A 66,167-nucleotide genomic window follows, 5' to 3' on the forward strand; every position below is an offset into this window, starting at 1 on the left:
AGATCTAAATACAACATAATTTAGTACTGTCTTGTATACATTTTCCATTTTTTACATGTGCAGCATAAAGGGAAACATGGCATTTTTAATCACACCAAGAGCAGTCATAAACAGCACTGAGACAGAACTGAACAAAAACTAGCCATTTAAAGCACAGAGGCAGAACTGAACAAAGACCAGCCATTAAAAGGAAAGAGGCAGAATCAAAACTAAATGACAGACTTAGAGTTTCAAGTAAAATGTTTTCATGAAAATGACAAAACTAGCAGTAAATAATAAAAGAAATAAGGAATGGTGTCTCTCTCGCTCTCTCTCTCTATGGTCTATGTCCTATTTCTCTGTACTCTGTACTGAGTGTCTATCTCTCTCTGTACTATGAATGTACCATCTATTTCTCTGTACTCTATACTGAGTGTCTATCTCTCCCTGTACTGTGAATGTACCGTCTATTTCTCTGTACTCTGTACTGAGTGTCTATCTCTCTCTGTACAGTGAATGCACCGTCTATTTCTCTGTACTGAGTGTCTATCTCTCTCTGTACAGTGAATGCACCGTCTATTTCTCTGTACTGAGTGTCTATCTCTCTCTGTACTGTGAATGTACCGTCTATTTCTCTGTACTCTGTACTGACTGTATCTACTGTCACTGTCTGCACTGTCACTTCAGGTCAATTCAAATTCAGCTTTATTGGCACTACAATAACCAAACTGTATGTTGTATTTTACATGCATATTCACCCTCTATGTGACAATGTGTGTGTGTTTTTTCATTTTCATCAAAAACAGATATTTTGAATGTTAGACTGCTTTGAAATGTATGTAATATTTGTCATTACCTTTATTATTAAGTTCATCTGTGTGTCAATCTCTTCTCCTATAACTCACCATGCATGCACTAGGTCTTCTCTTTCCTTTTTCTCATTCTTTTTGTCATTCAATATTCTACACCTGTTCAGAGCCTGATAGTGTTGAATTTTGTTAAGTAACTTTAGTTTTGCTCTATTTTCAATGCATTCATTTTAATTCTGTACATTTTTGGCATGTCTAGTTGTTTTATGTTGTTGTTCTTGGATTTGTCAGAGGCTGAGTGATTTTAGTGGGGCTCACAGTCGGTTCAGGGAGAAGATCTGAGTTATGATTGGGTAGGGGAGTGGAGGTGCAGCCTGTAGAGGTGGGTCATCAGCCTTTTCACTCTTTTTGAATCTGAATACACAGGTGGGAATTACTTACTTCATGGTCTATTGCAGACAGGGTTTGCCTGGTTTTCTTGTAGTTTGTTTTATTTGTTCTTTTATTCTGTTTGTGATTGTGAGGCAGTCCTGTGAGGCAGTTCAGTCCTAAACATACTTATATTTTGCCAATAGTGTTTCAGCATTCGACCAATGATGACTTAATTATTGCCATTAATACTTAAAGCAGAATGCTTTAGAGAATATGACAAGCGACACAAGATAGCTTAATGTAATTTTTGATAATCCTAATGTCTGGGTTCAGTTTTTAACTGTGGAAGTGTTTCATCAAACCATGCTTTCACTAAAATAATGAAAACTGTTAAATTAAATGCTGATGTCTACCTAACAGATTCCCTTCCCTCATGCCTCATGTTTAATCTCACATCTGAAGACACTATGCTAGGCTTTGGGTGGCATAAATGCATGGGTACTATGTCCACTGTGTTGTACCCAAAATACCACAGCAACCTGAATATTGATATCCACATATTCACTAGTATGACTACTAGCCAGCACCCTCACCCCCAAGCTTAGTGCTGTTTTCATTTTTTCCTGTCTATGCTGGCAACAAGGTATCAAAAATACCTGCCTTGCCATGAAAGTGAGATTTTTGCATCATCCAAACCAGGCCCACAAATTCCTCTCTGGAAAAAAAATCTATAATTGTGACAAAACCAAACACACAATGAACACAAAATATTTGCACGTATAATACGCTACTGATGTCAGCATGCACCTGGCAGCATTTAAACCAGCTCTCATTTTGGATACCAGTGAATACAGAATCTATTAGTTGTTTATTCATTTTTTTCAAGCACATGCATGAACATGGCAAGCGAAAAATTGTTTGGAGAGAGGTAGAAAGTTTTCATGAATACTTTAGCGTTTCAGCACTGAGTGTTAGCATGACCTGTGCAGGGATTTACAATAATTATTAGACTGTCTAGGTGATGGGCATGATTACTGTGACAACATTTACACAATAAAAAGGGAAAAGACACTCACTAAGCAAATATTATGACAACGAGCAAATGCAACAATGATTTAATTGACAGCAGAGACATTTCCATGAGCCCAGCTGCAGGGGCAGCCAACAGCATAGCCATCCTAATAGTGTGTGTGTGTGTGTGTGTTCTTAACAATGTTCATTCATACCTAAAAAACACATTTGTCTCACATCAGTAAGTCCTCCTTGAAGGTAAGCAAACATATACCTCCTATGTTGTTCATCGCATTCAAAGTTTAAAAATCACACAAAGTAGGTGGACATATATCGAAGCAGAAAAGTTGAACTTTGTATTGTATTGTGTGAGGCTCCATTAAGATGAGAACTTTTTTTTTTACTTTTGTGTAAAAACATTTGTGTAACATTGTTCAATGTTATGTTGAATTTGAAAAATATTAGCTAAGGGAGGGAAATTAAACCTAAGAGTTGTGCCTTTAAGTGACAGATGTCTAAGGCACCCAAAGGACTTCATTTACAAAACGTGAATTAAATACATTAGGAAAAAATTAAAGTTAAATTCCCCAGCTGCAGAAAATTAAAGCAGGAGCAGTAATACTCAGTACTACAGCCTGTTTATATACGCGGCGGAGCCACACCCGGCGATCAGTTGGGTGTGAGAGAAGAGTGCTGGCGCGTGGACTTCTATAGACGTGTTTTTTTTTTTTTTCTTAACAGTTTCAATGTTAATTAAATGCGCACAAAAGGAATAAAAGTAAATGCACATACGATATAGAAAAACACGACTCGTTCATAGTCACCTTTAAAACAGCGTTTATGACACTTTAATGACACATGACATAATTTATGTCGGCTACCTATAATTTGCACTGTGTTGTCAATGCGAAATGGTATGACAAACCCAAAATACTCTAGCAAATATCTAGCTCGGGCGACAGACGATGCGAAAGAGAACCTGTCGAGTTTCAACTGTCTGAGAAAGCACTACCCTCTCTCTGCCGTTCATGCTCCGGAAGAGCCAGAGACAGGGTAACAAGAAAACGCCTCAAACACAGGCGCGCATGGTGTAGCCACGGAAATCTTGCCCGTCTGCGAGCGAATCGCACAGCTATCGACAGTAACAGAGAGGACAGACGGATATCCCCACTGAGGTCTGGAATCTGACGAAAACAGCCTGTTGTACGTGTGGGTTTAAATGCGCAGCGAATGGGAAAACTTCAATAAAGCTACAGTAACGGTAGAGCATATAGCGTCGTGCCAGTGTCGAATTATTCTTCGTGGGCAATAGACAAAGCGACGGAATGCTGTGACAACCGTTCGCATCTGCTGACCCTTCGAGTTCTCTGTTGTTTGCAAGAAACAATAGGGGCACGTTGTTTGTGTTGTTGGTGCAGCTCTGAGATTTAAACTGGAATGTTTTGGAATTTCGTGGACATTCACCAAGGTCCGGGCAACTGGGGGGCACAGTTCCTGTGGATTTTGTCACTGTGGGAATTGTGTTTTCCTGAATAGTGGACGCTGCATCGTGGGGGGTAGAAGGCTGAAGTGTTTGCGTCTGGGAGCCAAGAGGAACCGCGCCTCCTATTTCGGCAGAACCGTACAGAGAAGAAATTTCTACATCGGGAAGGTATCCACTGTATGGCTAAAGATATTAGGTATAATATGTGCATTAATACATTGAGATAAACATTTGGTGACGGAATTCAAAATGTTTCCAAAATGATGTAGTCGTGACAAGTTTAAATGTAATTTGAAGTGTTAATGTTATAACTAAAATGTAGCCTATATACAGTTGTGAGTTTGTTACCTGTATAGTTACTTAAATGACTAACCAACATTGTAGGAAAAGCATCCCGCTGACTAGTTATGTCCCTTGGCTGTGTATCATTTCCTCATTATTCGTCTTCGCCAGATGCACAGTCTACCACCAGTAACAATTAACCGACCAAATCCGTGAAAATGAGCGAAGTAAATTTTGATAAGGAGGCTTAAATACACCAGTATGCATTCAGTACTCCAACTCAAAAGCATCAGGTCGCGAGCGCAGAGACACGCCTGGGCCGTTTTTATCCGTGCCTGAAGGGAACACTTGTTTGCCACCACTGTAATGTCCATTGTATTTATCTCATTCATCTCCCATTAGCGACTGTATCCATGCTGCCTTTCTCTGATCTAGTGTTGGGGTATGCTCTGTACAGTCTGAACAAGCGTGTATTTGTTGGTCCTGGATTGCATTTATGTTTCGATGACATGAAATGGCATTTTCTCTGCGTCTATCGCAGAGCAATCCCCGGCGGGAGATCGTCTGGTTCAGAGGCTTGCATATGTATTGATTCTTCTCTCTGAGCGTTCACGAGTTCGCTTTGCAATCGCGTATAACCACTCCTCAACTGAAAATTCAATCTAATTCGTGAAGCATTATATGCTTTTTAAACCAGCCAAGTGCGTTGGTCCTAGTAGCACAGAGTGTAGCTTGAATCAGAATTAATTGAAGACGCAGGCATAATATGGAACAACTTGTCTTTTTCAATAAAACAACCTACACATATCGACGAAATGGAACAATCAAGCTGCAAGCATGGCAATAGAAGGTGGGTTTAGAATAGTTGTTAAGGGCAGAATTCCGGGCATTCTACAAGTTGCAGAGAGGACAGTAATGATGATAGAGTTGCTGAAAGCTGCAAGATGCATGTTGTAGAGGATGCAGACAGGTTACCGCACAATCATTTGCAGACTAGAGGATGCAGACAGGTTGTTGTGCAGTCAGCTGCAGACTAGAGGGTGCAGACAGGTTGCTGTGCAGTCAACTGCAGACTAGAGGATGCAGAGAGGTTGTTGTGCAGTCATTTGCAGACTGTAGATAATGCAGACAGGCTGATGTGAGATGTATTGGTAAGGGGCAGGACTTGTAACCCAAAGGTTACCACTTTGCAGCTGTACCTTTGGGCAAGGTACATAACCTAAATTTCCTCATCAAGGATCCAACTGCATAGAAACATGTGACATGTAAACTATGCCAGCTGCTCTGCATAATTGCACGTGCTTTGCAAACTGCAATGCTTTTTTGAGAGATGCAAGTCCTGTGGCATGTTCAACATCATCTTTCTCCTCTCCCTGCCATTTGGGGTTTTTACTGAGTTGAGAAAGGGTAAGAAACAAGTAGCATCTCTTATTGTTGATATTTGACCTCATGGTTTTCATGGTTTCCTGTGTTGTCAAGATCAGTTTTGGAAAGATGTGTTCCCTTTCCGCTCTGGTTAACTGCACTTTGTCATATTAAATTCTGTTGTACTGGAAATTCTATAGTTATTATACTGTATGTGTTTGTGTGTGTGTTTTATGTTACAGTCTGTCCTCATTTATTAGTTCAATGTTGTTCTGTGAATTTTCAACTGCCTTATTACTTGGAGAAATGGCGGCATCTACTGGCCAATTGAAATAATCACTTTTTCTTCCTCAGGGATTTCCAGGGTTGATTGAAATGCGGGATGAAAGCTGTATAAATACCATTAACTAAAGAAAATTTATGTTTCTAAGAACTAGCTAACAATTAATCATCCTTAGTTAGCCATTTAATTAATTTCCAAAAAACTGCATGAAGATTACAAAATCATCTTATTTCCAGTGTTCCAAAACATATGTGTTACAATGTGTGTCATTTATATAAATATAAGCTAGTACTGTTCCTAAGTTTTGGTGTTTATTCCATTGCTTATATCCAGTATTTCCACGCCTGATTTACCCAGACATAAGGGTGGAGCCCTCATGTCAAACCTTTCCTTCATTTGTCAGTCACAGAAGTACATTTACCTAAATTGATCTTTTAATTTTTTTTTTTACAATATTGACAACATTGAAGATGAATCCCTGATGAATCATAACTTTGCATAACTTTTCAGACTACGAAAGAGTGTGCTGAAATTACCATAAACCATCAGTCTTGTCTTGAATGGTTTCTTTGTGTTTCAGGAGGGATATGGAACATGTTTTACAGTTGAAACTGATAAAATTGTGTGTAGAATTAATGACTTAAATTAAAAAATGTATAATTTCTTTTAAAAGCTTCTCATGAGCACTCCAAGTTATTGAAACTTTGGTGTTGAAAATGACTGGTCTTGCCTAAATGAGACAGGACTGGTTGTTATGTACCAGCGTTGATGCTGTATGCTGGACAGAAAAGGAGATGTTGTGTGCCAGCAGGCATGATTATTCATCCTGACATGCAGATCAAATGGGTATCAGCCAAAGTGCATAGAATGGGTATCAACCAAATCAATTAACACCCTGGAATACTGATTAAGAGGTCATTGGAGCAAGATGGAAAAATGCCATGATCATCTAACTGCTCACCAAACAGTGGCATTTTTCCAGGTGTACAGTGACTTATTCAAAGACAGAGCTGTATAGACGCTATGGTGTTAAATACTGTAATTAACTTGCAAAAGGGAGCTGAGAAAAGGGTTACTGAGTTTCAGGCAGAAGTTGGTTTTAGGGGATTGGCTACTGAGATTCAGGGTGGAAGCAGGTGTTAGGGGAGGGGTTTACTGAGATTCAGGGGGGAAGAAGGTGTTAGGGAAGGGGCTACCTAGATTCAGGGGGGGAGCTGATGTTGGAAAAGGGGTTACTGAGGTTCAGTAAGGAGAAAGGGAAGCTGGTGTTAGAGGAGGGGTGACTGGTGTTCATTATAAAAAGCAAATCTTCTTTGATAATTTGTGTCAGCAAATCCTCAAAAGCGCTCCTTCTATAAGCTAAAACCACTGTGAGCTTGCATGCGCACAGTAAGAGTTGTGAGGCTGTTTCTGAGTGGAAGCAGTCAGATGAAATGTTTGAGTTTCACATACTCGTATATGGCTAGTGTGGGTACACATAATTGTTAACATACACCATCTGCCAGAGACAATGAATGAAGGGCTGATGCTGGAGGGGGGGGGTTAGTGGCCTAAGTGGGTGGAGCCAGTGTTATTGGAGTTACTTTGGGGGTCTTACTGGTCTAAGTGGATAGAACTGATGTTGGGGTGGGGTTTCTGTGTATTGAGTGGGTGAAGCTGTAGGAAGATTTACCGGAGTTCAGAAAGGGGAGTGTTAGCAGCAGTGTTACTTGGGAGGAGGATGCGTTGCTGGTTGGTAGTAAGTGGAAGGAGCCCATGCTGACCCCATTTCAGCCGAGGGTCTTACTGAAGTAGTGGCTCACATGAAATCATATACTGGTCAAATGGATATTGTTCCGTACAAGATTAATGAAGGAGGTTATGTACTGTCTGTTCAGGACATTATTAACAGCTCTCTGGCTACAGGTCCAGGCCCCACTTGTTTTAAATGGGCAATCTGTTCTGAAGAATCTGAATACTTCTCTTTTAACGAACTTTAGAACAATTTCCAAGTTGCCCTTTATCTCAAAGATTCTAGAAAAGGTGATCACCAAACAATTAGCTTTTTATGAGTACAAATAACCTTTCTCAAAAATTACTGGCTGTTATTCAATGGAAGCATTGAAACTGCCATACTTAAACTGACCGATGACCTTCTCAGAAATGCTGATGCTCATAATTCCTCTATTTCAGTTTTATTAGATATCATTGCTGCCTTCAGTACAGTTGATCATATCATTATATTGGATGGTATTAAAAAATGAGTTGATATCACAAGTTTTGCTCTGTTTTTCTTATCTCTAGTTTTGTGTCTGGATTGGTGCTCACATATACTTAGCTGCAATTACCTGTGGAGTGCCTCAAGGATTAATCATGGACACAATTTTATTTTCTATCTACATGCTTCCTCTTGGCCATATTTTATGCAAGCGCGATGTATCTTTTTATACTGATGTATGTTTGTTAATCCTAGTGATCTGAAGAAGTTGCAGGCTTGTCTGAGTTATATTAATTGCTGGATGGGGTTGTAATTTTTTACAGTAAAATAAGGATAAGACAGAAAATCTAAATTTAGATGCATCCACTTAAAGTCCCTCCTGCCCAGCTCCAGTGTGACAGCAGCCTCCAGGAACTTTGGGGTTATATTTGAGCCCTTCCTCAAGTTTTAGCTGTATACTAAAAGCTAATACAATCTCGTTATTACCAGCTGAGAAACATTGCCAAAACTAGGTCATATTTATTTCCTGCAGACACTGAGAAGATCGTTCATGCTTTCATTTCCTCTCAGCTGGACTACTGTAAATGTCACATAACATTTATCCTTGCCTCACTGTAATGGTTGCTAATGACTTATCGTATTGATTTTATGGTCTGATAATTACTTTTAAAGCGAGGCATTGGCTGGCCCGTGATTATAATGCAGAACTGTTAACCCCTTACTGCTGAGAGAGAACTTCAACGAGATGTATGATTGAACTATTCCAGAATCTAGACTTAGAACAGTCAAGACTCCTAGACTCTGGAACATGCTCCCTGACAAGATAAACGCTGCCAAGCTTGTGTCTTTTAAAACCTTTTTGAAAATGCATTTTTACAAAGTAGCTTTTAATGAAGTTTTACATTGTGTTGCAGTGACTGATTTTTATTGTGTCTTTTAATCTTGTTTATTTATTTTATTAATTCTGTTTTATTTTTGTCTGTCTTGTTCTTTTCTGGATTGTAAAATATTTAGCGCAGTTTGCATGAGAAGTGCATGCAAGTCAAGTTTACTAATATCATAATATGATTCATCATCAACAAAAATTTGAGAGGAAAGCAAATTGTTGTGTTGTGGACACTCATACTATCATTGGCTTGGTGTGTGGATTCATAAAACCATGTATCCTCCTCACACACATACACACACTGGTATACTTGCACCTGCATAAATAGCTCATTATGTACCTGGGAGTTTGTGTTGGTGCTGTTAACGTTGTCCCCATGTTGTTTGTTCTTCATAGGCTGAAGCGGTGCCCAGCAGCTGTGTGATGGAGCTGAGGCTGGGTACTGTGCTGGTGTGGGCTGCGCTGCTGGGCTCCTGCCGCTTGACTCTCGCTGGTGTTCTGTACAGAATGCAGGAGGAGCAGCCTCCCAGCACTTTGATCGGCAGCCTCGCTGCAGACCAGGGCCTCCCAGATTCTGGACACCTTTACAAACTGGAGGTGGGCACTCCCTACCTGCGTGTGGATGGAAAAACGGGAGACATCTTCACCACGGAGGTTCCCATCGACAGGGAGAACCTGAAGGACTGTCGGGCTGTGCTTAAGGCAGACCCCTGCTTCCTGGAGTTTGAGGTGTCGATTACTGACCTGAACCAGAACCAGAGCCCACGGCTTATTGAGGGACGGATCGAGGTTCTGGACGTGAATGACAACACGCCGCAGTTCCCGTCCCCCATCCTGACCATCTCTGTCCCGGAGAGCACTCACCCCGGGACCTTGTTTTCAGTTCCTGTGGCCACTGACCGAGACTCAGAGAGGAATGGCGTGGTGGACTATGCCCTCACCACGGGTCCAGATGCAGTGGCACTCTTTGGCCTGCAGGTGGCAGAGGACCGGGGTGAGAAGCTGCCTCAGCTTATCGTCATGGGCAACCTGGACCGTGAGCAGAAGGATTCGTACGACCTCAACATCAAAGTGGTGGATGGGGGGAGCCCCTCACGCTACAGCAGCGCCCTGCTGAGGGTCATCGTCACCGACGCTAACGACAATGCACCCAAATTCGAGAAGTCCATTTACGAGGCAGAGCTGTCTGAGAACAGCGCCGTGGGGCACTCCGTTCTGCAGGTAGAACATCTACAATGCTTGCATCATCTGTGGGACTGTCCAGCTGTGTTATTGGTCATCATATATGTGTTGTGTAGTGTACAATTGTTCAGCCGTACTAATGCCAATCAGTCACATAGGACATCATCAGTGTAGGACACTTTTCTTTGGTGCAGTTCTAAAATGTTAGTGGATTACTGGCAATTACTGCTATCCAGGCATGAAACTGTAGTGCAACCGGCTGAGTATTGCAAAAAGTTGTGATTTTAATGGGGTTCCAGCATTATCTAATAGTGCTGCCACATGGGAAACCGAAAAGTGGTATTTTAGCAGATGTTTGGCCTTTTAAAAAGGTGTTAATTGTTGACTGCTGAGTAGAGTGGAAGCTGTCTTCAAGAGACTTTCAACACTGAGACTAATGCTACGTTGTAAGAGTTTCATTTAGAGGGTTGTGATACTTAGCTTGTTGATGGGTTCATCTGTATTTCAGAGGTTGCTCATTTAGTCAACAATTATTTCCATGGAATAAATTGTTTTTTTAGCCATTACCCCACAAATGTTAGGTATTTAAACAAAATCATAACAAAATTATGCTATTTGGTATTCAGAATGATGTTGTAATGAATCATGCAACGCATTGATGTTTTCTGTAGAAGGTAGGGCCAAGAGGAAACAGTCAGTTCTTGGTGCACTGTTAGCTATCACTCTGTAATGTTGCTGTAAGCTCCCAATCAATAAAGCTATTTCAGTCTGTAATGTTACAGCTGGGCTGCTATATCAATAATGATATTGCAAGACTGCTACATTAGTTAGTAATGATACTGCTCAGCTGCTATTTTAGTGTATACTGTTACAATTCAGCAGCTATATCAGTCAGTGACAGTAAGGTGGCCATATCAGTGAGAAATGTGACAGTTAGGTGGCTGTAGTGTGACAGTGTGCCTGGAGCTTATCTCAGTACCATGTTATCTCACCTAATATCTCCATGCTCTCCATTCTGCAATTGCAGGTGAAAGCCAATGACTCTGACATGGGACCTAATGGGGAGATTGAGTACACCCTGCACCAAGCCTCAGAGGCCACTCAGAGGCTTCTGCGGATTGACCACTCTACAGGTATAATCTATGTGAAGGGGCATGTGGATCGTGAGGAGTTTACCTCCATGAAGTTCTATGTGGTTGCAAGGGATAAAGGGTCAATGCCAAAAAGTTCCAAGGTCTACGTATCCATCAACATAAAGGATCAGAATGACAATGCCCCCACCATTGAGATCCGTGGCATTGGGCTGGTAACCCACCAGGACGGCGTGGCCAACATCTCTGAGGACATGCCCACTGGCACTGCAGTTGCACTGGTGCAGGTGTCAGACCGGGATGAGGGGGAGAATGCCGTTGTCACATGTGTGGTTGCAGGGGATGTCCCTTTCCAGCTAAGGCCAGCTGGTGATACCCCTAATGACCACAAGAGGAAATACTTTCTGCAAACGACCACGCCCCTGGACTATGAGCATGTCAAGGATTACAGGGTTGAGATTGTAGCTGTGGACTCAGGCAACCCAGCGCTCTCCAGTACAAACTCTCTCAAAGTTCAAGTTATGGATGTGAATGACAACTCCCCTGTCTTTTCTCCAAGCCAATTTGAAGTGGATTTCACAGAGGAGAACGAGCCTGGGGATAAGGTCCTGGATGTCACGGCAACAGATGCTGACAGCGGCACCAATGCTGAGCTCACATACAGCATCATTGTGGTGGACTCCTCCACAAAGGGACTATTTGAAATCAATGCCGACACAGGGGAGGTCCAAGTGAGGAATCGCCTGGACCGAGAGCACAGAGAGCGCTACCAGTTCCACGTAGCAGCAACTGACAAGGGTGTCCCCAGCCACCGCGGGATGGCCTCAGTCCTGGTCAGAGTGCTTGACCGCAATGACAATGATCCCAAGTTCATGCTGAGCAGCTACAGCTTCTCCGTCCTGGAGAACATGCCTCCCCTTAGTCCTGTCGGCATGGTGACAGTCACGGATGCAGACAAAGGTGAGAATGCACAGGTTCAACTTTCTGCAGAGTCGGATGATGGAAACTTTGTCATCCAAAATGGCACTGGCACCATCCTTTCCAGCATCTCATTTGACCGGGAGAAGGAGAGCACCTACACATTTCGCTTGAAGGCAGTGGATGGTGGAGACCCTCCAAGGTCCTCCTTTGTTGGAGTAACAATCAATGTGCTGGATGAAAATGACAATGCCCCCTATGTCACTAAGCCTTCAAACTCCTCCTACAAATGTCTCTCTCCTTTAACCAGCCCTGAAAGCCAAGTGGAAAGAGTGGAGGCCGAAGACATTGACATTGGGCCCAACGCAGAGTTGGTTTATAGCATAGCCAGTGGAAACCCCCACAACCTCTTCCGAATATCACCCTCTGATGGGGAGATCACACTGGCTAAGGAGTTAACCCAAAAACATAAAGGCCTCCACAGACTTGTGGTCAGGGTGAGTGACAAGGGCAAGCCCCCAAAACACACCACTGCCCTGGTGCACATCTATGTGAATGAGACCATCGGCAACATCACCCTGCTGGAGTCTCTGGTGGGGCACAGCCTGTACACCCCACTGGACACAGACATTGCTGGGGAGCCTGACCTCAGCCTGACCTCTCACCACAGCAACATCCTGTATGGCAGCCTGGCAGGCATCACTGGGGTCATCTTCATCATTATCATCGTGGTGGTTGTCCGGCACCATCTGCAGCATGAGGCTAAGAGCGGGTACCAGGCTGGTAAGAAGGAGACCAAGGACTCCTTTGCCCCTAAACAGGCTCCTAAGAGCAAGAAGGGCAAAAAGGGGAAGAAAGGTGCAGCTCCCAAACAGGCAAAGCCATTGGAAGAGGATGAGGAGGAAGAGGCCAGCCTTCAGAAGAGTCTAAAATTCAGCCTTGATGGGGTTAATGACAGCCCCAGGATCCACCTGCCACTGAACTACCCCCCGGGCAGCCCCGACTTGGGGCGACACTACCGCTCCAACTCCCCCCTGCCCTCTATCCAGCTGCAGCCCCAGTCGCCGTCGGCCTCCAAGAAGCACCAGGTTGTGCAGGACCTCCCCGCCACCAACACCTTTGTGGGGACTGGTGACGAGAACTCCATCAGCTCCGATCAATATTCAGATCACAGCTACAAGCCAAACACCCAAAAATACAGCAACAAACAGGTAGGAGACTGCCTAAATAGGACAGGGCTGGAGAGGTGGCTGATGTTGGGCACTGATGTGTGGAATGAAACCAGTCAAACAGGTTCTTTACCTACACTACTTACTGACATGAGTGAGGAATATGTTCTCGCTTTTAAAAACATTATCTATTTTTCAAGTTTCTCATAAACATATTCATACCCAACCTGCTGAGGATGATTAAATTGCCTCTTAGGAATATCCAGTGAGGGGAAAGTACTTCTACACAAGTACTGTCTTTCGCACTGTGAAGAATGCTTCAATTATGAACCATACCTTCCATCTTGATGTCAGCTTGTGAAAAATGGCTTTAATTAGACCATTGTAATTTACTGGGGTTTTAGTAAATTGCGAGATAAATCACAGGTAAAGCCAGCATCTTGCATAGCTGATGTACAGAGGCTTGAATGCTGTTAAACACTGTTTTTACAGAGGCTGATTGCAGAGGCTCCCACTAGTCTTCATCTCCTATCAAATCTGCTAAATTTCCTCTTTTAAAGGAATCCAGCCCTGTGTAGAGAAATGGTCTTAAAATTTCCAAATCAAATTTTATGAATCTATAATCAGAATGTCTGAATCTGTTTCAGTTTGATTGGTTTTGAATTCACATGTCCTTGTTTGATATTCTCGTGTCTATTCTCGTGTCTCGTGTTCTTTTTAGGAGTGAGAAATGTTTCATTCATTCAAACAGAGAATGTTCCAAAAACTATAGAGTTAAAAAAACTGACATCCTATTCTGTCTCCAAAACCTACCATTGCAATACATGTAACTGTATATCACATTTCTCTGTGTTTTTTAATGGTGGGCCTGGAGACCATAAATGTTTATATAAATATTAAGAGTAGTGTTTTTCTTAATCAGATTTTTCAAAAATACCTTAAAAAGTATTACAGCATTGATCAAATCTGAAATAGTTTTGGAAATGTGAAAGTAACCACTTCACACTTCACACCACAAATCACTCCAACACATAACATTTAACAATAGCCCAAGTCAAGAACATTCCCAGATTACTGATGTTTTCATCAAGCATTTGTCTCTTCTTCCAGTCTTGGAATCTCTCTACATTGTGAACATGTATTGCAAGTGTTACACTATAAAAGTAGTTTTGATTTGGATTAGATAAATTACAGAGAGAAATGAACTTTAGATGGATTGGAACCAAACTAATTAAGCACAGTGTTGTCACTGTAAAAGAAGTCAAATGTATATTTGGCAATTCCTAAACAGGGTTTCCTCATTCGTACAAGGCAATAAAATCATGTTTAAAATAAGGCTAATATGCATTGTTATTTTATAAAATATGAAAAACATACTTGGTGACACACTAGATGACTTTTTTATAGTTTGTGTGAAGAAAAACATATTTTCATTGCCAAGTGGCAACAATTGAAATTTATGCTGTTTTAGAATAAGCCGGCGTTCTAATGAAGAAACAAAGTCAAAATGGCCATCCTTTCCTTCCAAGATGATCCATCTTTAAGACAATTCAGCCTCCTGTAGCACTTTACTCCTGATGTCAGAGATAAGGATGACCTGCCCTAAAATTCCCTATCCACCCTGTCTTAAATGTGTGACATCCAGAAAATGGTTGCTGGGAGACCACCTGCTCACATTGGGAACAGCAGTGTTAATTGGCTCAGCTGGGGCAAAAGTGAGATGCCTTTTTCACATAGAGCTTTTTAATGAGGTGCCTCCTTCTCTGTCTTTCTGTCAGTTCTTAGAAACTGTCTGAGAGACGTTAGAAGCAGGTCATCGGTTTCTATTTTTATTAGGGCATGAAAAAAGCATTTGTAAAAAAAAATAATCACTGATTGAAATATCAACACAATTAAAACCCCACTCTCTACTTTTTTGTCTGTTGTTTCTCATCCTTATCTCTCCTGCTTTTGGTGTGAGCAGCAAAGAAATGGGAAGACAGAACTGTCAGCTGTTCTTTTAAACTCTAGTTTTGTATCTTCTCATGTATCTCCCGAAAAGGACAGCTAAAAACTCCTGCAAATCAGCCAATAAATATATCTGACGACATACTCTAACACCTGTCCCAAAATTTTCCTATAACAAGTCAACTGTGATTGCTTTATTATCACACTGATTCCAGAGGGTCTGTGAGCTGATTGAAGAGGCTGCCAGACGGGATAGAAATCACCAAATGATGTAACAGGCAGTAAACCTTCTGCAGTCTTCCACACAGCTGCACCATCCAGGGGCTGAGAGCTGAAGTGTTTACCTGGAGACCAGACTCTGGGGCTGAGAGAGTGTGTTTGCCTGTGGGCCGGATTGAGGGAATAAATGATTTTATTATCCTACAGCTTTTCCAGAAGTCTCTTTCATCAGAGCTGATATTTTACCTCTCTCTGGCTGTAGAGATATGGCAGGGTGGGCACGAATGCGTGAGAGAGGCAGCAATCTGTGTCTCTCCGAAAGCCTGGGTTTCTGGGTTAATGAGAAAATCTTGTTTCACAGAGAGGCTTTCAAACCAAATTTGGCGAACACAAATGTGGTGTAGGGCCTAGAGGTTTCCATGGTGATAGCAACGCTAACACTACACACAGGAGTATGAATAATGAGTGCCACGCAAAGAAGGAAAAGCTCACATGAAAGTTCTGTAACAACACCATAAAGAAGAAGAGTAATATGCAATGAGGGGACTAAATGCATTCATACTTCTTAATAGCATTAAACATATTTACATTTATGTTTAGTCTTATGGAAGACACGCTCATCCATATCTTACAAAGCAAAGGCATATAAGTACTTACAATAAGAGCACTTGAGCAAGATTGCATACAGAAAAAATGTGACAATATCTAAGCATCTTTCAGTCTGCCATACAGTGCTACAATAACCAGTGCCATACTGGATATGAAAATACACTGAAAACACGCTGAATATGGCCTTTTATTTACTCCAGCCTCAGACCTGGTGCCAGTAAAGAAGGAGAGGAAAAGTAAAAGAGTGGAGGAGAGAGTACAGCAGAGCACATTGCTGACCGTGTAAATATTCAAAGGTATCCAAAAATCACAATGTGTAGGCAATTAATTTAGGATATTTTAGTGAGATTTCTAATACACTTGAATGGAATTACATTTTAAAATTAATAAGTAATGAATTAATTCTTCTTCTTGTAAGTTTAAGGTTGGGTGTAGTCTCACAGGTTTCCCAGCTCCATGACAAACTGGATGTTACACTAGGGACAGAGAGTGCAAATGTTTGTGGCTGTCTTGTAGTGCACTGTGGGACTTCTAATGTGTGAAGCAGCCACTGGCTGCAGGTGACTGTATTGAAGGATTGCATGGGTGCGATCCCATGGGTGAAGAAGAGCAAAAAAAAAATTAAATGCAAAATAATGTTTATTTGCCTTATGAAATATAACCTAACCAGTGGTGTAGTCTTGAATATTTTAATTCAACAATAAGTGGTTGTATATTATAAACTTTCTTTAAGATATGAATCTTGAGGAAATGAAGGATTATGGGGAGATTACCATAAGAACATGAATGTGTATTCACCATATACATTGTGACAAACAATTTGACACCAAGTGTAAATGACTTACTAAGTGTTCTACAAAGTGTGCTGTAAGGTTTACATTCATCAAAAATAAAATAAGGCTTTCCACATGGTGAACACATAAAAGCAAAGAAAGAAAGGGCCAGTTGCCAAACTGTGCATGAGACCAAAAATTGCTCTATGTCATCTGTCACCCAGTTTTTAATTTTCAAAGCCGTGTATGCTATTGGAGGTTTGATTTAGAAGAAAAGTTTGGTAAGACACAATACTTTTTATTTCCTTGGGGTTTAGAGAATACTGGCATTCATTTAAAGATTTGACAGCTGAGGAAACTTAAATTGTCCAAAGAAGTATGAAAAACACCTTTTTCAGCCACAGTGGGGGCGACCTAAGACTGAGCATTGCCAGTGTAGCGTACATTGAAAGAGGTCTGCAGCCCTGCAGTTGACCCAACCCCCAACGCAACAATCCTAACTAAACGGAAAGTGCTCTGCTGCCCACTACCCTAACATCACTGGCTTTAAGCGTAACTCACAGAAGCCGTTACCTAAAGCTCTGCTCACCAACCTACTGTAATGAGTGTATAAAATTTAATTCAGATCTGGCAAAGTTCTTGAAGAGAAGTCCATGCCACAAAGAGACAAAAAGACTAATGAGAGAGAAAAGAAAATCAAAATGCTGGCAGTGACATTAGGCTTCATTCACTTTATTCCCTGTGCTAGCAATTGTAGAAAGCCACAGGCTCTTGCATTCTGCTTTTCATTCTTTCTTCGTACCTTTTCCTCAGTCAGTAGGGTGCTTGTACCCTGTTTCTTACTGTCATTTGCTTGGGGAAATCTGGGGCACATTGAGATCCTGAGCTTCTGGAAGCATTTCCTTTTGCTGGTATAATTTATCACACCACATTTTAGCTGCTTTATGCCTGAGAGATAAGTGGTTTCATCTATAAGCAGCTTAGTACCCGCACCCCTCACTCACTGATTCCTCTCTCAGTGAGTAAAAAGGAGAAACCAAAATAGTAGAAGTAAAATCTACCCGAAAAACTGGTTGTTTTTGCTGCAGTGGGTGGGATTTGTTATGTTCAATGGACATGAATCGTTACTTTTTTTCTGCATTTTTCCATTTATGCAGCGCAGTTTGTGATCACCGGTTGTATACAGTGGTATGCTTGTTGCACTGTGGCAACCTCTGTACTCATGCTGGCGCACTGAAGTGAGAAAAATGCAATCCTCTGATACACTTGCACACAGCCGACAGCTGTTGTTAAGCTATATTCAGTGAGGTGTAAACCAAGTGGAGGATAGGCATCATACCTCTGACATCATCTGTGGAACTCACTCACAGGTTAACTCACAAATCATGCGGTGCAAGAGAGTGGAGAGACAAGGAAACCCTTGCCAATGACACAAAGCTGGGCTGTAGGGTTCGGCCTACACTCCATGCCTATACACAACTGAGAGTTAGACCCTTTACCCCATACCTAGAAGTCTCAGAACTAAGAACTAAGAACTACAGAACTAAGAGTTAGGCCCTTTGCCACATACATATACAGCACTGAGAACTTTGCCCTTTACCCCATACCTGCACAGCACTTTTTGGCTTGTCTCTCATAAAAACCACAACACCTTTAGGCATGCTTCCAAACAGTTATTTCAGTACTGTCGAACTAAAGTTGAACACAAAATTCAGACATTTTATGTGGCCACAAAAATAGCCAGATGTAGATGGTGATACCCGAAAGCACACCTGTGAAGATGTGGGTCTGAATAAGGACAAGGGACAAACTCTTGACAAAATAAAAGTCACTTCTCTAAATCTCCAAAGTGTCATGACTTCACAGAATCATATTTCTACAGGTTCATTTCTCCAAAGAGACATTTCTGTACAGAATGATAACTCTGCAGGGTAATATCCACAAAGAGTTATTTCTGCAAAAATACATAACTCTGCTGGGTCATAGCTTCAAAGAGTCATATTTATACTTTCAAGAGATCCTTTTGAAATCTGCTGACAAACGTTTTATAATATATAGAACATCCAATTTTGATTTTCTAAAATAGTTGGTCTTTTGAAATGTTAGTGTTGATATTTAGGAACTCATATTTATGAAAACTGAGTCATGTACATGTCAGCTTCAGAGAAACCTAAGAGCTTTTCAAGTAGTGAGGCGAGTCAGTAATTGCACTGTATGGCTGTGTGCTTGAACGGTGTTGGCTACCTATTGCATTAGCCTCCCCGTTTGGTAATGCTTGATTTACAGTATTACATGCATAAAACATTATAGGCTACACAAGATTAACAGTTAAATAAGTAAGCAATATTACTTAAAACTTGTACACAAAATTAGTATGTTTGTCATCCATAGTATGTCCATCGCATTTTAAAGACATTTCTGGAGTTTAATTTAACCTACACGTAAGGTCAACGATTGCATTGCAAAAGAGATTGTTTGGTGATGTACAGTATGTGGCCAAGGTCCTGAAAAAGCTGAGCTGGGATTCCAAGCGGAATCTCAGCTGCTCAGCAGCCGGAGCAAGTGATGTAGCACAAGGAGTATGTGGAATTTAAATATCACAATACTCACAAAGGGAAGTCGGACATTGGGTAGCATGTTAATGCATGTTCCTCCCAAAGTTACGTTTGAACATAATTTATTTTAAATGATAGGCCCATCTGTGCTCCCCTGGTAGGCTACTTTCTTGTATTTTACAGGTGAGCAGCTAGGCGTTAGTGTGTTATAAGGGTTTAATCACTGTGTCAAACTAACAAGGTTGAGGCTCACAGTCATCACTGATAGGCTTGATAAGCTAATTGGTGCCCCACCAGAATTTCTATGCCAAAAATGCCACTGTATGTCACGTGTCACTTTGTAGATGATATTGATCTTGTAGATCTTGGATCTACATCTTGCTTGATGTAGATCATCTTTTGATTTGATTTGATTAGGTCAGGACTTTGCACATGCTGTGCTAGAGTCCTATATTGAGCTTCCCAAGGTAAGAGAAGACATGTCCATGTGTTAGTGTCCAACCCATACGCAGATGTGGTCTGTCTGATTTGAATGTTCAGATACCAGGGGAAGACTGTAGTGAGATGGTGGAGGTTTACATGTTGATTGATGATTGGTGGTCATGATTTATTACACCAATCCAGTGCTAAAATGAAATGCCAGGCTCGCAGGACAATTAATAGCTTCATTTTCTCTCTTCTTGGTGTCATTGTTCACGTTTGTTAAAATGCACAGCAGCATGCAGATGCAGCAGTAGTGCTACACTGGAACTCCGTGAAAATTACATTTAAAAGCACAGGTTGCATACCATCTGTCGTGACAAAACCTCAAACAAAGGTTTGGGAAGAATAAAAAGTCCTGGACCATGCCTGGGGTGTCAATCAATCAATCAAGCAGTCAATCATTTTGTCTCTATTATCCCACATAGGGGAATTGGATTTTGCACAAAACATAGAAGAAAAACTCATAATAAAAATAATAAAAATACCGGTCATTCAAAATGTGCACGTGACATAAAACTTCATTATAATGCACTGTACAAAAACTGACGACTGAAGTACAATGAACAGTATAAAAATAATTAAAACAATAGAAAATAAGACAAAAAACTGACAAAAGAGTGTAGTGCAGGGAATATTAAAAGAAATATTCAATCATTCCTGTAACCAGGGATGTAATTTCATGAGGATGATGATGGCTACAGTGGATGGTTACAGACTGAGAGGATGGCTATTGTGTTGTTCCTCACTTGCTTGTATTACAGCCCAGAGAGAGCAGACTGTTGTTTTATTGTCTTGTTGACCGTACTCTTGTTCTTGACATTTAGGTTTCCAAGCCAGCATATGAATGAAAATGTTAAATGGACTGAGTGTAAAGATCTATGAAAGAGTGTCATGATGATTTTGTTGATCTAAAAATAACCCAACTCCCTCTGGAAAAATAGCAGTTGTTGCCCCTTCTTACACATTTTATATTGACATCAAAGTTCAGTTTGTAGACTGAGCACCAGACAGTACCCAGGTGTTTATCTGTCTATCAACTCCCCACAGCTGTTTTTGTAGACAGACAGTAGTATGGTATGAGTTTGTAGGTAGCAGGATGGTGTCAGTTTGTAGACAGCAGGATGGTATGTCTTTGTGGACAGACAGCAGTATGGTGTGTCTTTGTAGGCAGCGGGGTGAAGTGTGTTCACAATGGGTGCTCTTTTTTCACTCCAGTGTACTCATACATACATATATATTTACATCAGTGGTGTGGGTGGAGTAAATCTCTGAAATTGAGTATGAACATAGAGCTGTTGGCTGTATGAGCTGTGATCGGTGAAGCATGCCAGATCAGGAAAACGTCAGACCGATTACTAAAAGTAGGTGTCACGCCTAGTCATAAACATTGACACTGTTTACCAGTGGTTTTGTCGTCAGTAACGACCTCCTGACTGTGCCAGTCATCATTTGCCTCATGTGTCATCATGTGCATTTTGTTTTTGCTTTGTTTGCCATTCAGATGGATTCACTGTCAGTTCTGAGGGGCTCATTCAGGGTACGCCCAGGGCTGGCGATTTCAAAATCAGATGGAAACTCTTCCCATCTCGAGCACACCGCACAGCAAGATATCTGTAGCTGGTGTGACAGGCACAGGCAATTCCATTATAAATACTACACAGAGACTACTGTGTCCATCTGTACCATTTTCTATGCTGCTACCCAGTTAAAAAACGGCTTATATGAAATGCCCACATTGCATACCTGGACGACAGTCATGGTTATTAAATCATTCATGATCCAGCCCCAGTGTTTCAACACACTCCAAAATTTCAATTTATTTTTTTTTTCAATAAGTACTCCAGTTCATATGTTCAATTTTTGGTGTGCCAACATAAAGAAATATTAGTTTTTTTCTTTTTCATTACCGTAACAAAATCATTAATAAAATCGAAATATCACAAAATCATTAATGAAATCCACACAGATTTACCCAGAGAGCAATGTTCTTATGAATGCAATGTGAAATGTCAGATGGAATTAGGACTGCATTACTAGAAGCAAGTAATTCCTGCTGGAAAAATGAAACATTTATCATCTACAAATATATTACAAGCAGGACTTCAAGTCATGGTTGACTGTTAATTATGTGATATACAGTAGCTATGCTTAGCTACTTTAGCAGATGTAGGAGTGTCTTATTTTAGTAGAGGTGCATAAGGAGCAGTAGGCATGTGTGAGGGGCAGTAGGGGTGTATCATGGTACCTGACAGGCAGAATTCTGCATTCATACCCTGCCCTGAGGCAGAATGGTATATTTACCCCTTGCCCTGGGACAAAATTATGTATTTACACCCTGACCTGGGACAGAATGCTTCACTGACCCCCCGTCCTGGGGCAGAATGCTGTGTTTTTACTCTTTGACCTGGAGCAGAATGCTTTACTGCCCCCCAGCCCGGGGGCAGAAAGCTGTATTTACCCTTGCTCTGGGGCAGAATACTGTATTTACTCTGTGCCCTGGGGCAGAATGCTATAGCTATGCCCTGCCCTTTACCAAAATACTGTATTTACTCCCTGCCCTGGGGCAGAATGCTGTATTTAACCCCCACCCTCTGGCAGTGTCTGTTTACCTTTCACTCACACAGAATGCTGCATGTGTGAGAGTGTGTGATAGTCCATGATGTGCGTGATAGTCTATGATGCGGGTATTCAACCTTGTTAGAACCACAAAACAAAAACAGAAAATGAGGTCATGAGAAATTCTGCTTTCTGCCAAGGGAAGTGTGAGAATGAATGACAGCTCTGGATTCATTTCTCTTTCTCTCGCTCTTTTCCCATCTGGTTTAAGTATTCAGGCCTCGGGCCATTTTGTCTCTCAGCTTTGAAAAGTAGGCCCCCAAAACAAGAACAAAATGAGCAACAACCGATCTGCGCTGCCTTCGTTCAGCCAGACAAACACAGAGGGCTGGAGGTGGTGGAGCTGAAGGGGGCGGGCGCTCGGCTGTTCTTATGTTCTAACACGCTGTGTGGTGCACAAGGTGCACTTAGTACCTGACAGAAAAGAGTGCTTTAATCTCTACCCAATTTTGTGGAATTTTGTTAGGATACACTTAATGTTTACCGAGGCTGGATGGGTGTGTGTAGGACCAACTTCATATTCTCACCAATGCACCACTGTCACCTCTATATCTGAATATAAGTGAATACGTGTTTATTAGGAGGACTGTCTATATGAAACAAGCAATCTATTTTTAGTTCCTGGCAGGCACACAGGGAGAGCGCAAGAACAGACTGTAGACACAAAGAACACAGGTGCACTGAGGCTGAGGAAGAACAACAACTGACAAAGAGTAAAATGAAAGGTGAAGTTAAAAGAGTGAATATTCATGTAGTGTTGTAAGGATATAAAAGCTGAGGGGTTAGTAGTGTGTCTGAGGACTTATTCTTATGGTAGGGGTTAATAAATTTTATTTAAGACTGAGAAGTTAGTAGTAAGGCTGAGGAGTTATTTATGTGGTAGGGGCTTATCAATGTTAATTTGATAATGTCAGTTTGGGATTAATCATGTGTCTGTGGGCTGAGTCTGGATGGTGTTGAGTTTCATTTGCATCTGCATTACCTGGCACCTACCTGAGGAAGGGGAGCTAATATTGTCACAAAGTGCTCTACATGTAGCATAATGGATTTTCCAGATGGAATTAAAAAAAGGAAAAAAAAAAACAGGACCAGTTGAGAAAAACCTGGAAAATTATACCCTGACTCTGACTTAAAGTAAATAAGATAAGTAAAAATACTTTCAGATGTTATAAGAAGATGGTTAGAAACACATTATATGGAAAAAATAGTTACTTTGTAAAGTCCATTCCAAGGGTGATAACGAGATCTAAAGTGTATTTTTGATAATGCGTTGGCTTGGCTATATACCAGATAAAACCAACAAGTCGAGTTGAGACTGTAAAGGAGTGTGCCCCAGAGACTAGACATAGAGACCATTTTAGTGCATTGGTTTCACTGTCAATGTGAATATTAAAATCCCCTATGATCAATACCCTCTCAGCCATGACTAGAGGCTTAACCTCAGCTCCTAAAGCCTCCTGGACAATTAGTCAGTCAGCTAATGACTTTGTTATTACCACATTCTCATGCTTACCCATACTTTTAATTGTTTATTGACAAATCAAAGGTCTGCCATGAGCCCGGAATTTAACTTAGAATAAAGAAAGCTACCAGAGGTCACAAGACAAAACAAATAAAAGGATAATAGCCAAGTTACTTTTGATCAAGGTATTTCCTCCATATCCATTTTGATCCCTCTGATGCTTTCTCCCTCCTCATGCTGGAGGACACCTCAGATCTCTCCAAATTTGGCAGTGTGAGGCTGCTGTGTATCCCCTACAGGCAGTTTCTAAAGGGTCTGTTCTCCATCCCCTGACTTAAGCCTGCTCCAGCAGCCCTGATATTTTGCCATTTTTCTTTTATTTGCCTGTCCCATGTTCTCCTCCTGAGGAATAGTAAGCTCGATTATGGTAGGCTCCTGGGTGTGAGGGCTCCTGAATGACATGGATGGTAAAAGAATTTGTTTCAAATGCAGGGTTAAGCCCGAAGGCCCAGATCCGAAACCAGCTGTGTGATTTGCCAACTATAAATGGGAACCCGTGTCGGTGGAACAGATTGACTTCATCCCACTGGGGGGGAAGGTCAGCCGGGTTCCCCTTATCACTCCTTGTTCCTCTCTCTCTTTCAAAAGACTATGGTACAATGGTATAGATAAAAATACACTACAGTGAAAATGTTTATTTTGACCAATTGGTAGCCTACCAGTAAAGAGTGAATTTACGATAAAGCATTTGAGGTGCAATGCCATTAAATTGTGCAAGGAAAAGCACAGCACTCACGTTGAAGAGGAAGTGTGACATTTCAGCTATGTTTCTTTTCAATAAAATATAGACCTGCCAGTATTGTACCCGTTATAATTTCACTTTGATATTTATGATCCCCCCTCCACATTTTTTAATGTGAGACATTTAAGGCCTGTCTTCAACAGTATCCTGCCTCTTACAGACACCGGAGCTACTAATAGAAGTTTTAAAGTATATATAAAATGAGTATCTATTCCTTATCTCATGTACATTATTTGAAAGAGCCTGATCCTCCTCAACAAGAAGGAGACAAACATCACTGTAATTATTCAACATTATGTACTGAATATTCAAAATTCAGTTACATTTTCATTTAAAGTGTTTTGGGCTCACTGGTTAGCTAAATTGTGTCGACTGTAGCCTTAACATTTGTATTTCGTCTTTCATCATGAGAGTTAAAGAAAGACTGCTTTCTCCCAATCCCTCTGCATATATTAGCATTAATAAGCAGCCACAGGTGTTCCAATTAGACTTGTAATCACATATGGCTTCCCCTCGCTGTATCTAAGAAAAATAATTAAACAGTCTTCAGTCTGTGTAAGGAGATATTACAGTGTATTGTTGATTGTAATTGAACACAACATCTTTGTTCAGTCTTTCTTGTTTCTGTGAGCTCTCTAATCTCTCCGTCTTTGATAACTTCATTTCGAGTTATTTCAGATATAGGAAGCATAAAGAATGCTCTCCACACAATGATCTCTTATGTCTTGGTTGAGAGCTCTCATGAAATGGTTTCTGTGCTGTTGCTAAGGGATGAGGGTTTGGATCGAGGTGTTTATGGTTTAACTGGGGGAATGGGGACTCATAAGAAGTAAACATCAATATGAATATTTCCACACAGATTCATGTTTTGCAGACAGCACTCTGAAGGCTTCTTGAAATGTCAAGCCAAATTTAAGAAATAAGATAATCCTTGCTTCTTTTTCAGTACTTATATGGTGACATTTATAATACTACACAGTACCGCCTTATAATCATTGATTTTACTTTGGTGATTTAACTTACTGTAAATGGGTGTAAATTGATGTAATTCCTACAAATATTTAAGTAATTTAACTATAGGGATTTAATCTCTCTCTCTCTCTCTCTCTACATACATATATATATACCTATACACACACACACACACACACACACATACAATCTATTTAATACACATGACCTCAGTCTGGTGTCACAATATTATTCACAATAATATTCTGTTATTAGGGTATTTTCTATTATACTAGCAGTTTCTATACCAGCAACCTTTGAGTCATGGTACTGAGACTGGAATAAGTCAGTACACAGTACAATGATTCTCACTGAGTGCCTACAGTTCATTTGTTCGTCAAGTTCATTCAGTTTGTGAATGGGTCTGCTGCAGGTCACCGACTCACTACTGATTCATTCAGTCCTACCAGTTCGTTTAGCTCTTTCAGTACATCTCATCAGTTAATTTCATTCAGTTCGTTCAGTACATCTCGTTTAGTAAGTCTCTTTCAGTTCTTTCAGTGTGTTTCCTTTTCTGACCACAGGGTGACTCCGTTAATGATTATATTGGGCTCAATTTTAGTATTGTTGTAATGCTCCAGTTTGTGAAAATAAACTAATTGAATGTGTAAAATAGATCCTAACATTAAAGAAAATAAATGACTTTTTAAAAGTAATTTTTCAAATTACTACATTATTATGAAGCTAGTTGCTAAGTTTGTTCTTGGATGAATATTTATTTTTGGCAGTATTATATATTAATATATGATATAGCTATATATGTGTCATAGTAGCTAGTTGCTGTAATATAAATGGTAAATCTAGTATAATTACTTATCCAGTGTACTTCAATACTCAAATTGCAAATTCAAATTTCAATATTCAGATAATTTTGGCATTTCTCATTGGAGAAGTGCAGCCTCTTCTTTTGTTACTGCCATCATTCGAGATCTTCAGTGGAATTTAGGAAGGGCAAATTATGACATTGCATTGTTTTTAATGGTTGTACAAAATCTGTTGAACTGTTGAATTTGAATTGAACGACAGAGTATCATCAAGTCACCACCCTGTGTCCAGAAGAGGAGCCATACATACTGAGCAAAGACAGTCTTTGTAGAAATCTTTGTAATCACTTTCTCTGAGAACTTGAGCAGTGTTGTTCAAACTGTGGGGGAAGCGCATGTGGGTCATGTTGTGTAATGTATAAACTAAATAACTGAGCAAACCAGTGACTCATTGAACTGAAGAAAAAGATTTGGTTCAGCAAAAAGAGTCAAAATGCTTATTACATCTGTATGCCCAAAAGTGCAATTTCATAGACTTTCCAAATTAGCATTTCTTTTTTTGTCCCATTAATATTGCAGCACTGATGTTTAAAATTAATTTGTAAGTTAAATACTCAAAATCAATGAATTCTTTTATTGTTGTTGAATTGTTGTTATATGTATTTCAGAGCCATACTGTGGTGTGCATTAGGAGTAGTCATTGTAGAGTATGTCAATTTAGCATAATTGCCAAGGGATTGTAAAATACATTGGTACTATGTTGTTGTTCTGTGATACTAATGAAATAATTCCTCATTTTACTTTACAGTGCTTACCTATGAAAGTGATAATGGACAACATTCTGTAATGACAGAAAATTTTCAACCCCGTCTCTTGTTGTGACTGATGAAAATAACTCCAAATCACACACAGTATTATCTTCTGCACACAGCTGATTGGTATGAAAACATATTAAAAGAACTAATCAACAGATGGGAAAGACCATTACATTATACGCATTTTATTTATTCTGCAAGGAAAATCCATCATTCACGCTTTGAAAGTCATCCTTGCTGACACAGTGTGCCCTGCCGCTGTGAATTACTCTTGGGTTGCATCAACTAATATTTACAAGATTTTGAGGTTGATTTAAAAAATGTGGCTGCATTTGTTTCCAACAGCATGACCTATTTTTTAAAGGTGTATAATGACATCCTCAGAGGTTTGTTGCCAACACGCCCCTGCACAACATTACACACGCGTTTGCATCGTCTCTGGTTCTAGTTGAATTAAATTCAACCCATGACAGCGTGTGATCTAAACATTGCTATCATTTGTACTAAATTAGTTAGATGAACTTAGATGACTTAGTGAAATCAGATCATTGTTTGACATGTGACTTGAAATGAGGCTGTATCAACCTCTTGGTGTTGAAGGACTTACATACAAAACAAGTATATACAGGTCTATGTTTATGACTCTGCCATCTGAAATAAGTCCTGTTGGATCAAATATAATATTATAGACATGATTTTAATGCTTCTATTAGAATTGCAGAATGTAGTCTCTGTTTAAAAGGCTTATTGGTCAATTCGGAGAGGACCACACTGGATTTCTGCCATTTTGTGAAATTTATACAGTGTAGTAAACATATACATACCTGGGATTTTTTAAAAAATATGTTTTACATGATTTTTCTTCTTTTTCACATGTTTTGGAGACAGTACAATGCAACATCAATATAATGAATATATTTTGATGTGTAGATTAGCAAAGTAGAAAAGCTAGTTGCAAATGAAAAAACAAATTTTAGGAGAGAATAATAGAAATAAATTAGTAAGAATAAGTCACAGTAAGTAAAAGCATATAATAAAATCATGTAGGAACTTTAAAATATGTGTCGATATATAATATGAAAGGGTAAATTGGGACACAGCTGTCTTACCCTTGGGCAAGGTACTTAACCCACAATTGCATCAGCAAATACCCAGCTATATAAATACATAAAATGTATTCTGGATAAGAGCAGCTGCTAAATGATAATAATGAAACGTACATTTTAGTGACCTTGTAAATTTTTATCTTTTTTTTTGGACTTTGTGCGCCATGTACTGCACTGCTATTGCATCATATCGGTGACTGTTAACAGTAGTATTTGCTGGGGTTACACCAAAGATTGCAGCAGTTGGATTTTGTTCGATGTATTTTTTGCATATAATGGAGAATGTCTCAGAAGAGGAGAACCGGAAAGTGGTTAAGGATTTACAAGCCTAGATATAAATTTCCATAGAATCAAAGCATGAAATTGCATTTTGATGTGGTTATAGCAGTACTTTTATTCAGCTGGGAGTCAAATGAAGGGATTGAACCTGGCCGTGAGCTGAGGGTGTTGAGCCCCTGTGTAGACATCATAAACAGGTAAGAGAAAGGGGGAGATGGGCTGGAGGAGGGATGCCATGAACATCTTATGCAGAAAGGAGGTGGTAAGTGGGATTTTTATGGTCATGGATGGGACAGGTTTGTCTAAGTTTGGTTAATTGCATAGGGATTGTCTGAAAATTGTTTAGAACTTCAGGTAAAATGCAGTTGGAGTTTGATGGTGTCATATAGAAGTGGGGTCTAAATCTTGGTTAATTTATGCCACTTTACTCTCTGAGAGGTGTATATGGTGCAAGGATTTGAATTTGGAAAGAGTGGATGGGAAATTTCTTTGGAACTTCTCTTGGAAAGTTTTTAGAGACAAAGCTTTGAATTTGTAGGCGTGTGAAATAAGTAAGAGTTGGGAATTTTCTGTTCTTTTGACAGAAATTTATGTTCTTTCCACTGAACTTTTTATCGAAATTCAAATGAGGCAATCATGCCTTTGGGGAAAAGGTCTTTTAAAAACCTTAGACCATTTTATGCAAAGAGAGGGTTAAGTATGGAGTCAGACCAACTATCTCTTTGTATTTGAAATGATTCCTAAACTGTGTTCAGTTTTACAGATGGGATTCTTTAATTCTGAAATAATTGTGGAGATTGCTTGTGAGCAAAGAAGGCAACCCAGCAGGATGACATCAGTGGTGTTACAATGACTGTGAGGGTCCACCATAATTTAAAAATGGCATGATTTAAAATGCAAATTGATGTGCATTAGCTGACAACTATTAATGGAAAACATTTGGTGTGGCAAAGCTTCCTTGTGGTTTTTGTCTTTCGGAAAAAGGCTTTATGGATTATGGGAGCCTTTTAGTCCAGATCAAAGCAGGTGTTATTTGATTGAGATTTAAAAAAGGACTTCAGAAAAAAGGAATAGATTTTCGGAACAAATACAACTATCTGGGCAACATGACCATTTTAATGGAGCTGCGCCCAGCAAGAGTGGTAAGCAATGGGTACTGGATATGAGGATAAAGGATATGAAATATGCTCCTTCCGTACGTTCTGGAAGTAGATTGAAGTGGTGTGAACATTGAGTTTCCTTAGCTTATTTTGGACGAGATCCCTCTGAGAAATGCCAAGAAATACTGTCTGCACTGTAGTATTTCTTGGCATCCTCTGCTGAATGGAAAGTACTTGTGTCCTTGTGGTTAGATTTGTCATTTTGCAAGAAAAGTAGCTTGACTCAGATCCCGTTGCCTTACGGTTCCAACTTTAAACGCCACCTTTTTTTGCCATTTTGGTAGAGCAATCAGGAAATAAGTAAATTGCGTGCCCTTGGAACAAGGTGGTCTCTTTACTGCTTGGAAGTCATGAAAGTGCTTAAGCAAAGGTCGAAGCCTTTGATTTGCATTTGGCATTTGTCCAGAGATTCTGTGAACATCATCTAATTTGGCTGGAGTGGGCAGTATATCTTACCAGAACAGGCTGACAAGAGCTCAAGAACAGACTTCACAGGATCCTAACCTTCCATTTTCACTGGAAGACCGAATAGTCTCAAATTTTGATGTCCTCTGTGATTTTCCAGGTCCTCTACTTTTGAGGTAACCATTGTTCTTTTTCAAAGCAGAGTGAGTGGACTAAAAAGTAGTAACCAGGACATCCATGTCTTCTGCAGCCTTCTGTAGTGTGTAGTGTTCTTGGAGTGGGTGTCTTCTTGCTTTTAGTTTTTCTTAGCCATAGTGAATTAATATCACTCTAAACAAGAACATATTTGAAGGAGGCATTTTAATCACAGTGTGGCTTAAAAAAATAAAAGCAGGTGGTGGGAGCAACTGAAACACCCATCTCACCCCATTGCACTAGGAGTCAACCACAATGGAGGATTCAGATGAGAAATTTTGTTTTAATTTGTGCGTTTTCCTATATTTGATTATTTGTGTGTTTACTCCTTCTGTAACCTGGGTGAGTTTATTAATGGTATGTATGCACATGCGAGGGCTGTTATTCCTGACTTCACTTTCCATCTCTCTCACTTTCTGCGTTGCAGCAGTCTGCTTAGTTTGCTGCCTATGCTGTAGAAGTAGAGGAGAAAGTATGTTCTAGCACTCATTAGTCCTTTCAGAAATCAGAGGACTGACCTGAGAGCAACTGAGTTGGCTTTTAGTGGGCAGCTACTAAGACTGATCTAAGAACAGTGAAGTGCACTTTTTAGTGGACTGGTATCATAACATGGTAAGATGCTGTGTATTGCATATGTAGGGTGTGATGGTGTATTTTACCCATGCGGTGTGTCTCAGTGTGTTATACACACACAGAGTGTCACAGTTTTCAACATGCATAGAGTATCACATTTATGTAGGGTACGTAAGTGTATTATACTTACACAGAATATTGTACTGCATTTTACAGATGAGATACCTGTATATGACATAACACAATACTAATCACCAAACACATTACACAGCTTCATTCAACATGGAATTTTTTTCTTTGTCTTGCAGCTGCCTCATCGCCGAGTGACATTCTCCACAGCCAATCCAGCACAGGACCTGCAGGACTCCTCCCAACACTGTTTCTATGACAGCGGGCTGGAGGAATCTGAGACCCCCAGCAGCAAGTCATCCTCGGGGCCACGCCTCGGCCCCCTGGCTGTGCCAGAGGACCATTATGAGAGGACCACTCCCGATGGCAGCATTGGTGAGATGCAGCACCCTGAAAGCGGTAAGAACTGATCACATTACATTACATTACATTACATCATTTAGCAGACGCTCTTACCCAGAGTGACTTACAAATAAGTGCATCACTATGCTAAGAATAGACATCGTAAGGCATTACAAGAGGTCAGTAAGATACAAAGTTAAGTCCTAGGCTAGTGTGGAGTGCTAGGCTAGTGTGATTACTCTCACTCCAAATTCAAATATCGAGACACACCTGTCAGTCAAAGCCATAAGTGGCTGTATCTGAGTGGAATGAAACCACTGCTGCTCCACTGTTCCTCTGCTGCTGTTCTGAGACACAGCATCTGTTGACTAATACTAGCATGAATGTCTGTCTGTACTTGCAAGTGGGTTTGGAGGCTCTGTGCATGTTCTTAAGGGAGCGCGTGTATGTGCAACTGTGTGTTTGTCAGCATGTGTCTTACAATCTCTGAGCTCATCTAAGGCATGTAGATGAACGGGCCTTGCATAAACGTGCAAGGACTGCAACTACAAGTGAAAACAGAGCAACCAGAATGAGAGCCTGTGGGTAAAGCAGTAGCAGAGAGCTCTGATTGGTGAGACAGCAAAGACAGGAGGAGAGCTCTGGTTAGACAGTAATACAGGAAGACTGACCATATGACGGTTGGAGAACTCTGACCAGTACTGCTGTCTATTGTCTATTACTAGCTACTAGTTGGACAGAGCCAAGGAGGGCGAGAAAAAGTGAGAGAGTGAGTGAGAGAGAGAAAGAGAAGAGCACAGTGAGTGAGAGTGGAATAATGGGGGGAAATATAGGAGGTTGCATATAAAGGAGTCTCTCCTTCACATGAACAGTAAGGAGGCAGAGAAAAGGAATAATTGCAGTACTTTATTTTTCATACGAAACCCTAGAGCTAGCTTTATCACAGGGAAAAAAGAGAACATGCCTGTGTTTAATTATGAATGAAATAGGCTCAGAAATCTTTAGAATTTTTTATTTTTCATGAAAAATTAAAGGGCTTAGATTGGCATCCTTTTCTGAACAAAAGCATGCACAGAAATAAAAGTCAGAAAACTAGAAGACAAAAGGAAAGAAGGATTTTCTGGCATAACATACATATGTTTTCTCAGTAAAAGCACTCATACGTTGCTATGATTCTGAATGAGGCCCTGGTATAGCAGAGAGTTACATGTGTTTATGTAACATGCTAACATGGCTAGATGGGGAATATGCATCAGTTCAAGCACTACCAAAAATGCAGGACAGCAGCAGCTGGAGAAAGTGGGGAGAGGAGAGAAAGGAGAATGAAATAAACAGCAAGCAGAGGAGTAAAGGAGCCATTGTGGAGAGGAATTAAGGAGAGTGTGGAAGAGGGAGGCAGTGAAAAGGGGAATTAAAGTAACATGTTTTTGGAACCCCAGGCAATTTAAATGGTCTCTATATATCGATGTTGATAAACACATTAAATACATTACCACAAGTGTATGACTCTAAAGGGCCTATGTGTGTCAAATACCCTGAGGGGAGAGCAATTTAAGAATTTATATTAATGTACACCCACAAGAAGAGGGCTTCTGACCATGCAGGCAGGAGGCTGAAGGAGGGGTCAAGGGAAACACATTGCGTTATCTGTCTGGTGACATCACTGGTGGAACATGCAGAAATTCAGTGAGCTTTTAAAATAGCGAGTGTTGAACAACCTGTGGTTGATCTTAACTGGCGTTTCCAAGGGACTCCTCAACCTAAAAACTGAAATGGAATAATTGCCTGACCTTTAAAAGGTTTCCAGGTGTTGTATGTTCATCAAAGCAGCTGCTATCTGAGGAAAGTAAACTGTTCCCTAGTTTTTCATATGGTGCTCAGTGCCATTCATCAGAAGTGATGCAGTCAGTCTGTTGCCACATAAGTTATCTCTGGCAAATTTGATTCCAAATTGACTAACCTGTATCTTTAAACCTCTTATGAATTAATCCACATGCTTGTTATAGAGGTGCAGATGACCTATCTGAAGACTACCAGCCGTTCTAGGCTACACTGTCTTTTAAGAGACCAGGTTATCCTTAAACACACATGCACAGGAAAGAAAGGATTACAAACTCATACTTGCAGGTTTACAGTGCTCATTTTTACTGCAGCAGGTAATAATTTCATGAAGAGAAACAATAAAACAAACCCTGGTAGTAAGCAGTCCATGTCATGATACTAACCCCATGTATACAGTCTGAATTAACCCCTTAAAGGGATAAAACGAATGCTACGTCACTGCAGCTTTTCATTTGGTTTTTTATATGTGTATTCAACAAATTAGTAGAGCCTCCACGATAGCATTCATATCCCTCTAAGCTCAGTTGTCATTTTACATATAGAGTATGAATTCACAGCTCTGCCAATTTGCTATCATGTAGCATTTTTACTTTGGTTTGACAGCCTGCTGAGAGATCTGAGCAACGTTTCTCTTTTTAACTCAAACTCTGATATGAAAATCTCTACCTTAGTCTCACAAAAGATTCTTGTTCTTTGGACATTGGTGTGAGGCCATTTTTTCCACACACTGAATCTGCAGTTTGCACCTCATTTTTTGAAATTCAGAATGCCCCATGCTTTTCCCATTTTGTCCTAAATCTGGAATTCCCAATTATGTCATAGTCAAGCACCTCATCACTGCAACCCTCACAGACAAGAGAAGGTGATATTGTTAGCTGATAACATGGCTGGGATCCAGTACAGGCTGTAGGGTGCAGCCTCACTTTATCATCTGAACCACTCGGGAGCTCCATTTTCTAAAAGGCCAAAAATTACAGCATATGGAAAAATACAGGGCATATTTCATGCATGTACAAGAAAATTTAGGGCACATGATGAATATTACCTAAATGGAGCCTGCAGTGGTGTAAAAAAATAGCCAAACACCACAACAGAGCCTCAAGAACCTTTCGGTTTGGGAAACAATCACTCGGGCCTTTAAGTTTCTTTTGGCGTGCATCACACATGTACTCATCCACTAGTCGAGAATAGGGTGAAGGATGGCTTTTTTGACCATGTGACTTTTTTTCACTGCTCAGAAGACCACTGCCTGTGTTCTTTGCACCACTTTACTCACAAACATGCAGTTTAGGTGTAGTAAGGGGTTTATGTACTGCAAGCTGATCACAGTATCCCACTCTGTGAAGCTCTCAACAGATTCTTGTTGATGAAACTGCCTTCTCATGTCTTAGATTGATAACTTGTTCAGAGTTTCTCACCGGTTTTGCCGTGCATCTCAAACCAATACACCATAATAAACCAAGACATCATAATAAAAAGTATGCGCTTTCAACCACAGTTGCTCCTAGTTAATCCTGTCTTTCCCCCAGGCTTCCATGTTAGCGTCACCTTAGCCAGTGTTCCTTGTGAAACATCAGAAATTTGAGCAGTCTTCATCACTGAAGCTCCTGCCAAACCTGCCCCAACAATTACCCCTTTCTCAAAGTCACTGAGATCTCCACCTGTAGCCATGGTAGCCAAAATAATGTCCACAAATTTTTACACATAACCCTAACCATGGTGGGATGTCCATTGCTGAATAAAATCAGGAACCACACCTCTGTGGAAGCACATGCTTTCAATATACTTTGGATCCCTCATTTATTTGTTTCCTTTATTTTTGGCTTTCCACACTGATAATTGCACATCAGTTCTAGTGAATGAAAATGTACAAATAGCCTGCTCTGTTCAAAGCATCTTGTTTTCTCTTGCTGATATCAGAGTATGCAAGGTCTTCCATACTGCATGGTTTCCATTGATGTGTAAGTGTTATTATTGTATGGTTAAGCCAGTCTGGTGTTTCTCTCAGCAGATGTGCGGTCTCTGCCTGATGTTACAATGACTGGAAACTGTACTCCAGAATGCACTGAACTTGGTCATTCGGACACCTGCTGGATGCCAGGGCAGCCCTCCCCAACCCGCAAGACCAAGAGCACCCCAAAACTCTCCACTTTCGTGCCTTACCAGGAAAGAGGGAGCCCAGACCACCTGACCAATGGGTGCCCAGGCCGTGTGGAAGACCGCAGCACCAAAGTAGCCAGTGGCTGCTTCCTGCCGTCCCATAGGGCCTACTCCGGCAGCAGTGGCCATGAGCCCAACAAGGACTGCCCCCTGGAGGACATTCCCCTGAGCCAGGCCACCACAACCCTGCGCCATGCCTCCAAAAGGGAGATCTACCTGTGAGGAGAGCTGGCCTGCCTTTCACAGAACCACAGAGGAAAGCCTGAATCCAAAAAAGAGTCAGATGAATAGAAAGAATGTAAACATTGATTACGCTGGAATGTTGTTGTTTGTAGGAATATTACTTTGATTTATGGAGATACTATGAACTGTTTTTTACTTTTTTATTATTTCTTAAACTGCATTGGTGTTAGACAAAAGCAGAAACAAAAAGACAAATATTTCTGATATGTTACTGTTTTGGAAGTCTGTGAAATTTTCTGTCAACTCCAGGAGTTTTGAAGGTGCAATCAGCGCTGTAGTGCTAGAACCAATGTCTTATTTAACTCAGATCATGTTTGTGACAGACCGTTTGAACTGGAGGAAATATTATTAGCATCCTTAAATCATAGCAAGAAGTCTTTGATACTGTACAGTACTGTAAATACATTTGAATAGCGTGCATATGTTTATCAGACTTCAGTACTTTTTCGTCAGCTATAAAGAGCTTAAAATTTGGAGCATTTACTGTTGATGTTGTTTTACAGTGATACAGAAACATTGTTATGGATTGGCACAGGAAGAAAGCAACCTGAATACAGTTGCCTGAGTTGTGGAATGTCTTTCTGTTACATAGGGTACAGAACGGACCAGGAGGGAAAGGACTATTTTGTGATCTTCAGTCTTTGTTCTGTGGAAGTCTCATGTATTTGGAAACAAATACCAAAAAACCAAATTGACACACTGTGCTTTGTTAAGAGAGTGACTTACCAGTTTTCCACAGCATTAGGCTGTATCACTGTGGCTTCAATGTACAGCCTTCCTTCTCTCATCATCACCCTCTCATCATTAAATATGAGGCCACACCTCCACACAGGAGAACATACCTCCACATCATCATTGCCCAATCCCATCACACCGTGTGCCACCAAAAAAAAAAAAAAAAAAACAGGATTATGGGTAGAAAGAGGGGCGTGCAGGTGATGAGGATTGTTGGTAGAAGGCCGGGATCGGAAGTGCTGAGAATTGTGGGTAGAATATGAAAATAAATTTATAAAGGAAATAATATCCACTCCATCAGACCTCAATGTACAGCATACACACAGATATTGATATGGTTAAAAAGCAAATATGGACATTGTAAGACATTAATGAATAAGGTTATAAAATATCAAGTACTAAAGGTAAAAAGTTTACTCCATAACCACAAAGTCATTTCTTGATGATGAATATTCCAGAAGTTAGCATCTCTTGTAATTCGATTTCAGTCCAGTCTTCTTCAGAGCCTCTGTGTGGAAATTTGCAGGCCCATCACCCTTCAGCTACCACAACCTTTATCTTACAGCTTGCAGGGACAAGTCATACAGAGTAACCTAGTTTACATCTGTAATTTAATTAGAACTGCTGTTTATTCAGTAAAATAATATATTTGTTATGTGCTTTTTAAATGCTCATTGACAATCCAATTCTGAGGTGCAGCTGTAATTGATGTCCTCACTGCAAACATCATTGTTCTGTTTCATCCTTCATTTTATTTATTTATTTATTTATTATAAAGCTTGCTTTATACTTTTCTGGCATTCGTGATTAATTTATTTTTGTAAGTGATACTTAGTACCCTCATAGCAGCCTCAAACATGCACATACAAGAATCACATGCACATACCAACTCCTAGTGCATCGGTAACATAGAAGAGGGGCTTAATCACAGGTACACATGGATTTGGAGCAGACGGTACACAGCAGTGACAATGACAGATGTTCATATTATAGACACACACTCTCTTAGTATAAGCAAAGACAGCTGGCTGAGAATCACCGTCACAAATGCAGCTGCATGCTGGGTGTCTACTCTGGAGTAAAGTGCTGTCCGCTCACTGTATTAAATGGGTTTGTTTACAGAAGCCTGCATTTATGCCTCACAGACTTGCGTGCACTGGTTTGTATGTATGAAAGAACCACAGGAGACAGCAGATTTGAATCCATCATCCGGTGTTACTGTAGGACAAGACAAAGAACACTAATCTTCTCCTTAAAGGGAAACAAGAGCTCCCATGAATACTAATTTGGCTGCTCTCTAAAGCATTTGTATTTTGGTGTTTTTTTTTCATAATAGTTCTGCAAATAGCTTGGTTTTCCTTGCTACAGAGACAGCATTTTTCCCAGTTCCTGTACAAAACCAGTGGTATATATCACCATATGATGTTCTATACTTTGATTTACATATCCCCTGTGCTCTCAGGACTATGATGTTTAGCATGGACTCCATAGATAACTAACCATGAGATTTTTACTCTCATTTCTCAGTAGTAAGTGGTGGCTCCTGTTCCATCTAGTGATGGATGTCATCGTTCACTTGAAGTTATGGAAAGACAAAACTCTTCTGCCTTTAAAGTGTCTTTTCAGAAAGTACAGTTGTTTGCCTAAATGTTGGTTATATTTGTGATGCCATGTTTTTGCAGTTTTCTGTACATGCAATGTGCTTTTAAAACTTACTGTATGAACAATCTAACGGTAACTGAATCTAAACTGTTAAAGCTAGGGGCTTTATTTGGGATTCAGTGGGTTTTCTCAGTGTCACTGTGGATGTGGCTGTTACATGCCTGTATTGTAGTTATTCCCTGGCTTCTACTCTCCTTGATGGTTTAATCACTTTATTTGGATTCTAAAACGGTAAACTTCACAGTATAAATGCTGGGTGGTCCTACATTGCTGGTTTTATTCCCGTTTGTTCTGTTTTGTTCAGGTGAGTATTTGCATGTTGAGAGAATCCACTGTAATTAGTCTTATACTTTAAAGCTTCGTAATAAAATTAATTTAGAAAAGGAACTGTTGTGAGTGATCTTTGTATGATCTTTGTATTTGAAATTGAAGTACTAATCACACTGATTCCAGTAATGTCAGGATGAAGGACAGATCATGATTGCTGTTTTATAACATCTTTTCAGAGATCATGTTTTAGAATAAAGAAATACAAATTATACAACAGTGATATTAAATGGGTCTCCATATCTGGCATGATGAAGGCCAAACTATTGTAAATATATGACATGCAACTGATGTCAAAGTAGAGAATGTAATGTACTTTCATCGTCTCCTTCCCATTCAGTCTAAACTGAAAAAAGTCGGTACTACGAAAAAACACAAACCAATCACATAGCACATACGAGACACAGCAGCTGTTCTGATTTTTCTCCTGTTTGCTTCTTGGTCTTTGTGCAATAAATGTGGGTACAACACCTTTTAGAATGTCTTATATAAAACTTAAACACTAACTCCTCTGAAAGACAAACACCAAAGCTTAAGCTATAGTATTATACAGTAGCATTATATAGTATAGTATATAGTATATCTAACTAATAACTAATTTCTTGATAAAATGTATATTGTTTGATTTATTGTTCTCCTCAAAACCTAAGCTCAGTTTTGTACATAATGAGAAAACATTCATGAAATCAAGGCCTTATACTGTAGTGGAACTAAGGAAGGGTCATGTATTCTGTCCTTGAAGGGAGACTGAAGCAGCTGAGCAGGGCTGGCCCTGGATATAAGCCATACATGTGGTGGCCATATAGGTGGTGGCCTAGGGCACTCCTATCACTGGGGGCATGAGCAGCTGAGTGAGCCAGGACCAAAACAAGGTTATGTGGAGCCTCAGAGATTGTGAGCCTTGCGTGAAGTTAAAGTTACCTCAAGCTGCTGATCCAGGATCAGTTCTGGTTAATACCTTATAATGGTTAAGGTTCATTTCAGCTTTCCTTTGTCAGCTGGATGCATAAAAATTGTGAATGAGGTCAATCAGTTCAAGGTGCATCTAGTCTGAATTATGTGAACTTCACTGTCTCCACAGGACTCCATTGTCCATTGTCTCCAGTAAGCCAAGCACCACTTTTGGAACTTGTTACTGTGCTAAACTGTGTTGTATTTTTTCCATTGTCTCTTAGTTCTGCAGGGTATCACATAGCATTGTAAAGCGATCATGTGAGATTGTTTGCTACTGTCTTTGTCTTTGCATTTTATCTGCTAGTCTAATTAGTCTGTAGTTTGGGCTTTCCACTTTCAGCTGGCTGCTCATATATTCATTAACTGAACAGGACATTTATTGGGTGTGCCTGCTCAGCAATAGAAATGGCAGCCTTACACAAAGATAAGGGAGTCTATCTATGGTCTATCTATCTAAGGCATGCTCCTTCTGTTAGGTATATTGTGTTGCACTAGTGTGTGGGGCTGGGTGTGCACTTGTGGACTGTGTCTGGCAGTGGTGCCTTTTCATGTGTGGCAGGTGATGCCCTTTGTGTAGGCGTTTCATGTCATTTTCTTGGATGCACTGCGTGTCCAATTTTGAAAGTTTGGGAGATGTCCTGGATGAGAATGTCTGCTGGATGACTAAACTGTAACTTGTATCTTGCTCTGGATAAGAATGTCCTGCTAAATGACAAAAATGTAAGTGTGAATGCTAGGATCGGCGATATCTGATAATAGACCCACACTAACAGGCAATTAATTTCATCCTGACCTCACCCTGAAGCCAAACCAAGACAGGGACAACACAGTGTACCAACTGAGGGGAAAGCCAGCAACAACAGCAGCTGATAAGAGAGACAGCAGGACAGACAGTTGTGGAATATCCACAAAACACTGCTGAATTATGAAGGTCCAATGTATTAAGCACACAAGGGAGAAAGCAGGGAAAAGAGGAGGAGAAGCGATCAGAAAACAGCAGTATGTTGTAAACATTTTTATTTTCATTTTACTTATTTCATATGATTTGTTATCTAGCTAATATCAGCTACATGATAAACTTAGCCTGGTAGCTAGCTAGCTATCTTAGCCAAGTTATCTGAACCTATATGAGGCTGGCTCAGGTGTTGAGGACTCTGGGGAGGCACCAAAAACTCTAGGACCGGCCTACAGCTGACTCATGTATTCTACCAAAACTGCTGAGTTATGTATTGTACCTTGAAGTGAAAGTCTGCATCATGTCTACCACTAAAGGTATCTGTGGTATTTCCTGCCATTGTCATGGGCATAGTGTGATGAACTCACTGGGGGTTTCTGGTGAATTGTTTATACAAACAATGAAGGGCCCAGCAGTGCCAAGATATGGTTCAGGAATGATCAGATGGTAGGTCTGAGGTAAAGTCATCTGGTCCGCAGACTGAAGTTTCTTAAATATTGAGGTGGAGAGGTGAGGTGTACACAAAAATAAAACACAGAACTTTGTTGGCTCACCCTCACAGGTCTGCCATTCCAAAAAGAACTAAAACAACAGAAAACAAAATAAGCAGAAAGTTCACCCATGAGGCTATCCACCATACATGGAGTCTTCTAGACCTTTTTGTTCCTGTCACTGCCACAGCTTACTCGCTCACTGGCTCACTTGCTCTCTCTCATTCTCCGCTCCTGGACACAGGCAAACAAAGCACCCTTACAGAGTCAGTTACCGTCATCTTGCCCAGGGGTGCCGGCTCCTGCTGCAACAAAGAGGGCTGTTTCCCCTTGCCCCTCCTCACAGACAGACATACACCATAGGCAGTTTCTACGTCAGGTTAAAAAACACAGTGGATATGGCCCTTGCGTATGCCAGTATATATAGCTAGAACAAATACCTTCATTTCCATTGGTTTGTTCTGACAAATAAGACATTATTACTACATCTGGGACAAGCAACATTGCCATAAAAGTGTATGAACTTTAACACTATAAACCCTGTCATAATTCTATATTTTTGAGGTTTTAGACTCCCCTCAGTTTTAGGCAGGTTAGTTAGGATATGTAACAGCTATGCATGACATATATAATTCTGTTCAGAACTAATTTGTCTAGTGAAAATGCCATCAGCATCCTTGACCATGATGTAAGGAATTAGATATGGCCTTTTATACAAGCATATATTAAAGTAACTCCAAAGCTTTGCGATGCAAGTGAGTTTGTTTGTGTGGTACTAACATAAAACTATCTGAAAATAAAATTAGCTAGGCAATCTAGCCAGTGCTTTAGCTACCTAGCCGATGATTTACCTGAGGCGTTACTGGTTATGCTGTAGGTAGCTAACAAGGCAGCAAGCCTGCTAGCAGTGAACAGCAAATCTAGATTGAGGACATAACGGCATATCTTTCAATCTGACATGGGGGTGATTTTATTGTGAAATCAGTAGTCCTGAAACATTTTAAATGACATAATTTGAATGGAAAATTGGGAGGAAGAAGAATAAAATAAAAAGATCCAGGTTTGGGCATTTACTGTTCATGATGGCCCATACTTCCACTTTCAAATCATAGCGTCAATATTCCTTAAATATAGCTTTATTCCATATTTGGCTTTATTGCATTGCAGAAATACTGGAGGTAAAATGTTCATTTTGTTGCAAGAACCAAAGCAGCAAAGTGTAATGGTCTGGCAGGATTATCTCTAGTAAGATATTATTACTGCATTGACAGAGCAATAACAGTACAATATTCTGTTGCTGTAGCACATCCCATAGGCTAAATAGCCCACATATAAGGCCTCTGTTGAGCCACTGTTGCCATAGAAATACAGCTGCCCATGCTCCCTTGCATGATTCTCTGTGCATCATTAAATGCTGACATTAAGAAGCAAAATGAGAATGGGGAGGCTGCCTTTAATTTGGTCCCTAATTATAAAGCCTCAGATATTTCTGCCATTAAAAGGCTGGTTTGTGTGGAGGGCCACAGTAAAGGGATAGTGTGAAATTAAGATTTGTAAATGACCCTCCAGAGAAACAAAAGCACAGCAACCAATTTCCATTTAAATAATACATATTAAAACCATGTGGAGTTATATTCCTATCACACTATAAGGAATAACTCTCTTAAAACTTTGTAATTGAAATACCATATAGCTGATAAAGGGACCTTTATCCCACAGATGAAAATGGAAAACCTTTGAGAATGTAATGAGATTATTCATAGAACATAATGACGTCTCACAGAAAATCATTCCAACAGCATTAAAATGATTGCCCCTTGTATTGACGTTCATATGTGTAATTGTTTGATTAAAATCTAAGCAGTAATTTAAATGGCATGACAATTTATGGCATTTGTGCAAAAAAAAAAAAATCAATGATGACATTTAAGTTAACCTGTAGTGTTGTAAAACCAATATCAGTGAAATTCCTGAAAGGATGAGTCTCCCCTGGATTGCTAACCAATATATGTATATTTAAATATATTTATACTTCATATTTTATAAAGAAAACAAAAATTAGAACACTGTACATCACATACTGACATTAATTGAAAACAAAGGTTATGTAAATAAAATTATTTTTGCATTTTGGTCATTCAAGTATTAAAGGTAGCTATGACCCTATCCTCAGTTTGTTGGCTTCAAGTCTTCTATTTTACCAGACTACAAACTGAAGGACTACTCTCTTCTTCATTTGAAAGGACTCCATTCTTATTGATTTGTTGGTAAATTGTTGAAAATGGGACCATTCAACATATACAGCATCAACTACAGTTAAAGGCTTCAGTGGATTGTTCACATTTAAAAAGTGTCACAAAGTTCACAAAAAACAAACATATTCAAATGTTATTTTACTGTCTTTTCACACCAGCTATAACACCTAACCCCAACTGAAACCCACCTAACTGAAATGCATTAAAAATGAATCCAGAAAGAGAACATTATTCCTCAACACCTCCAATAAATACACTCCTGACAAAGATTGCTTAAAAATTGCAAAATATTTGCAAAAAATCACTACAGGCCACATATTAAATTTTCTCATCTCATGTTCTCATTTATTTGGCACAAAGTTTAGAGGTTTTACCTCTCTTGCTTGTCATGGAACAAATGTGGTGATGAGGCCTACCACCTGGTTAATGTTGCCTACAAGAAATATTTCAGATATTTGCATTAAGTAACAACAACTGACCGCAGCTTTGATTTTGTGGTCGGCTCATATTCTTACTAAACAGTCTTGGAATGCCATGTTTGGAAGCTCAACCTCTTTTCTTGTCATGTGGTGAGAAGGCATACTCAACTTGACCTACAGCTCCAATAAAGGTATCCTGGTTGACTTAAGTCAATGGAGTTACGGGGCCTGAAGACGCACCTCTTCAGACTCTACCTGGACTGACCCAGCACACAATTGCTGCCCCCCCACGCCCATCAGTGCTGTTGTAAATTGCTGTGCTTTTTAAATTGTGCTTTTAAATTTGTCTCTTGTTGCCGCCTTTACCCTGACGCTCATTGTGCCATTTGAAGTTGTCGAAGTCCGCCGTTTGAAAGTGTATCGTATTAGTTGCCCTATAGGCTGTAATTGTACAAATCTAATAGTACTGTGTCCTCAAACAGACGCTGCTCTCAGCTGAGAACTGTCTCATTGTGGAACTGTACACATCATGTCCCCGTACTGTCGCTATACTTGCTGTATGCACTTTTGTAAGTCGCTTTGGATAAAAGCGTCTGCTAAATAAATAAATGTAAATGTAAATGTTACAATAGGGTGATATGAGTTCCAAATTAAATATCTGATCCTTACAGCGATCGGGGTGCCAATAAAAGTATCCGTTGAATTTTAATTGAGTTACAAACATATGATCTATTGGTCCACAAGATGACTCCTCATTGACTTTGAATAGAGTTAAAAAAAACCCTTGATCTAGAGTTCCAATAAAATCATACCCGTTGATTTTGAATGGAGTTACAAAAAGTGATATGGGTTCCAAATTAAATATCTGAGCTGTAAAGTGATCTAGGGTGCCACCAAAATCATCCACTGACTTCGACTGGAGTTCCAAATATATGTTCTCAGGAGTTCCAAATTCATGATATGAGCATCACATGCCCACCATTGGTCAATGGTTTGATCAGGTGACATTGCAAAAGTTGGACCTGGAGTTCTGATGAAATTATCCCCATTGGTGACGAATGAAGTTCCAAAAATGTGACAATGGAACTCCAGAAATATGATCTCATAGACTGTAATGAGCTCCAAAAATGACATCTTAGGGTTCCAAATTAGAGATCTGAGCATGAAATGACTCATGATTGGCTGCTGAACTAGTCAGGTGACATTCCAAATTTGAAATAGAGGATCCAAGAATTTGATGTCAGACTTACAACGCCCCCTATGAAAAAGGGTGATACTGCCATGGCCACTTTTCCAAAGTCTGGACGTATTTTCACTGAAGTTGTCTAATTAGGGTTTGGTCTGTACAGTAGTGACATTTAATTAGCAGTGACTTTAATGGAAAGATACATCTACACAGTTCACATATAGGTTACTTGAATGAAAAGTTTTATCATTTATCAGGCCTTTCATGCATTTGAACTATTATAAATGAGATTTTTTTTTGTCTATAGGTCTATAGCTACAGTATAACTGGCATAAATACTAGCACTACAGTTCAACAGAGCTCTATCTATCCATAGCGCTAGGTCTACTGCTTAGCAACAAATAAATAGGAAAGCTGAAATAAATGTACAAATTGTAAGCTCTGGAGGAATTCATGGTGTGTCTGGGCAACACGACCTGTAGCTATAATGTTATTTCTCAACATATTAACAATTATTCAATACTAAATATCAATTTTTCTGTTTGTGTTGTTATTCGTTGTTTTGTACATAGATGGTGCACACCATTTATGTACGGCTTACATATTCTGTGAAACAGATTACTGATTTTTGGAAAATAGTCCTGTATAATGCTTCATAGTGTGTGTTTATGTCTGGTGTGTGTGCATCTATTCTAACATCATGGGGCAGTTTGTGGCAAAACATTTTGTTAAGCATAAAGTGTAAAAAGATGCCTTTGCATCAGTTATCATGGCTACAGGTTCAATTGGACATCTGGATGTGAGTCTGTCTGGGTTGAAGTTCAGTGGTCATTCACACAAATTAGCTGCTCATCTTTTATGAGCTCAAACCCTAATTGTAACTCTCACTTGTAAGTGGGATGAAACTAAGAAACTGTTTGAGAAAGGGAGAGAGAGAGACAAGTGGGTGGGAAGAGAAAAGTGCTTCACAGCTAAACTGTTTGCATTGGGGAGTCAGCTCAAGGAAAAAAGGATGACTTATGGTCCTCAAAAGCTAATGTTCTTGTTTTCTCCAATATAAAAGTAAATGCTGAAGTAACCCTCAAGGCCTTGCAGGAGGAGTTTGAAGAAGAAAGGGAAAAGGCATACTCTCTAAAAAGGTCACTGGCTGAGTGTAATGTGGCATACAATAAGCTGTACCAAGAGAAAAAGAGGTTTTCCCTGAGCCTACAATTGATGAAGCTGAACTTTAACGCAGACAAAGAAAGGCATCACTCATGTGTGCACACATTGTCGTGGTGGGGCTCGCAAAGCCAATTTTGTGGGATAATAACAGTGACAGTGATGATGATGGGTACAGTGTAGTTCCTGTCAGAATCACAGCTGGGAAAAAAGGGCAACCCCCCCGCGGCCCACTTCGCATATAATCCTGATCCCCACAGAGTGAGGCAGATAGCCTTTAAAAGGGTGAGACCTTGCCAGCTAATGTCTCCTCCAAGAACACAGAACTTTATTTTTCTTACATGGAGAGGTTTGACCTAGACAAGGAGAATGTTCATGTATTGTTGAGCATATTTGAGCACCACTTTTCTGCCGCTGGTTATGATGATGTTGAAGCATGTTTTCTACTGCATTACTGTGTTGATCTGTCCAGAACCAACCTGATAATCAATGCTGGGTTGGCAGATGCCACTCAGAGACATGCGGTTTTCTTTACTGTTCTGGGTGTAGGGAGGGAAGTACCTCTTAAACGCGTGTTATAGGTTCAACAGAGAGAAAGCAAGCCACCAAATGTTTTTTACATAAATGCTTGTTTATGGAATTCCAACATTTTTCACTTGTTTCAGAATGAAAATCTCCCAATTTACCCATTCTCTTACTCACTTAGTGTCTGCCTAGTTTGCCTAATTGAAGCTCTGAGGACACAAGTTTCTTGCAAGTGTTGCGAGAGAGACTTACAGAGAGGTACTTGTCACATAAGTGTGATTTTGTACACTATGGATATTTGGAGGGATTTTACAATATGTTATTATTCTTCAGTTTTTATTACTCTATTTTAAAATTCTCTCTCAAATTTATACTGCAAATCAAAAGTAGCACTAAATTCATGATCTGTGCATCCCACACACTTGCAATCTGTATTCCCCTACCATTCCCCTAGCGGCCCCCTACCTGTAACTGACATTGCAATGGGGGGTGGGGGTCGGTGGGGGGTGACAAACACATGCCTGCCTCCAAAACACAATGTCAGCTACTGCACCTATATACACTGCAGTCCCCATGCCAAGCTTGCGCCAACATGAGCTCAAGAAGGACAAGACTACAAGATGGACAAGCCCCTTGCCAGCCTACCTTCCCTTATATCCCTGGCAGAACAAAACCAATTATGGTCTACCACTGTGGGCACCTAGTCATTGTTGGCTAATGACTCGGCTGGGATTGTACCCAGGCTGTAAGGCTCAGCCTTGCACTTGAACATCAAGTGCTTTGACTGAGCCACTCAGGAGCCCATGTATTCCCTTACCTTAACTGGATTTAAATTTCTACCACGTTTGTAGATTAAATACTCCTCAGATACTCAAAGCATGCGTTGACCCAATGCATCTGTCCTTCCCTGGTTCAAGTTTAACCCACAGAATCTGTACAGAATACCTGTTACAAAAGAGCCCTAGTGCCCCAGTTTTGTATTTGTGCATTAAATTTTGTATGCAGTCTTGCCTTCCTGTAACAGCTCATAAGACTTAATCTCAGCTCATGAGACTTAAGACATGCTCTTAATCATTGCTGCTAGTTCAACAATTGTGTCATGTAGAATCTCAGCTGTGAGGTAGATTTGCTGATGACCAGTAACTGTATCCAAACTGGGCTAATTCCCAATTAGAACAAGGAAGGTTACTTTTCATTTTATTGGTTCATCATATTATTGAATAGGTTAAATAATATGAAGTGTCTCAGTATAAGTGGTCTTTAGATACGAGTATTACAATTTAACAAAAATAAACAGGCATGAATGACAACACTATTATGCCTACAACAATACAGACATGCCTATACAACACTAGTGCAATTTGCATACCAATCCACAGGATGTCAGCCTAAAACCACAAATGGAAATGATCTCTGTGGCTCTGTCTATGAGTACCGGCTGTGAAAAACGCGACCCAGACAATGTGCTACGTAAAACGACTATCGTCATTAATACTGTAATAAAAATTGTTGCCTCTACTGCACCAAACCGTAACATAATTAAGCCATGAAGCACATTGAGTTAGTTGCCTCTGCTTTCAAAACATAACAAATGATTGCCTGTCAGCACAAGTTACGTACTTATCAGACATACATCAAACCACACGGCGATGCTAGCCAACGCTATATTTGCGTCATTAATGAGAGTAATTTAAACGAAACAGTATCAGCTTACCTGTGCAATGACTCAAGGAACAAGTATAAAACTACATGATCATTGACGCATACTGCAACGCAATGACGAACACATGAAGTGAGCCAGACTTGTAAGAGGAAGACAAAATCTTTGGCTGTAAACTGAGCGCAGCACATGCGCATAAAACCAATAAATTAAATGGAGTGACGTAGTTTTATGCACTTTATATCAGCTTCTTTAGGAGATTTTGTCTACACAGCCTTTCAAAATTTCTAGTTTTTGGTACCTTAAATGCTGAAATCATGACAAGGGAAGTCAGGCTTTTTAAACCTAAACTTAATCAAATCCCCCAGTTTTTGAAAAACATATTAAAAAATTAAAAACTTGTATTGGTTGCATAAGTCTGCATACCCTTAGATGAATACCTGGGGAAGCAAGTTTTGCTTTCATAACTGCAGTGAGTATATTTGGATAAGTCTTCTTCCAACTTCTCACATCTAGATTTTGCATTTTTCTCCCTGTTCATCTTAGTAGAGCTTGAGTTCAGTTATATTGCAAGGGACCGCTTATGAACAGCTCTCTTCAGGTTAGTCCAAAGATTTCAATGACATTCTGGTCAGGGCTCTGCCTGGGCCATTCCAGGACACTGATCTTCCTTTTTTCAGCCATTCCACTGCGGATTTGGTTCTGTGCTTTGGGTCATTGTCATGTTGAAAGGTAAAATTCTTCCTCCTCTTAAGCTATTTTGCAGAGGGTAGCAGGTTTTTCTCAAAAAATCTTGTTTTTTTTGCAATATCCATTTTCCCCTCTATCCTCACCAGAGCTCCTGTCCCTGCTGAGTAGAAACAACCCCATTGCATGCCGCTGCCACCACCATGCTTGACAATAGGGACTGTGCTCTTAGACTGATGGGCTGTGTTGGCTTTGCGCCAAACATAGAGTTTGGAATTAAGGCCATAAAATTCTGCCTTAGTGTCAGTACACCACAAGACCCTTTTCCACAACAGAAGATCCCTCTCCTGATCTGTACCTTTCAGCAAAGTTGCCCATAGTTGTTTCCCTACACTGGCATGCACTAAGAAGCAAGGAAAACTGCTGAGAAAACCTACACCTGAGCTAATCAGAATCACTTCAATTGGTCACAGGTTAAGTCAGTTAGCTTTGGGCATGATTTGGATGGTGAATGGTTAAACCTGAGCACAAACTCCTATTACAAAGGGTGTGTAAACTTATGCAACCAAGGTGTTTTTTTAGGTTTTTAGCTAGTTTTAAATTAATATTCAGAAATGTGTTGCCTTTTCTTTTTTACTTTGATGTTGTGGATTACCATGTCTAAGTGAAAGTAGAAAAAAAAAACAGATTTAAATGGACTTTCATTTCAGGTCTCAAAGAAATAAAAGCAAGAAAATGTGAAAGGGTGTGTAGCCTTTCTAGATCCACTGTATGTATTGGGCCCTATGCAGTGGAAGGAGCTTCTGGTTTCAGTCATGACATTTGAAACACTGGCTATCTTTCATCGCAGACTGAAGACCCACCTCTTCAGGATACTCCTCAATGAGTGTATTTGAGGGTGTTATGTAATTGGGTATGAGGAGGTTTACTTACATGCATGTGGTATGTTTATCATCTGGATCATTACATGGTTTAACTGATTCAAATATATCAGAATTCTAAAAGTTTTGGAAAACAGAGATTTCATGAGGGCATATTAGAGTAGAAAAGTCTATGTACATTCAACCAGAGAGACAAAATAGTAGTGGAATAAGAGATATTCCAGTTTCTGAATCTAATGCATAAAATGTCAGGAGGAAGAAGTAAGAGGGGAAAACCCCTCACAGAACTGTACTTCTTGTGTAAATTTTGCATTTGTAGGCTAAAACCTGACGTGTACTACATTGCTGGCATTGTAATCACATGCCCATTCTCAGCAAAATCAAATTTTATTTCATATAGCAGTCTTTGAAAGCAGTTGTCACAAAGAAAGTCACACCATGCAATTTAATATCACACAGAAAAGATCATAAAAATGGTGACATCAGTGAAGAAAGTCACCCCATAGTGATGAAAACCAATCAGATTGTTTCAGAATGCTGTTTTTTTTTAACAAAATATACCGTTATTTAAAGATTCACAGTTAGATTAAATAAGGTGTCATTCATAATTAATTTTGCTGAGCCCCTTGATCACAATAAGCATTGATAAGATAATTGTAAGGGAAACAATGAGCCATGTTGCTGAAATATTAATATATGCTGTAGATATTTAATCCATATTTGTTTTTATATTGTATGTTGTGGACTATTTTTTTGGATTGTGGCCCTAGATAAACATTATCATGTTCAGGTAGTACAAAAGGACCATTTAGATTTTGATTCAGCAGACATAGTGCACCCCCTTTAGGCCAAGGTATTACATACACATAGCACGTTCATCAGATGACACTGTGAAGGTACAGTGCTCCAGTCCTGTTTCACTCATTTATTTCCTGCTCAGTTTCTGTTAGTTGGAACTTCAAGAGCACTTAATGATCACCTTCCTTTTGGAAATCATTGGTTATTATGAAGAGGTCAATGCATTTTGGTACCAGGGAACTTATGGTACCAGAAGCAAGATATCTGAAATGCCATTGAAATGCCTCCCATAAAAAATACATCTCACAACCACTTTTAGTAGCAAAATCATCTGAAGCATATTTATGTGCACAGTGAGATGTGCTAAATATTCTATTCTAGAAGAATACAAATTCTGATAAATGCATGTTACAAATAACGTCATAAATCATCATGAGCTGTATAAATTCTTCATATGGAAGTAGGTCTATACCAACATGACGCAGCTGAGTCTGTATTAAAATTAAACAGGTATAAATGGTGAAGCTTGAACTGTGAGGGAAACACTGCCAACAAGTCATAAAGGTGTACAGAAATTTGCCAAATTAGTAAGGTTCTTTGTTTAAATTGAGCTTTCTGAGAAATGTATCAATTGACCATTCATTTTCAATAATACAGCATCATTATTAATACTAGAAGATTCTGTGCAGTACATTTTATTGTAAATATATTTATATCAAGTATTTATGATGGATAAATTGAGGTGTGAAGTATACAGACAATACAGACAGTGTGAAGTGTCACTTGCAGTAGTGCGTGTTTCAGAAATAATGGCAGGTTATCAGAGATTGCTCAGTTCATGTATTGTGGAGAGTTAAATCCACCACTGAAGTGCTAGAGAGGTTATAATCAAATTTTAGAAATAGAAGCAAGATAACAGAAAAATCTGTCACTAAAGGATGACCTCATGGGACAAGGGAAAAGAAATAAGAAATCATAGACTACGAATAATGTTGTGCAGTAACAGGAAGTGGGTGAAAAGCACTGAGCAATGGAGAGAAGCAATGAATAAGGTAAAGCTTTGCAGAATTTTGTTTAAAATAATGCATAAGGCTATTAAAGGGAAGGTTCAGGGACACAGTAATCAAGGCAATTTTTTATGAAAGGCAGAGAAGGACTTGTGTATAGTCATTAATAACTAGCAAGTGTTGATTAATTATTAATTGTTATTAATTCACGTTAGTTTTCACAATTATTGCCAAATTGTCAGATAGGTAAACTGGGAATATAATTCTTCCTTATTGCACCTTACTGTTATTTCAGGAAGAAAAAATGTATGTGGGGATATTATTTGAGCCACAATGATTCACTGTAAAATTATTCAAATAGTGATGAGACTTCTTTCGTACTTATTTGTAATGTTTACTTAAAATTCATGATTAGTCTGTTTATCCTGGGGGTGGGGTGTTAATATCCCAAAGAGTAACAAACACATTGAAAACACAGAAAATGGTTTGGTCATACAGATTTTCTGAATTTACTGGATAAATAAAATGCCGTTTTGTGGTGGAGGATAGAAACATTAAAGATATGCTGTTACAAAGGCACTCAGGAGCGTGGTGCACTGTAATGTTTGCGCCACTCAAACATTGGGCCCATTGTAGGGACTGGCCTTGACATCTGCTCAGTCTGGGCCGAGGGGTGGGTCGTGAACCCACAGCTGGACTCATCTCTCATTGTTCCCTTGTTATTCTACTTCATCAACGTCAGCCAGCGGCATCTGCATGGCTCTGTACTGTCATTTTTGTTTTGATTCTCTATTTTCCCTCTATCTGTAAACAGCAGTTGAGTCTCAAAGCCCACTGGCATCACTGTATTTTACTGGCCATACAGCACCCTTCAGGTCATTTACATGAGGAAAGCTTGGTGCTGCATGTCTGGCATATCTTAGGAGTTGAAGCTGCTCTCCTGCTGTGTTTTTTTTTTTTTTTTGAAACAGCTGGTGCTCTCGAGGGTTCTTGGTGCTTATGTCCAGATACTGTGACAATAATTATTAAGGACTCTATAAGGGGGCACAGTCCCACAGCTTGAGGAGAAGGAGGCAGGCGCTTACTGTTCCTGTCCAGCTGTTCCTGTCCGAACTAGTAGATTTACTGTGGATCAGGAGGTTAGACCTTCAACGTTTTACACCTACAGCTATGTCTGGCTTGTTGCCACTTTCCAGGCACATTTAGAAAGACACATACACATGCACACCATTATGGGTTATATGCAGAATGAAAAGGTCATGGTCAAGGCAATGCAGTAAACAGATCCCTATCATGATGGGAGGAGGCTTTGGCAAATACCAGCAAATGTAACCACAATTAACATAATCAAAAAGTTGTAGTGTTGTTTGTTTTATATCGTGTTTGATAAATGACGTAATGCTCACAGTAATTCACAATATACCAATACCTGAAGTGCTGCAGTCTGCTAACTGGAACCATCAGATTTTCTCGACTTATTTCCCTGCAGGTTCTTCAGTCCTTCGAAACTATAACAATTAAAGCCACTTACCAAACAATTATACGATTTCACCTTCCTAATCGTCTACGTTGATGAATTAATTACCACCAGTGATCTTAAACAGAAATGACGGCATGTTATGGGAAGCCGTTTTAACATTTAACCACTCGAGTTTACTAGTCATGTAATTACATTTTTACAAGTTGCAGTTATATTTTCACTAGTAAAAATTAAATTATGACCAGTCAGAAAGACAGTTTAAGATATCTGTAAAACAATTTCGATCAGTCATAAATGCATTTTAACTAATCACAACATTTTGACTCAAAACTGATTTACACAAATCTTATTTAATAATACACAACAACAATTCCTTTGTCATTAGCCATAATAATCATGAATCTCCATTATTCAATGTTTACTCGTTTAAAAATGATTTTGACTCGTCACAATTTTATTTTCAGTAGTCATGATTCCAGTTCAAGATAACAATAATGAAATTGTGACTAGCAATAATGCTAATTAATTCTGATATTTCTGATTCAGTTATGACTAGTCATAAATTTAGTTTAAAATATATCTGAATCCATTATGACTAGTTATATTGGAGGAACTTGTATCATTGACTTTTATCATTTATCATTGGAACCTCCAATTTAAGGTATATATATTTATCACTAGTCATTATTCCAGGTTAGCATAAACAAAATGACATTCTGAATAGTCAAAATTACAAGATGAATGATAGGTTCCTATGTATAGGCCTACATAATTATATTTCTGATATCTGATTGCATTTTATATTATTATTTTAATCATTATTAATATTATTATTATTTAATAATATATTGTTGTTTTAATTATATAATTATGACTAGTATACATTAATTATAGATATTTTAAATTGGAGGTTCTATAGAAATCATGGATAAACAGTTCCTCCAACATGATTAATCATAACAGAATTAGAGATTTGCTGAATGGGAATTGTGACTCGTCATAGACAAATAGAGGATGTCTACGGTTTGTATTTGTTCGCTTGATAATATATTCAAACGGCTTGCCATAGAAATGTTGTGCCGAGGTTTGTTGGCAACAAGTCCCTGAGGATGTCAGCTTTAACATATGGGTCGCTTGTTGGACACAAATGCAGTCATATTATTAAAACTGATGTCGAAATCTTGTTCTCGCTTGATGCCCTCTGCAAACGGAGAGTAATTCACCGTGGTAAGGTATACAACATGACTTTAAAGTTGTGATAGATGAATTTTCCTTGCAGGATAAATAGAAAATGTATAACAATGGTCTTTTCTGGTCTTATCTGTTGAATAATCAGTGACTATAGCTATTTTGTCAGACCATTTGATTAGTTCTTTGATTTTGTTTTTGGCTGTCCACAGAAGATATTTCTGTCAAAGCTGATTGGCAGAAAGGCCGTTTGAACAAAATTCACCCAATTCGCGATTATCCATTTTTCAAGAATTATCAGAGTTTTCTCTAGGATATATTTTCATCCACCACAATGACAGGGTTGGACAATTTCCGTGAAAATCTGTCAGTTATCGATTCATTTCAATGCATTTAATCGTTTCTTTAATGTAAAATAACCTACCACCAGAAAGACAGGAGGATACAGGTATGTTTACATACCTTGGCAATTCTTCGCAAGTTCGCTAAATTAACATGCCGCACCATGAATATTTCATGGTCGGAATCGGATGCATTCATTGATTTTCGCAAAATGTTCTGCGAACGATATCTCGCACCACAGTATGCCTCTGATATTGGCCACATAAAACAATAACTTAACAATAGATTAATTAAAATAATTTTGTGTTAGCTCTTTAATTTACAATATGCAATTGTACTTGCATGTCAACCGGACCTTAAAAAGCAACTAAAATTTGGAAACTCTGAAATCTGTGCTTGTTGTGCATCAGATAGCAGTAACCTTAAATGTTCCCTATCATGAAAAAAATATGTTTATTAAAAACGGATATGTACAAAAAACATATTGCATATTTTATGCAAGACAGAGTAAAACTAATAGGCCTAAGACAAGCATATAAAAGGGTAAAATGGTTAAAACAAGGACAAAAAATATACAAAAACTAAGGAGTAAAACCATAAACCATACCCAGTTCTCTCTTGCTTTCTTTCCTTTCCCTCCTCTCAACTCACCTCTTAACACATTGTGGGTTTGGCTTCCCAAATAACCAATTTACCAATTATCCAATGGCCTACCAGCTGGGCACACACATTCTCATACTTTGGATTGTTTGGAGGTGAATATGATGACAAAAAGCTTCTCGTTATTATGTTTGTAAATGAAAATGCATAGGCCCCTTACACAACAAATTCACACACAGTCATGAATAATGTACAGTCTTTGATTTCAGACAGAGGGGTTGATGATCCCTAGTGATGAGTGCTGTTCTTCTTCAATGTGACAAAATTATGGTTGATGTGACACAATAAATAAAAGAGTGAGCTTGAATAGAGGACCAATATGAAATATTGGATCGTTCTTTCTATAAATCACACATTTTGGGATTGGTCCATCAAAATAGCATGAGACAAAGATTTTCTGTCAATGTTTATAAAATTTGGTAAATGATGTCCATAGAAACCATGGGGAATATGCACTTACAAACATTGTCAAATCTTGAATAACAAGGGGTACTGGTGCACTCTTTTGCGCTAAGATATGCTCTTTGTTTTGGATATTCTTGATGTTCTTTCCATGGCTCCTTCCCTTTCCTCTTCCCCTCAGGCTAAATTAATGTTTTTTTTAAAGAAATTAAGAGTTAGCCACTAATGATATAATTAGTCTGTGAATATGCCAACTCAACTGATAACTCAGTGCCTAAAGCCACATACACAATTGAAATGCAGGTTTAAATTTTTAGGGGCAGGTCATATATGACTGAGAAAAATTGGAGGCCCAACCAATAACTGTAGTTTAATGAATAATGTGTATACCAGTAGTTATTTGCATTCTGTTGATAAATGACTTCAATCACATTCTGAAAAACTGTGCATGAAAAGCCATCTCTCCTACAATTTATTAAAATGTGTCCAGTGTGAACATAGATGTACAAATTTCACTGTAACTCATCGTCTGCTGGAATATTTTTAGAGAAGGTGACTCTTCATCAGACCATTGAATCACGGCAGTCTCTGTGGTTCTGTCTTGATTTTTATCAAGTTGTACCTCTGCATTCCAACATTGTCATTTTTGCTAAACCCTGTAGTTTGTCACTGGTTGCCAGATTTAACATGATGTCATCTGTCAGTAAAAAGAGCTAAAACTATGATGTTACAGGGCAGCTAAATTAAAAGCTGAGCTCTCAAAAAGTTAAACTGCTTTTGAAAAGGCAAAAAAAAAGCCATGTCTTTTTTCACACACCTGTCACAAAGGAAACACATATGTTGAACCGCAGGACTCTATCTTGCAATTGCAACTGAAAATGAATGTTTTTGTCAAAGTTGATATAATTTTTGCAAAAGCCTCAAATGCTAGCTGGTCTTTCAATTTCTCCAGTCAGTGCAAAATCAGTTACAATTCAGTTAATTTGGAATGTAACTTCTGTAATTTAACTATATATATTATTCTAAAATGTAAACTACCTCTCATACAAAATCTACATGCAAAATATATGCATTGTATTATATTATACCATAGTATTTGAATGCTTTTCAAATGTTTTAGTGCTATTGTAAGAAAAATTGTAGTTTTTAGCATTCTAATGAAATAACCAATAACCATACCGTGCTGGTGACTTCAGCTGCCTGATGACTGAGGGTGGTTAAGGCTGGACTTGCTTAGTACTTAAATGGGAGACCACTTAAGGAAGCATAGATATTGCTGGAGGTTGTGTTGGTGGGCAGTAGAAGGCATTTTCCCTCTTATGCAAGTAGAAATCCAATCCCTTAATGCAGAGCTAGAGAAAGCTGAAAAATAGTATATTAATAATTGTGCAATATATTAATATATTGAATATCTGAAAATTTGACAACTGTCCATTTCTGAATTAGAAATGGATTTAAAGAACATGAAATTGAGGCATGAAAGATCTTGACCATTGTTCTCTATCCTGAACCAATAACCATTCCACTGTTTGTCAGCAGCTGAAAAGACACATTGTATCTTTAAGATTCATCTCTCTGCAAGCAATGAGTCTGTTCATTGTTAGAGGAACAGAAGCACGAGTCAAATTAATAAAAGAGTTGCCGACAAACTGCGCATATCATAGTATCAGTCACTGAGCGGCGGGCAAAACTAGAATAACATCACACTCATCCCTAGACATGGGTAAGTAATAAAATACTGCTCATTCAAATTATTGATTTTAAAATGTAACGTTTATCAGCTGCTTGATATGCCAAAAACTAATTTCATAAAACGGTAGACAATCCATTTCCAATCAATAAGTTGCAATTCAAATTAGCCAAGTACTTGTTTCTTTTGTCGATAGACTGCTAGTGTTTTTGGTACTGTTTGTTATGCTACTCAGGGTCCCACACTTGGAGCAGGGCTGGAAGATTAATTTATTTTCTTGATATGTTTTTAAAGCCTTGTTTTAGATCCTTTTTAAATGTAACCCAGTGGTAAAATGGGCAGAACTCTGGACTGAACATGGCATCGAAAAGCATGTTCATTCAGTAATGTTATCTTTAGATTTCTGAGGTAAAGAACAAACACTTCTACACAAGATTGTAGCAGGTTACTAAATAAGAAGTTGTAATGAGTAGTTGGGCAAGGATCACACATAAAAAAGCATGGTATAAGGCATGGCTGTTAAAAGGTTAATATAGGTCCTCCAATCAAAAGGCATCTCTTTCTTGAGCATAGTTACACATCTATTTACCTTTGAGATGATATGCCAAATCATTTTATTCAATAATGTGTTTGTTTGTGAAAATGTGACACCAAATAATGGAGAGGCGTCAGTGAAATAAGAGCTCAAATTAAAAATGAAAATTCTCACAAAATTGCAATTGCAGGAAATCAGATATATCTTTTCACAGAGAAATCATGGCTATCCCTCTCCTTTGAGTGATCATTATTGACAGTTTTGATCGTTAGTGTAATCTTAGAAACCTTTTATGTGTATGGCAACATGGTTCTCTGCTGCTGGTATTGCGGAAACATCTTGTGTTTTGATACCTTCAGTATTCTTGTACATATTGACTGAAGAGCTGGTATCATGTTGCTGTGCCCTTGTTTTAAGCTCACTTGCAAAAAAAAAAAAAAGAACCACATTAACATTGAAAATGATTAATATGGTTAATAGACAGATTGTCTAATATTCACCAAGCAATCCTGTCTGTGTGCAAAATGGAACACCTAAAGCATTAAAGCAAAATGTGAAGAATTCATTATTTTGTTTGTAGCAAATGTATCTTGACTTTTTCCATATATTATACAATATGGAAGAGACACCTGTTCCCCCCCAAACTCTGGTAGGTGTATAAAGACAATCTTAACTGAACACTTTCCCTCTTGGCATGAGTGTCAAGTGAAGCAGTACCAGTCTGTACCACATTGCCCTTCCTACTGCATGAATCATAACACCAGGGCTGCCCCACAAGCCCTTCCCCATTCTTCAAAAATTAAACTCCACCAGCCCATCTTCCCCGTGCCAGCTCTCAAAAGCCTGTTTTGTTAGACTTTGTGAGAACGGGAGGCGGCTCTGGCCTTTGTTTGCGTAACATCATTGCCCTTTGTTTCCTTGAACTGCATGAAGAAAAAAAGCCATTGTCTTTCTGGTCACAAAAGGACCAGGCCCCTCTAACCACCCCGCTTTCTCTCACTCTCCGTTGTTGTGCTACCATTTTACTTGGCACAGCCACGGCTGCTGCTCAAGTGGACCAGTGTGCCTGGTGTTGAGGCGGGGCGTAGGGGCTGAGGCGGTCTCAAGATCTCGTAGAGTTCGTAGTCATGAGGAGCCTGAGGGGAGAGTCCTGTACATACTCCAGCACTGCGATATCAAACTGAAGACTCATAGGAGGCTGAATTGCTTTGTTTCTTTTTCATACAAGAGATTTACAAATGATTCCTAGCAAAAAGCCCTGGCTTCTTGGAACCTCAGGTGCTGCTTATCCCATTTTTACAAATTTGCAAAGTTCTGCTCTGCTTCTTTAGCAACAGTTTGCAAGGGAAAATATCATGACTGTCATGCAGTGAGTGTTGGCTGGGTTTTGCATTGGTGCTTTGTTTGAGCATGCTTCACTCATGTGTTTCAGCTGTGTCTGTTTTGTGTGACTTGAGACCGATGAACGTTGACCCATGGTCTAACGAGAAGGGGTTGCTCCAGTCACCACCAAGGAAGGCAACAGAGGTTGTGGAATGTGCGTGTTTGTGGTGTGTGCAGTGTTTGTGTTGTTATGTTGTGCCATCCCAGGTTGTTATGACTGCTGCGTCCGCTGCCTGGCGGGGATCCCCTATGCCTCTCTGGTGGCCACCCTGCTGTGCTTCTTGGGCGTGGCCCTGTTTTGTGGCTGTGGACATGTGGCACTGAGTGAGACCGAGAAGCTCATTGAAACATACTTTGCCCGTAACCAGCAGGACTACATTATCCTGTCTAACTTGTGAGTCCCTTTCTCTCTTACCGCAGAAAGTAAGCGTGAAATTAGGTGAAAATTCTCTGTTGTTGAACATCTAAATTTATGATATATAGAGCTGATATGTATCTTTCTCTAGGCAAAGTTCAGCTATGGTGCATACAGACATGCATAAAAATTATTTGATATGCGTATGTATACATATATAATCAGATATTGAGTACAGCAAAACAGTATCAATTGTGTATTCAAAAGAAGTGCTGCTGCCACACCAGTAAGAACTCAGTTTTGGCTCCATGTCTTTACTTTCATTAACCGCAGTGTTGAGTATTTCCAGTACGCTATCTACGGCCTGGCCGCATTCTTCTTCCTCTACTGCATCTTGTTGCTGGCCGAAGGCTTCTACACCACCAGTGCTGTAAGGCAGACCTACGGGGACTTCAGGAGCACCAGATGTGGCCGCTGTGTCAGCACAACGGTGAGAGAGCTGGGGAGGGGGTAAGGCCTTTCCATGATTACTGTGTCTTGTACATAGACATCAGGGTTACTGGGACATGACAGGTCAATGTCCTATGGCAACTTGAAAAAAGGAAGTAACTATTAACAAAATAGCAAAAAAAAACAATCCTACTCACCCAGACTTTGTTGGAGGTCTTGTATAATGTAAAATGTAATACAATGTGGCTGTACTGAATAATATTAAAATGCTCATTTGTCTCAATACACAGGAAATTGATTTTCCACTAACTGGCTTGATGTAGTAGACCTTTGAGAGGGAGAGGGTGAGGGAGAGAGAGAGAGAAAGAGAGGGGAAAGAGAAAATTTGAATTTTAACTTTTTTATTGCCATATCTTTCAGACTAGGAAAACCACCCTCTGTCTTCTAAAGAAAAAACACTAAGTAGATCTGTTTGCAACATAAAACAAGCTGAGGATTAAAACATCCTGTTAAATTCTTCATTGTCAGAAACTCCACACAGAAATTGCTGCTGATGCCACATGTGGTGGTAAAAGTAACTTGAAATGTGCGAACTCAGTTTTCAGTCATGCTACCCTTCAATATATTTTCAGGACCCAACAATCCTATCTCTATGTTTTGCCTTTTCTGATTGTCTTACAAAAAGCCAATTTTGGAATTTTGGAGGCCCTATACATGAGTACACGACAAAGATAAATGTTCATTGGTCTCTCCTTGCTCACCGAAAGGGCACCCCCTTCCCATGAAAGAGAAAGAGAAGGTGGTGTACTTTTAATGGTTGTTTTGAAGCTCTTGAAATCTGAAATCTGATCTATATAAAGCAGGTGAGATTTTAGGTTAGGTTAGGTTAGGTAGAGGTTTTAACAGCAGCTCCGGGTCTTCTACCCTTACTCTAATACTACTATACCCAGAAGGACATACAGCTCTTAAAGATCTCACTTGAGTCTACTTGGCTTGACTTCTTCCTTGTCTTTTCCCCCTAGTTTGTGGTGGTGACATACATACTAACTGTCATCTGGCTAGTGGTGTTTGCCTTCTCGGGACTGCCTGTCTACTTTTTGTACAACATGTCATTCACCTGCCACACCATTAACCTGTTGGCCGAAGCCACAACAAGTCTCACCCAGCACAGTTGGGTCTGCATTGATGCTAGGCAGTATGGTATGTTTACTCCTGCCGTTTTTTCTTTTTTTACAAATGTGCTTCTCTGATACAAAACATGTATATATTTATTATACATTACTTTGACTTTTATATGTTTCAGTTAAACTCTGTGTCTGTTCCCTGTCTTTTTTTAGGATTGCTACCCTGGAATGCAACCCCAGGGAAGGTGTGTGGAATGACCCTGGTGGCTGCCTGCAAAACTAAGGAGGTATGGAGAGAAAGCACTGGTTATAACTCACACACATAAAATCCTCAAAGTAGTCAATGGTACCTTGTGTTCATTTCATTTTTTCATTGCAGTTATATAGAGTGCTCAGTAAAAACTATGCCCTTATCTTTTACAGTTTTTCCTGACCTTTGACCTCTACATAGCTGCTTTTGCTGGAGCTGGGATTACCTTGCTAGCTCTGGTGAGTAATGAAACAGGCTGGCAAAACCAAGATTACAACAGAGATATGGCACATGGTCTTGTTGGTGTAGATGTCTGGCTTTTTTCCAATCAGTTAATGCAGAGTTTCTGGCCATGTTTTTCATCTGGCTGCCTGGCTCCCATTAATTTAAATGGTAACATCTCTTTAACAGAGAATAGTGTTTCACCAAGCACATCAGAAAGCATAATGTGTATGTTTTGTATGGTATTGTATGGTATGTTTGTATGGCTGTTTTATCATAAGGATTGAAGTGTGAGGAAATTATTTATCTGGTTGAGCTTCCATATTCAGTCGGTTAGACAATGTAAAATCTTTTTACATAATTAGTCCACTGAGATGTAAGAGATGGCTGTTCACTACTCTTAGTTGTTGGACTCAGTACAATAGTTGCTTTTGCATGTTTTACATTCATTGCCAGACACTGCTGAAGATGATCTTCCATACCTTTTTCAAAAACTTTACAAATCCCTGCTATAGCACACAGTCCAGGGCGTACCTGTATTCATACACTGCATCAGGAGATATGTGTAAATATCAGTGCACCCTGGTGCTAGGGTAAATGGTCATTCAAAGGCAAAGTGGCAGGCTCAGTGCACAAACTGGCCAGTGCACAGACACAGGTTGGTCACACCTTCTCCTCATTAATAAGGTAATCCCAGTCCTGAGGCACTTTGTGTCACATGCATTTGCGCCATTTAAATATTAAAATTGATTAAGGCACATCCTTTTGATAAAAGTGTCTGCGTCTGAACTTGCGACACCTAAATATGGCCTTAAATAGGACATTTTTTAACCTAAAGCAGGTGATATACAAGGGATTTCTGCAACTCTTTAAATAATCGTAAACAAAAGCTAGACAGATAAATAAAAAGAAATCAGCTGCTAATGGATGATGCTAAAATTTAGCAGCTAGGAGACCCTTTAGGCTTGAAAATCTCACCTGTGCTCCTCTACAACAAACACAGTAGGACTACCTTTTTCCTCAGGCTGTCAGCATTAAATTGTCCATTTGTCAAAGAGAAAAGTTAAGAGTTGAACATGGTCCTTACCCTTTGTTGCATAATATCACACCAAACCCCCTCACTTGATCCCCCATTTCCTAATTCTAGGAAAGCCCTCAACATACTGTTGTGTTTCCAGAGATTCTTGATATTCTGCTTTTTTGTTGTTTTATTAAAATGTAAAGTCCTTTTCTTTGAAAACATTGTGTAGTTCCAATATTTTTGCAAAACTGTGTTGTGTTGTCTGCATCTAGGTAGTCACCCTTCTCCTCCTGTCTTTAATTCTTTTGTGGATCCCATCAGTGTCTGATATCTGTCTCCTTGTCTTTTGTCTCTCTACAGTTTGTCTATGTGATTGCCACCACCTATAACTTTGCAGTCTTGAGGTTTCTTGGCAGGAAGGGCATAGGCCCACGTTAGGCATTGTGTCCCATCACCTCTCTGGCTCTGTTTTCCCTCCATCCACTCTTCTATTGCTGGGGGATAAAGGGGGGCATTTAGGGTGTCATGAAACTCTTAACTCTCTCTACAATAAACATAGCAAGGCTGCCTGTTTTCTCAAAGGGCTCTTGGATTCAAATGTATTTAAATTGTCCGTGTTTTAAAGAGGACAGTTAGAGTTGAACACAGCCCTTACCCTTTGTTGCTTAACACCACACCAAACCCCTTCACCCCACTGCCCCCCCCACCCCCCATCCCCTGCCATTTCCCTACCTGCATTGTTTCACTGCAGGGAGATTCTACAAATTCTGTTGAGCCCTCAACTTCCTGTTGTGTTTCCAGAGATTCTTAGGATGCTGCTTTTTTGATTTATTAAAATGTAAAGCACTTTTAATTAAAAATGTGTATTTGGTTCAGATGTTTTTGCCAAATTGTGCTGTGCTGTCCACATTTAAGGAATCCCTCTTTCTCTTCCTGTCTTTGTTTCTTTTGTGGATGACACCAGTTAATGGAATCTATTATATTACTACGTACTTCACAAAATAGGCTGTTTTCTGATGTTGGATTTATCTAGCCACAATTAAAACAGGAAAAAGCAAACACTACCTTCAAGCGATGGTTTATAGTAATTTTTTTTATTTTAGAATTTCATAATCAAATAAATGCACTAAGAATCAGTGAATGAAAACATGAATATAAACAGTGTCTTTTCACACCAGCACTCAGGAGAGCAACATGTTTCAACTCAAACAACTTTTAAACAGATGACATGTGAAGACTTGTTTGAGTTGAAACATGGTGCTCACCTGAATGTTTGTTTGAAAATCGACTGCTTATACTTGTGTTTTTTGAAGCCTTGGGTGTAGTTGTTCAATTATATGATTCAAGCTCAAGTACATAACCACTTCTGAATACTGAAATCTGAAATATTTAGCCAAAGTAAAACTGTAATAACAGGTGTTTGTTACTTCAAGCAACTGTTTTACACAAGTGTAAGTTAAATGGCACTAATTGCCAAAGGGAAAAAAAACGTTTCTCATTGGTGTCAGAGGTGTTCACAGTGGAGTAATAGGTATTACCAGTCTGATGAGAAGTCAACTAGGAGTCCTGCTTGATGCCTGTCATCCAGTTCCATATGAAGGTCATTAACACCTTAATACCACAGCACTTGGATGGTGGTGGTAGAGTAAAGCACAGGAGCAGAGAGAACAGACAGGGAAGTTAGCCTATTCCCCTCCACACAAACATACATAGCCAGGCGTCTAAATCCGCAATGCCTACTGTCGTATAGATAGTGAGAATTACAAAGAAGAGAAACATCCCTATTTTGGTTCATGACTCAGAAAAGCTATTGCCAAAGATTGTATTACAGAATGAATTGTCAGTTAATTGAACAATGTAAAGGGCATGTTGTGCCAGAATCCAGATGTGCAATATGCTGGAAGGTGTGAAGTGGGACTCTCCATAGTGGGGGTGTATTGTAACACAGACAAAAACTTCACTATGATTTCTAAATAAGTGCTGTTTTTCACCTTGACTCACAAAATGTGTGCTGTACAGCAACTGCATTCTAGAGAAACTACTAAATCAAATTAATGTATTACTGTGCAAACATCAATTATAATTATTCTGTATTAAATTCAAATGCTTACTTTACACAGTATACTCATAGGAAGACATTAGTGTCCTGCTATTAAACACTGTGTGTTTGAAATGTTGAGAAGTACGTGTCTGGTGAACAGCACACTGCCTGGGTTGTGTATTTGATACTGGGATTGTTGGTAAATAAAAGGTGCTTGTAAACATGTTGTATTCAACCCATGATCTAACTTCAGTTATTTGTGAGTGTACAATACAAGGGATGATACAGCACTCCCTTGTTATGATGTGATGAGTTTGTTGCTTTTGTATTGTTCCATCATGGATAATTATAAAATAATTCAGAGCATCTATATGTGTACATACTGTACCAACAATAAATTAGCACTGTAAGTCAACTCCATTGTCATGTCCATGATAGGCAGTTTGTCAGAGTAGTTGTATTAAAAAAGAGCTAAAATATGCACAACTACATTTGTAAAAAAAAAAAAAAAGGTATGCATATTTGGATAACAAACATGGAAGCTAAATGATGGCTCTGAAATATAGACCTGTTTATTGTAATGTACCAAATGCTGGTAAAAATGTTATATTGTATGGTTTTAAAATATTTTTAAAAATATGTAACAGCATAGGCATCATACAATGCCTATACACTATAAATTAATGTGAAATGTTTCAGGACAGCTGTTTATTGCCTACTTTCCATAAAAAGCAATCACAAGGGTGAAGGGATCCATATTTTTCAATAATTTTTCAATATTTTATGTGTCCTCCATTAGTGCCCACTAATGCTGGTACTTGAGCGGGCATAGATATCGTAAAGATCTAGATTTGACTTCACAGAGTAGTGTTCAGCCTGTGTCTCAGTGAAAGAGGCTCCTGGAACATTCTAAAAGGAGTGCCTTTATGCTGAACTTCCTGTTACATCCCTTTGGTATGCCAATAGTTTTTTTCCCTGTTTGTTTCCATCAGTCTTGGCATTTGGGATAGTGTGTCTCAAATGAGAGTTGTATACATCTTTTCATACTCCTCGTCAACAGGACAACATTAAAGTAGTGTCTACAGTGATCACATGACATAGGATGCCTGGATTTTGTGTGCCATGTATTCTCAGCCAACATGTAGAGTAATAGTGGGCCATGAGCCAAATGCAACCAGCTTTTCTATTGTTAATTGTTAGGAGGTAATTATGCTACATACAATAATTATATCAAGAATGTGACATGTTAAGAGTGCCTGCATTGTTTATACACATATAAACACTAATTATTAATTCATACATTTGTCAATAGGAAGATGAAAATATCTGGCTTCCAAAAAATTTGGCCTCAATAAAAAAGTATTTGAAGTGTCTTGCTGTTCTGTAATTACCAGTTTATCAATTTTGCAGTTAATCATGTCATGTCATTTCAGACATTTTGGCTGAACATGTTATTTATTTTGCTCTTTGTTGTATTGTATAATACAATTGGACTGCAGAAGCAGGTCACAAAAATATTTATTTTGTCACACAGACAGGCAAAATAATCTCAGAAATACAGCTGAACGGGACACTCAGATGGATTGCTTTTCAGACCTCTCCTCACTAAGCTCAATCCTTATTAGACTTTTTATGCATGGGGGGCAATGCAGAACTACAATACAATGCTTCATATGATAATTCAATAATAATGAATTGATAAGCTCCACATTTTATGAATGTCAGCATTACTCACCAGTCCCCAGTGCACCAAGGTACGATTACAGATGATAACAGTTTATAAATATTAGCACAATGCTTGTTT

General features: G+C 39.4%; 2 protein-coding genes across 4 annotated transcripts; both read left to right on the plus strand.

The window, feature by feature from the left end:
* The first annotated feature begins 3,166 nt into the window (after window positions 1-3,166).
* LOC118775231 (protocadherin-1-like) lies at window positions 3,167-36,433 on the plus strand. Of its 2 annotated transcripts, none has more exons than XM_036525042.1 (5): window positions 3,167-3,850; window positions 9,064-9,888; window positions 10,877-13,069; window positions 31,110-31,329; window positions 35,123-36,433. In XM_036525042.1, exons 2-5 carry the CDS (start codon window positions 9,091-9,093, stop codon window positions 35,494-35,496), a joined length of 3,585 nt encoding a protein of 1,194 aa, XP_036380935.1. In that variant the 5' UTR covers window positions 3,167-3,850; window positions 9,064-9,090; the 3' UTR covers window positions 35,497-36,433. The 2 variants fall into 2 exon arrangements, with proteins under 2 accessions (XP_036380935.1, XP_036380936.1); XM_036525043.1 differs by having other exon boundaries at window positions 35,126-36,433.
* Window positions 36,434-56,904: 20,471 nt separating this feature from the next.
* On the plus strand, window positions 56,905-62,983 carry LOC118774823 (myelin proteolipid protein-like). Of its 2 annotated transcripts, none has more exons than XM_036524359.1 (7): window positions 56,905-57,015; window positions 59,108-59,294; window positions 59,589-59,745; window positions 60,728-60,905; window positions 61,043-61,116; window positions 61,253-61,318; window positions 62,683-62,983. In XM_036524359.1, exons 1-7 carry the CDS (start codon window positions 57,012-57,014, stop codon window positions 62,758-62,760), a joined length of 744 nt encoding a protein of 247 aa, XP_036380252.1. In that variant the 5' UTR covers window positions 56,905-57,011; the 3' UTR covers window positions 62,761-62,983. The 2 variants fall into 2 exon arrangements, with proteins under 2 accessions (XP_036380252.1, XP_036380251.1); XM_036524358.1 differs by lacking the exon at window positions 56,905-57,015 and adding an exon at window positions 57,850-58,795.
* The last annotated feature ends 3,184 nt before the right edge of the window (window positions 62,984-66,167 follow it).

The sequence above is a fragment of the Megalops cyprinoides genome, chromosome 3, assembly GCF_013368585.1.
Source record: "Megalops cyprinoides isolate fMegCyp1 chromosome 3, fMegCyp1.pri, whole genome shotgun sequence".
In the NCBI taxonomy this organism is placed as follows: domain Eukaryota; kingdom Metazoa; phylum Chordata; class Actinopteri; order Elopiformes; family Megalopidae; genus Megalops; species Megalops cyprinoides.

Coding starts and splice junctions, on each gene's coding strand:
- LOC118774823 (XM_036524358.1), top strand. CDS start 58,756: ATGATTCCTAGCAAAAAGCCCTGGCTTCTTGGAACCTCAG. Junction 59,295..59,588: donor TACATTATCCTGTCTAACTT/GTGAGTCCCTTT, acceptor CATTAACCGCAG/TGTTGAGTATTTCCAGTACG. Junction 59,746..60,727: donor GCCGCTGTGTCAGCACAACG/GTGAGAGAGCTG, acceptor TTTTCCCCCTAG/TTTGTGGTGGTGACATACAT.
- LOC118775231 (XM_036525042.1), top strand. CDS start 9,091: ATGGAGCTGAGGCTGGGTACTGTGCTGGTGTGGGCTGCGCTGCTGGGC. Junction 9,889..10,876: donor TGGGGCACTCCGTTCTGCAG/GTAGAACATCTA, acceptor CTGCAATTGCAG/GTGAAAGCCAATGACTCTGA. Junction 31,330..35,122: donor GATGCAGCACCCTGAAAGCG/GTAAGAACTGAT, acceptor TGTTTCTCTCAG/CAGATGTGCGGTCTCTGCCT.